At 43.5% G+C, this 58,701-nt stretch overlaps 1 long non-coding RNA gene across 2 annotated transcripts; it reads right to left on the bottom strand.

Moving 5' to 3' along the window:
- Nucleotides 1-13,710: 13,710 nt before the first annotated feature.
- LOC137375467 (uncharacterized) lies at nucleotides 13,711-58,129 on the bottom strand. 2 transcript variants are annotated; one of them, XR_010976001.1, is made up of 5 exons: nucleotides 57,888-58,129; nucleotides 37,773-39,135; nucleotides 36,092-36,151; nucleotides 35,544-35,719; nucleotides 13,711-16,773 (listed from the first exon to the last, which is right to left on the bottom strand). It is a non-coding gene; the product is annotated as an uncharacterized lncRNA (long non-coding RNA). The 2 variants fall into 2 exon arrangements; XR_010976000.1 differs by lacking the exon at nucleotides 36,092-36,151.
- Nucleotides 58,130-58,701: the final 572 nt, after the last annotated feature.

The raw sequence follows: 58,701 nt of genomic DNA, 5'->3' as shown, positions 1-58,701 counted from the left end.
TCCTTGGTATCCTCCTCGGCCGGCTGGACTGCAGTCCCATCAGTGGCCACCGCTCCCGGTGGCGCTACTGAAACTAAGAGCTGCCAGCCCGGGTGGGTGGAAGTCCCGCCTCGGGCCAATTAAAACCTGGGGATCCGTAAAATACGGGAAGGATTCCCAGTCTGGGCGGAAGCGGGTTCGGCACTGACATTTACGTCGGAGTCCGGCTCCCGTCTGCCCACTGTAACATTCCGGCCAATGTTTCAGGTCTGTGACCCTTCATCAAAACAGGTGAGGCTAATGGTGCTCGCTGTTATTTATGCGGGAATTGTACAGCAACTTCAGGTGAGGGGCAGATATGCAGCAAAATATCAATGCACAAAAGTTTCCAATTTGCGTGTTCCATTGTTAGCTTCGTGAAAAGGGCATCATGCTGTCTGCCTCACCATTAACATGTATTGAATGGCGTGAAATTGTTGGATTTGTGTGATAGGTATGAACTAAATTCACACAGAAAGTTAAATCTTGTCATTAGAAGCATAAGTACCCTTTTAACAACTCATAATTGTTAATTACTTCCAATCAACCCCTCAGATACTGAAAATTAACTATTACAGGTGTGGAGTTTCATTCCTTCAGGCATCAACTGTTGTTGGAGATTTTAGAATTGTCAGATTTTTAAACAAACTTTTTCTTTTTGACATCACATGAACAAACCCTCTTTTCACTCTATCTTCATCCAATATTTCTTTTCCTCTCATTATTTCTCATTCTGTACCTAATTTGACATTGATTTTACCCACTCTAATTGACACATCCTTCTCAGCTGCTTACTTATCAGTCATTCAATCTGATTGGTTAAGGAGTTCATTCAGATCCCAGCTTCCCAGTTTCCTTTACTGTGGCGTTATCAGCTCACACTTTCTGCAACTTACAACGCAAAAAATGTAAAAACCTAAACATGCAAGTGTAAGTCTAACTAATGCAGACACCATTAGATGATCTGCTACAGCAAAATTTGGGCCATAATTTCAGAGATTAGATTTTGTAAGTGTACCAAATGAACTCAGTTCCAAATGGTAAGAATTACTAGATTGTAATGACATACAATAATACAAATCTAACAATACAATAACAAATCTAAATCAGGGGACACAATCACTGACCAACGCAAGCAAATAGACTGCTGGGTGGAGCACTACCTAGAACTGTACTCCAGGGAAAATGTTGTCACTGAGACCGCCCTCAATGCAGTCCAGTCTCTGCCAGTCATGGACGAGCTCGACGTACAGCCAACAAAATGGGAACTCAGTGATGCCGAAGATTCTCTAGCCAGCGGAAAAGCCCCTGGGAAGGACGGCATTACCCCTGAAATAATCAAGAGTGCCAAGCCTGCTATACTTTCAGCACTCTACAAACTGCTTTGCCTGTGCTGGGATGAGGGAGCAGTACCACAGGACATGGGCGATGCCAATATAATTACCCTCTGTAAGAACAAGACTGCAACAACTACCGTGGAATCTCCCTGCTCAGCATAGTGGGGAAAGTCTTCTCTCGAGTCGCTTTAAACAGGCTCCAGAAGCTGGCTGAGCGCGTCTACCCTGAGGCACAGTGTGGCTTTCTAGCAGAGAGATCCACCATTGACATGCTGTTCTCCCTTCGCCAGCTACAGGAGAAATGCCGTGAACAACAGATGCCCCTCTACGTTGCTTTCATAGATCTCACCAAAGCCTTTGACCTCGTCACAGACGTGGTCTCTTCAGACTACTAGAAAAGATCGGATGTCCACCAAAGCTACTAAGTATCATCACCTCATTCCATGACAATATGAAAGGCACAATTCAGCATAGCGGCGCCTCATCAGACCCCTTTCCTATCCTGAGTGGCGTGAAACAGGGCTGTGTTCTTGCACCTACACTGTTTGGGATCTTCTTCTCCCTGCTGCTCTCACATGCATTCAAGTCTCCAGAAGATGGAATATTCCTCCACACAAGATCTGGTGGCAGGTTGTTCAGCCTTGCCCGTCTAAGAGCGAAGACCAAAGTACGGAAAGTCCTCATCAGGGAACTCCTCTTTGCTGACGATGCTGCATTAACATCTCACACTGAAGAGTGTCTGAAGAGACTCATCAACAGGATTGCGGCTGCCTGCAACGAATTTGGCCTAACCATCAGCCTCAAGAAAACGAACATCAAGGGACAGACGTCAGAAATGCTCCATCCATCAATATTGGCGACCACGCTCTGGAAGTGGTTCAAGAGTTCACCTACCTAGGCTCAACTATCACCAGTAACCTGTCTCTCGATGCAGAAATCAACAAGCACATGGGAAAGGCTTCCACTGCTATGTCCAGACTGGCCAAGAGGGTATGGGAAAATGGCGCACTGACACGGAACACAAAAGTCCGAGTGTATCAAGCCTGTGTCCTCAGTACCTTGCTCTACAGCAGTGAGGCCTGGACAACATATGTCAGCCAAGAGCGACATCTCAATTCATTCCATCTTTGCTGCCTCCGGAGAATCCTTGGCATTAGGTGGCAGGACCGTATCTCCAACGCAGAAGTCCTCGAGGCGGCCAACATCCCCAGCTTATACACCCTACTGAGCCGGCGGCGCATGAGATGGCTTGGCCATGTGAGCCGCATGGAAGATGGCAGGATCCCCAAAGACACATTGTACAGCGAGCTCGTCACTGGTATCAGACCCACCGGCCGTCCATGTCTCCACTTTAAAGACGTCTGCAAACACAACATGAAGTCCTGTGACATTGATCACAAGTCGTGGGAGTCAGTTGCCAGTGATCGCCAGAGCTGACGGGCAGCCATAAAGGCGGGGCTAAAGTGTGGCGAGTCAAAGAGACTTCGCAGTTGGCAGGAAAAAAGACAAGGGGAGAGCCAACTGTGCAACAGTCCCGACAACCAATTTTATCTGCAGTGCCTGTGGAAGAGTCTGTCACTCTAGAATTGGCCTTTATAGCCAATCCAGGCGCTGCTTCACAAACCACTGACCACCTCCAGGCGCTTACCCATTGTCTCTCGAAACAAGGAGGCCAAAGAAGAAGAAGAGAAGAATGACATATACATAACTGGCCATAGGTCCTAATGATCAACCATAGATTGTTCTTTGACAAATTTATGCCCTGAATTTCTTCGTTGTTTTCAGCACTTATACCATTGTTACACTGTTATTGCATCGAAAAGATTGAAGAAATTTGCATTTTGATGCATTATGTTTCTTGTGCACCAATATTGCACTGAATGCAAATCTCCTCAATCTTTTCACAAGTGCAAATCTAATACCCATTGTCACACACATCATAAGTGTGATGATACAACAATCATGGACTAACTTAGAAGAGTTATGAAAAACGGACTTTGTCTTTAAAAAAGAACCTTTATTTAAAACTTGAACACTAGTCCAAAATGGCCAATGAAGAAAAGGGGCGTGGCCTTTTGTGTATTCAAACTGGCTGACAAAAACAAAGGACAATTCTTCAAAGCCAAAAGGTGTTAACGAAACCCATCTTACACCTATCTTAAAATATTCCACAATTGAATGTCTTCTTCTAAAACAGCGTTGTCCAACCTTTTCGGATGGAGGGCCGGATTATGATATTTGCTCGGCCTGGGGGGCCGGTGAGCAAATTTCAAAAGATAAAGGCATTAAAAATTTATCTTCCTAATAAAAACAACAACAAATGTGCATTTTTGTGAAGAAGCTTTAAATGAGAAGACTAATTTATTGACTTACATTCTCACCACTATAATTTAAACTGATTTAGTGACATACCTGGCATTGTCTTTCTTGCATTATGTATTTAATCTCTGCCCGCACACTTGATGTAGCGATACAGAGCATTCTTGGTAGATGTCCATCTTTCAGGAGAAACCTTCATCTCTCTTCCTCCCCTCTCCCCACGCTCGGTGTGTGCATGTCTCATTCTCTCTTCCCTCCCCCCTCCCCTCTAGGACTAGGGGACACAGATTGAAAGTTTTGTGCAAAAGATGCAGGGGGAATATGGGGAAGCACTTCTTTTAACACAACGCGTGGTAATGACCTGGAACTCACTGCCCACAAGGGTTGTGGAAGTGGAGATTATAAATGACTTCAAGAGGATGTTGGATGGCCACCTAAGAGAAAGCGACTTCAGGGCTATGGGGATCGAGCCAGGGAGTGGGACTAACTGTATAGCTCCGTGGAGAGCTGGCATGGGCAATATGGACAGAATGGCCTCCTTCTGTGTCATAAGTAAATGACTCTTTGACTCTCTCTCCCACCTCTCCCCTCCCCTCTTCTGTCTTTTTCTGTCTCCCTCTCTTTGTCTGTCTGTCTTTCTCTCTCCTCCCTCTCTGTCCCTCTCTTCCTCCCCTCTCTGTATCTCTCCCCCCTCACCATGTCTTGAGTGTTCCCCATTCCCCACTCAGCATTCCCCGCTCTCTATGTCCCCCGTCTCTCTGCTCCTCCCTCTCTCTCTGTTCCCCCCACTCTCACTGTCTCTCGTCCTCTCTCCCTCTTTCTCTCTCCATCCCTGTCCTGCTTTCTTTCTCTCTCTCTGTCCCCGCTCTCTCTGATCCCTTTCTCTCTCTGTCCCCCTTCTCTCTCTCTGTCCCCCCTCTCTCTCTAGCTGTCCCTCCTCTCTCTCTCCCTGTCCCTCCTCTCTCTCTCTCGCTGTCCCTCCTCTCGCTCTCTGTTCCCATTTCTCTCTCACTCTATTCTCCCCCTACCTCTCGCCCCCCCCCCTCTCTCTCCCTCTCTCTCTCCCTCTCTCTCACACAGTTGCAGAGAGTGGAACGCTCAGCAGAACGTTGGTCAATTTTTTTAAAAAGATCGTTGTCAGTTTCACAGCTCACAGCTGCTGACATCAGGAACAGTCATCTCCCAACAGGCTCGGGGTTTTCAGTCAAGCTGTAAAAAAAAAGTGAGAATCCGCCAGAAAACCCCCGAGTCTGTTGTGAAATGGCTGTTCCCAATGTCAGCAGCTGTCAGCTGTGAAACTGACAGTGCAATAGTTTAAAAGCCGGTCTGACAATGGAGATTTCACATCTCCAGTCATGGTGAGGATGAGGAACAGCCCCAGGTACAGTTTTCAACCGCGGGCCGGATGGAAACATTTGGCGGGCCAGATCCTGGCCCACGGGCCGTATATTGGCCAACCCTGTTCTAAAACAAAGGAGGTATGAAGTAGCCATGTCCTGGGCCATTGTGCAATCACCATGGGGAACTGAGGAGAATGTCTCCTACGTGGAGGTGAGAGGTGAAACAGTTTTACCTTAAAAAAAGACAGCCAGAGGAAGAGAGAAAGATACTCACCCAGGAGAGAAGCAACTTGTAACAGCTGGCATTCCAGCAGGCTGGAAAGCACATGACCTGCTGAAGAAATCCGACATCTACATTATACATCAGTGAGAGCTAGAAGTAACCCACCGTCTTCTGCAGAACCTTCAATGAAGAGAGAAATCTACAATCATCTCAGGCCTGCATCCATCTAGAACTTGATTCTCAAGAGAATTCAACACGTTTATCATAACCTTTTCCCCCACTGAAAACCACCTTCCTTTTGCCCTTCTCTATCTGTCTCTTTGTATGTGTGTGTGTGTGTGTGTTGTTATGGCATGACCACTCAAGACAAAACCCCCAGTCAAAACATATGATTCTGATTGTGGTGGGAGCAATGCACTGTCAATTCAGTCCTGTCATTCCACAGATCGCATAGCAAATCACTTTAAACGTTCCAAATAAAAGGAAGCCACAGCTGAATTGAACAATCTGTTAATCCCCGAATGAGGCAAACCAAACTAGGTATCTTTAGATCAACACATTAACTGTTTATTAGAAAAAACTGAAAGTCTTAAACACTACTAAGATAAAACAACACTTAAAAATAGAAAAATATAGTCATTGCAGATTTGCACTTCCCGATGCACAGTCCTCTGATTCAAAGTCCATTCGCAATCTTCCAGGGTCCGATGAGGAGAGGAAAACAGTCCAACAATTTACTCCCTCCACCACCGACGCACAGTGGCAGCAGTGTGTACCATCTACAAGATGCACTACAGCAACGCACCAAGGCTCTTCCGACAGCACCTTCCAAACCCACGACCTCTACCACTTCGAAGGACAAGAGCAGCAGATGCATGGGAATATCACCACCTGCAAGTTCCCGTCCAAGTCACACACCATCCTGACTTGGAACTATATCGCCGTTCCTTCACCGTCGCTGGGTCAAAATCTTGGAACTCCCTTCCTAACAGCACTGTGGGTGTACCTACCTCACGTGGACTGCAGCGGTTCAAGAAGGCAGCTCACCACCACCTTCTCAAGGGCAATTAATGATGGGCAATAAATGCTGGCACAGCCAGTGATGCCCACATCCCATGAATGAATAAAACAAACATCTGAAGCTTCAAACTCCTCTTTCTTCCAGCGATGACCACAGCAGATCAACAACTCGCAACTGCTTTCAAAAAAATCAATCTGGCTTTAGAATTTTGAGGTATAAACAATAGTCACAATTTAAATTCTTCCTTCATTTTAAATTAACAGAGATCTCTGCTCAGTTCATGCTGGCCCAGTTGTGTCTGTCTGTTAGAACAGACTGTCTCAACAAAATGCCAGTTTAAAAGTCAAACGCAACATTGTATATCAATCCTCAATCTCTGAATGGCTGTATCCAAGGCAACCAAGATGTACCTTCTGAAACTGGCTGGTCCTCCCTCTCTGTATGGTTGTATCCAGGGGCAACCAAGATGCACCTTTATTCGTTAACTTCTGAGGCTTGCTCGTTCTTAGAGCAGTACTGATCCTTTGCTGTCTTAAAGACACACTGCATATTACCCCAAAAAAGCATCATGACTGTGTGTGTGTGTGTGTGTGTGTGTGTGTGTGTGTGTGCATGCATGCATGCACACGCGAGCAAAAAAGTGAATGTGGTTGCTGCAATTTCGGGAAAATAAATGATCAAGGGGCTAGACCCTTGCTGCAGTCAGGTGGGGAGTTGGACAGTGGGAACCACCCATGTTACACCATGTGGCCGTAACAAATTGGGGGCTCATCCAGGATCTGAAACACCAAACAAACGAGAGATTTGGAAAATTGGAGGAAAATTGACTTCTAAAATTGTGGAAAAATAAACAAACAGGTTTTATTGTATTCTTCTATTTTTTTCTCTATGGTGCTTGAAACAGAAGAGACGGTCACATTTAATGCTAAGGAGTTTGTAGAGCAGGGTCAGGTGGGGAGTTGAACAGTGGGAACCACCCACGTAACACCATGTAGCTGTAACACCATCAATACTTCTCAAGACTTACTTGTATAGCTATATGATTCAAATATATGGAAGCTTCCTAAATTTATGTCACTCCTGCTATTGGTGTAATTTTAGACCCAAAGAAACAATCCAACAACTCCCCTGAGAACATCATACAAGTGTAAGTGAGATGTTGGTGATCTGAAGAGAGCACCAACTTCACTTAACGAATACAGGCTTCCAAGGATTTTTTTCAACCACTTCCTTGACCTTTTGAATCACTGACACCTGCACTTCATTTTACCCTAGAGTTTCCACTCTTTGCAGAAATTATTTTTGTGACTTCTCCGACTCCAAAACCCACACTGATTGACTTTGGACAAGAGTCCTCCATGGGTGTACCACTCCATACTGTCAGAACGGAGGAGAATTGGCAGCAGCATGTCATTCTAAGCGAATCAGACAATATGGTTGAAGACAGAAATCCACTCAGTAAACCCTTCCCAACATGTGTACAGGTCTCTTGAGGAGCTGTGTATCCTACGACTGCGTCGCACCAAGGATCCTATTGGGGATTCCTGCCAACTTCACCACAGCAGATTTGCAGACTTGTCCCACTTCCACACTGCTCTATCTATGGCCATTAAAGTGACAGCAGTCTTCAACTTTTATGGTTCTGGCTCCTTCCAGGCTGCCATAGGGGATCAGTGTTACATTAATCACTGAGCTGGCACTGACTGCATCCTGCAGGTGGCAGATGCCCTCTTTTATAGAACAGCTGAATTCATCCAGTTTGGCAGCAACCTCAGGCAGCAGAGGCACAATGCCAGGGGACTAATAGATAGCTAGGTGCATGATGCCTAGATGGCAATCATGTGGCACTGAAGCTGCCAATTGAGCAGCTGCTGACATATGTGAATAGGAAGAGGTCCCATAACCAGGACATCTAGCCTGTCTGTGATATGAACCAGGCCGGCCCTCCCTTGCCAATGCAAGGAGCATAAGAAGGCAGACTATAGAGGGAGCACTTCAGCTTTACTTTTTCCATGCACCCTATCAGATGCCACCAAAGCAGATTGTTTTGGGTTAGCAGGACCTAGCTAGGAATCCTCAACTATGTGAAGAGGTCTGAGGCTACTGAGTATCTATTTCCTGATTTACTGTAATGTGACTTGTTATTTACGAGCAAGTGCCCAATGTATTTTAAAGCAAATATAACTTTTCTTGAAATCTAGGAGTGGAGGTGGGGTGGGTTTGGCAGGTTGTGTGTATGAAGATAAGGCTGTGAATTAAGAAATGCATGACAATTGTGATGGGAATAGCAAAGTGAGAGAGTGAGGATAATAGAGTGGAAGAAGTTTTTGGAGGTTTTGCAAGGCAGTTGGATCTGTTAGGGGAGGATCAGAGCATAGTGTGAAGGGTTAGTACTGTGAGTGTTGCTTTGAGAGAGTGAAGAATGTAATGATTCTCAGAGAGGGCAGGGAGGAAAGGGGGCGCCATCGTGAAATGTTTTCACTTCTTTCTGCACTATTGAGCAGTCCTGAGTGTGAGAGAGCTGGGTGTCAATACCAGCAAGTGCTCCATGCAGGCTGCATGGCTAACGTTGTTACCTGGCTCATCGAGAGATCCTTGAGTATGAATTTCATGCTTTGTACCTCTTGGAGGAGAGCTTGGAGCTCTTCATCAGAGAAATCAGTTCATAAAATCATAGAAACTTACAGCATAGGAGAAGGCCATTCAACCCACCATGCCTATGCTGGCTCTTTAAAATAACAGTCATGCTTAGTCCCACATTCCCAGTTTTGGCTGTAACCTTATAAGTTCCTCATCCTCAAATACCTGTCCAACTCCCTTTTAAAATGATTTACGGAATCAGCTTCCACCACTTTTTCAGATAGAACGTTCCAGATCATAACAACTCAGAGTGAAAACATTTCTCATCATCTCCTCTTTATATTTCTTTCCAAAGATTTTGAATCTATAACTTCTAGTTATTAACCCATATGCCAAGGAACATACTTTCCCCTATTTATTCTATCAAAATCTCTCATCATTTTGTAAACCTCTATTAGGTCCTAACCTTCTCTGCTTTTCCAACCTCTGCTCATAATCAAAGTCCTTCATCTCTGGTCACCTCCATTGTACCCTTTATAAGGTCTTTACATCTTAGCCGAAGTGTGGTGTCCATATGGCCTCAAAACTGCACCTGAGCTGTAACCAGTGATTTATAAAGTTCTAGTTTGATCTCTTTGCTTTTATATTCCATATCTTTGTTTATAAACCCATGTAATACATATGCTTTTTTAACTAACTTATCAACTTGCATCGCTATCTTTAAGGATTTGTGTGTATGGACACCAAGGTCTCTCTGCTCATCTACACGTTTCAAAAATGTGCCATTTATAGTATTCTAGCTTTCCATACTGGTCCTCCCAAAATACTTCACACATCTTCACATTGAACTCCATCTGCCATGCTTCTGCCCATTTCACCATTCTGTCTGTGTCATACAGAAACCTATAACTAGTCTCATCACGATCTCCTACTTTGCCAGGTTTCATATCATCTGCAAACTTTATAATGTTGCTCCTTACACCGGAGTCTAGGTTATTCATAAAAACTGCAGAGTAATAGACCCAAATCTAACCTTTGGGGAACACCACTGCAAACAACTTACCAGTTTAAAAAACATTTAACTTTGGCCACCCTTTGCTTCCTGTCACTGAGCCAATTTTGTATCCATACCACTACTTTTCCCTGAATTCCATGGACTTCCATCTTCTCAATAAGCCTCTCGTGTGGCACTTTGTCAAATGCGTTCCGAAAGTCCATGTATACGACATCTACTGCACTACCTTGAACAGCCTTCTCGCTTAGAGACATAGAGTCATAGAGTTATACAGCACAGAAACAGGCCCTTCGTCCCATCGTGTCCGTGCCGGCCATCAAGCACTTTGATTAGCCTGTGTCTTTCCAAATAAATGTTTATTTTGTGCCTGATAATGGTTTCCAATAACTTACCCGCCACCAATGTTAAGCTGACTGGCCTGTAGTTTCCTGGTTTATCCCTCTCCCTTTTTGTGAATAGTGGAAGATCATTAACAATCTTCTAGTCCTTTGGCAGAACTCCTGTATCCAATGAAGATTGAAAGATGATGACCAATGCCTCTGCTATTTCTAGCTTTCTTTAAGCAAACTAGGATGCAATCCCTCTGGACCAGGTAACCCAGCCACTCTTACTAAAGCTAAGCCTTTTAGTACAAGTTCTCTATCTATTATTATCCTACACATAATTTCCCTCTTCCCTTTTCATATAACCTACACATCATTCACTTCCTTTGTGAAGACAGATGGAAAGAACTCTCTAAATATTTTTGCCATGTCCTCTACAGCTTATTCTGCTTCTTCTGTCCTGTGCCCCAACATGGTACCCAGTGGGCAGAGCTGGCAATTAAGTGGACATAATGGTACCAATCTGGACTGGTGCTGTGGGTAAGAAATGTTCTTAATTGATGTGGTGGAAATTGCCAGAAAAACACTTCTCAGCTGCTTGCCTTGCTATGAGACAATGTTCTGCTGCTTCTAGGCATCTGTAAAGTATTTGTAAAGAGTTATATCATTGTGACATAGGAGATTCCTGAAATCTGTGGGGTAAATTCATTATAGCTCATTTATGGACGTGAGGGTCATGGCTCACATCCCATGCCCATTCTCGCTGAGACAAACAGCACACAAACATGGTGTTACCTCCTCATTTAAATAATTGCAGTTTTGGTCCAAGCAGGGCCTGAGCTGTTGGCTGCCTGAGCACTCAGCAGGAGGCCAAGCAGCACGCGTTGATATCACAAGGTGCAGCCAGCCTGCTCCACTCAAAGACAATTTGCCCTTCTTAAAGCGGAACTGCACTCAGTCGAAGGGAGCTGCTGCTGGCTGCTTGTACAAATACTGGCTGAATGTAGGAACTGCAAAAAGGAGCACCAGAGAAGAAAGAGGTCTCCTAGGCACTGGAGACCTTAGTCATTGAGGCGGGCAGGAGAGAGAGGTTATTTTGCCAAAGGGGACCAAGAGGCCCTCAACGGCCATCCTCCAAAGGAAATGAGAGCAAGTGGCTAGGGAGGTCGTAAAACCCCATTTCGTTTACTAATGTACTTCAGCGAAGGAAATCTGCTGTCCTTGCCCAGTCTGGCTACAGTAATGTGGTTGACTTTTAATTGCCCTCTGAAATGGCCTAGCAAAACACTCAGTTGTATCAAACTGCTACAGAAGAGTTGAAGAAGAATAAAACAGGATGGAGCACCCTCCATCGACCAAGGCACAAGAAACAACAAAGGCACACCCCGCTCAGACTCTATTCCTTCTTTGTCACTGGGTCAAAATCCTGGAACTCCCTCCTTAACTGCACTGTGAATCTTCCTTCACCACATGGACTGCAGCGGTTCAAGAAATTGGCTCACCACCATGATTGTAAGGGCAATTGGGGATGGGCAATAAATGCTGGCCTTGCCAGCAATGCTCACATCCCACGAACGAGTAAAAAAAAGTCAATGCAAGGACTCTGTCTCCTATGACTTGGCAGCAGTGCCACAGGAAAATAAATGACCTCACACAGGTGGCTAAAGTTGGTGAATGCATCTTCAATGGATCTCCTATCCACAGCACCAACCTCTCACACTACTCAATGCACCAAACCCCCATCACTCACCCATCAGCAAGCTGTGGCATTCAGGTCTCACATATAACATCCACAGTTTTTGTCAGTATTAATTATACACCCCCCCCCCACCCACCTACCCGCCAATATGGGCATCATTAAACATCAGTGATGTGGTGTACAGTGACAATCAGTATACATAAAAGCAGCTACATTTGCGTCAATTGGCCTGGACCAATTAGCTGAAATGGTCACGAGTGCAAGTCACATTTACTAGATGTTGTGCAACCAGAGCCCATCTTCTTGAACATCCCATCTTTCTTGTATGTCAATACAAGGTTAATATATGCCATTCCTCCATCGCCGTTGGGTCAAAATCCTGAAACTCCCTACATAACAGCACTGTAGCTTCACCATACTAATTGCAACTGTTCAACAAGGCAGCTCACCACCACCTTCTCAAAGGCAATTAGTAATGGACAGCAACACCCACATATCACAAACAAATAAGGAAGAAAAAATTAGGTTCCCTGGCAGCAATCCTACTGTTATTTCTGTCCCCACATTGTCAATCCCAATTTTCTCCCCTCCTGGCCTGCGGTGACTCATAAGGAGACAAAACTTGGATGTAGAATGAACTGCAAGGAAAATAGAGATAGACTTCATTAGGACATGGACAAACTGGTGGAATTGGCCGGCATGTGGCAAATGAAATTTAATGCAGCGAAGTGCTAAGTGATACATACTGGTAGGAAGAAGGAGGAGAAGCAATATAAGCGACCAGGTATATTTCTAAAGGTGGTGCAGGTAAAGAGAGACCTGTGGGTATATGTGCACAAATCGTTGAAGGTGGCAGGGCAGGTTGGGAAAGTGGTTAAAAAGGCATATGGGATCCTGAGCTTTATAAACAGAGGCATAAAGTACAAAAACAAGGCAGTTATGATTAACCTTTATCAAACACTGATTTGGTTTCAACTGGAGTATTGTGTTCAATTCTGGGAACTGCACTTTAGGAAGGATGTGATGGCTTTCGAGTGGGTGAAAAAAGATTAATGAGAATGGTTCTGGGATAGGGACTTCAGTTATGTGGATAGACTGGAGAAGCAGGGGTTGTTCTCCTTAGTGAAGTGGAGGTTGAGAGGAGATTGACAGAGGTGTTCAAAGTCATGAGGGTCTAGACAGAGTTGATAGAGAGAAATTGTTCATATTGACAGAAAGGTCAAGAACCAGAGGGCACAAATTTAAATTGATTGGCAAATGAGCTAAAGACAACATGAGAAAGACCATTTTTAGCAGCAAGTGGTTACAATCTCAAATGTAAGGGTGGTATAGGCAGATTCAATTCTGGCTTTCAAAAGGGAATTGAATAAGCACCGGAAGGAAAAGAATTTCCAGGGCGAGGGGGAAAAGGGCCAGAAGTGGGAATAACTAATCTGCTCCAGCAGAGAACAGGCATGAACTCGACGGGCCAAATGTCCTCCTTCTGTGCTGTAACCATTCTATGACTTTATGAATCTATGACATTGGGCTGTAATTTCACAGGTGCCTATTGTCCTTAGCTAGATTATTCAAATGACCAATTATGTGTCTAAACCAATCAATTATGAAGACCATCATAGCTGCGGCTATTCGCAGACTCTCTCCACAGATACTTCATTGACATTTTTGTAATACAATTTAAATTCCACCATCTGCATTATATTCATTGATACTATAACCTGCTACTTTAACTGTATGACCAAGAATGAAATACACATGTGAAACAGCTGAAAGAAATAAGTTTGTAAAATTTGGAGTTTATGGTATGAAACAAACACATACATCAGGAACTTCCTTCGGAGTTTCTCCCAATTGAATTGCTGGGGTTCTTCAGTCACTTTAAATTGCTGGATGCCCCTTAAAATGCTGGAGCAGCAGTCCCACCATAGCACAGTCAGGACTTCTGGTTGACATTCCAGCCTTATTACAGGGGTGGGTGGAAGTCCCATACCACTGGAACAATGCCGTCAGCATTTACCCTCCCCATGAGAAAATAGCTATAATCACATTTACTCACCCTGTTCCCATAGCCCTACAATTCCTTTGGTTCATCCACCAACCCATTGTAATCTTGAGAGTTGACATAATTTCTGCCTCAGCTGCTAACTCTGGAAGTAAATTCCACAGCTTCACAACTCTCTGAGTAAATGCATTTCCCTTGCTCCCCGTTCTAAATCACTTACTTTTAATCTTCTATCTGTGGCCCCTCATTCTTGACCTGTCACTGGACATAGTCGGTTTCCATCTACACTGTCATCCCTTTCATAATTTTCACCCTGTAATCTGCAGATGAGAATGAGCAAGATAAACTCAAACAAATAAGGCCCAAAGTCAGAATTAGCCTTAAACTGAGCCACCTACCATTCTGGTCAGGAACTCCCTTCTGGGTATTTTTCAAAGTTTCTTTGGCTGACCTGTTGCCCTCTTTTCATTTCATTTTTCTTTACCTCATACAGATAAGTCACAAAACAGGTTCATAAACTGTCATTCAAGGAAACTTCTGCTTCGAGCCTAAGTTCCTCTCTTAATTCATATCTTTACATTTCTCACAGAGAAATAAATCAGAAACATTGGACTTTTGAGTTTTGCCACAAGACAGGTGGATCCAGGTGCTGCATTCAATCACCGAACTGCCTACAAGAGCCTTCTGATGATAACATGCCACCAGGCCCCACGAGTCTTTGTCAGATTCCACTGTGATATCTTCATACATTATCCATGCATTGCCTTTTCTGGAGCTACTTTCATCACTGTGACTATTTCCCACATGGTGGCATTCTTTTAATTTCAATGTAAGTGGTCTCTGGATTTGGTCTCAACAGCTCAGAGAGGAAACGTCCTTTCACCACCTCCGCATCTGAGTCCGTTTCACTCAACAAGCTTTTGATCTTTTATTCAGCTGTTTCTTTTTTCAGATTTCATTTTGTTGCTTCCTGTGGCGAAGCTGAATTTCTCCCCATGTAGCCCCTTCTGCCTTTCCAGTTCCATGCTCAACTATTCTTTTTTTCTCCTTGGCCTGTTTCTCAAAGCCTGGATAGAGAAAGTCCTTCAACTTCAGTCTGCTGAATAGTGCACCATCTGACTTCAACTGACAGAATGAATTTTACCATCCAAACAAATATCATATATGTATGCACATAAATTTTGAACAGTATTAACCGCAGAGCAGAGCAACAGACTGTACTGCAGAATGTGAAAGTAACCGAGGAGGAGGAAAGCTTCTGTCAGACTGTACGGGACATGCCCGAGCTAACTGCTCAAACCCAACCAACAAAGTACGAAAGGCAGGAGGGAGTGGGAAAAAGTAAAACTGTGTGGGGGAGGGGGCTGTACGGAACACCACAGCGCATGGCAAGAAATGCGAATGGGAGGCAAGGAGCCTGGAAACTGCCTCAGCCACAACAAAACTGGTTATTGAGTTACCAACTGTCAAGGTTTTGGGGGACATGGGAAATTTCTCGATTGCCAGTCAACGTTTTGGGGCACTTGGGAAATTTCTCGATAGCCAGTTCACCTTTGCTTTTAATTGTTATCAGGTATCCATTATTCTACACTTACTGCAGACTATCCGGATATTGAACTGAAAACTTTTGTTTGAAGTGTAAGAATAAATATTTGAGTGTTGCATTATTGAAAATGAATGGCCATGGTATCACAAGAGGTAATTGCAAACATTTTCTTTTGAAAATTCTTTGTTTAAATTACTCAGGAGTAGGACTAGACTGGATGTCAGGCATTTCTTCTTTTGCCAGAGAGTAGTGATCCTCTGGGATGCATTGCTTGTTGTTGCAGTGTGTGCTGACTCTCTGCATATCTTCAAGAGGGAGATGGACCTGTTCTTAATAATGTTGGTGCTGTATAGAACAAAGAACAGTACAGCACAGGAACAGGCCATTCGGCCCTCCAAGCCTGCGCCGATCTTGATGCCTGCCTAAACTAAAACCTTCTGCACTTCCGGGGACCGTATCCCTCTATTCCCATCCTATTCATGTATTTGTCAAGATGCCTCTTAAACGTCGCAAGTGGTTTTACTGATAACACATGGCCTATGTGATGTCCTGGACTGGTTTTGATCACCTGAGAGGGTGAACAGAGAGGAATTTTCCAGGGTATTTTTCTGGGAGATTGCATAGCTGCAGGCGGTTGGGGGAGGTGGGGGTGGGGGTGGGGTGGGGAGGAGTGTCTGCTCATGATGCTCTGGCCATCATGAGTGTGAGGCAAGGCTTGATGGAGCAGGTGGTCTTTTCCTGCCCATCATTTCCATATGTTAAATTGTTTCAATTATAGCAGCACTGCATGTAACAACCATTTTAATAATGCTCCCCCCATAAAGAATCTCACAGATATCTTACACTCACACATGAAGTGCACTCACAGAAAACATGTACCCCTCCTCCCTACCTACAGACAACCACAACACAACATTGATGGTAGTATTTGGCATAAAGAATGACGATTCAGCAAAAGGAAATGCAACTGTAATCATGTAACTCTAGAATCTGAAACTATAGCACAACAGCATATAAAATCAATTTTCGCTGGTAAACATAAAACTTGATTCCTGCGCTGTGATGAGTTATTTAGCTGATCACAGCCAAGGTTGCTTAAAAGCTTTACAATTGGCATTAGCCTGCCTGTGTTTGGAAGCAGAGAAATCTGCCAGTTTTCATACTCCGAATTGCTATTCAGTGCTCCTCTGTTGGAAAGTGCAGACAACTGGTAAGTGTATGTTGAAGTTTGACTGGGATGCTTTCCATAGTCGTCAATTCGTTGTCAAGGTCCAGGCAAGAATAATGGTCACTTGCTTGAGCTACCAGAAAGTGCCAGCACTTGGAGGGAATGGAAGGGGGCAGATGGGTCTGTATGTAAAAAGCACAACATAGATTGTCAATTAGCTAATTGACACTCTTTGAATATAATGTATGCCATACTATCTATGGTTGTATTTATTGTTACTATTATCTGTTACTTTAAGCTACACTATCAAGAATTAAATATCAGTGTCATTATAAATCTAAATATAAGTCTTGTTTATAATGAATCCATAGCAACACAACTCAACTGTGTGTGTAGGGCATAAAGATAAAGTTAATGACATTGATATTGGCTGAATTATCCATTGATTAAATGCAAAACAATCACAAATCAATTTAATTTGCAGCAATCAAAAAAAACAGGCACCACAACATTATTCAATCAATTCATGGAAATCCGTTCAAACCCAACAAACTGGAACTAACAATGCAAACCAATCAAATTACCCAAATAATTTCTTCAAAATGTTTTTGACTGTATTTCTCTTCCCATATACAGCCAAAAATAACATTTATTACATAATGAAAGAATAAACAATTCAGTAAAAAAAGTCACTCATCTTACGCATGAAATTAGTAATTTACTGTTTGAAATACTTGCAAGAGATTTCCTTCACAAAGGTCTAACTCTCTCTCTGGGCTTGGGGCTTGAATTCTGCTTCTATCCCAAAATTAGATCTTTCATTCCGATTTCGGTTGCTGGAGTTTTCCAATTACTGTTGACAAATTCTGTGTGCTTGAGAGAGATGTGATGGGCTCTGTAGTTTTCACTCAGCAGCTGTGAAACTACACTCCACAGAGTGTACCTTGACACAAGGGCTGGATTTTCCTTCCAGCAGCACATCTGCAAGCCCTTTGTAAACCTGACCCATTTCCTGGGTCAGGATTCCTTGGCCATTCAGGGTGGGCTCCTGGTTGAATTCCCACCACCAAGAGGGTGCCCTCCAGGGCTAAGGGAACTGGGAGGGATACCACTGCAGCACTACAAGAGACAGCTACAAGCCTTACAGGCTTAGAAAATACCAAAATAAGGCTACAGCTGTAGTTTTGCAGGCCTTAGCAGTAACTGAGGCCAAGAAAGGTAAATGCATGAGGACGATTGGCAAGAGAGGAGGTCTGTACTAGTTCCTTTCCCACCATTTCTGCACTTTGGGGAGATGGTGGTGTAGTGGTAATGTCACTGTAAACCAGAGGCCCAGGCTAATGTCTTGGGGACATGCATACAAATCCCACCACAGCAGCTGATGGAATTTAAATGTAATTAATAAAAAAAATCTGGAATTGAAAGCTAATATTAATAATGGTGCCATGAAACTACCATCAGATGTCGTTAAAACCCATCTGATTCATTAATGTCCTTTAGGGAAGGAAATCTGCTGTCCTTACCTGGTCTGGCCTACATGTGACTCCAGATCCACAGCAATGTGGTTGACTCATAACTGCCCACTGAAATGGCCTAGCAAGCCACACTGTGTCTAAGGTAATTAGGGATGGGCATCAAATGCTGGCCTTGCCAGCATTGCCCATGAAAGAATAACAAAAATCATCCTTATTCTAGGCCTACTGCTGTCTTGCAGTAGATAGTTGTGAGGAGCAGTGGTAGCAGGATTAGATAAAAGGAAACTGAGCTGGAAGGCCATGCATTTACATATGAAAAGGTGATCTCCAACAGCAGTCCCTGTGAGTTTGAGAAAAGGGAAATCTAGCTCTAGGTGGTAAGGTTTTCAGGTGGGATAGCAGAGGAAAACCTAGCTTCTAGTGTCATATGGTAACCAGGCAGAAAGTTTTCAAAAAACAACAGTGCCATACTTATTTTACATTGCTGATCAGAGCTATAGTGATCTAGCCTTTTCAGAGGTACTTCACAATGATGCTGAAAAGAATTATTTCTCAGGCTTAATCCTCTGGTTAAAACAAATTATCTGAAGAAGGCTGCATAATGTAAAGTTTAATTTATTTGTGGAAAATTATTACTACTGGCAGAAACTGTTCCCCATCACTGGTTTTATTTTTGATCATGTCAAAGCTCACTGGAATTTATTCTATCCTTCTGATCTGATTTTGAATACTGACACCATTCATGTTCCTTTGTACAAAGTCCCAGAAGCTACCCACATTTTTCTGAATGGTGACAATGCTTGGCCCACTGCCTCATAGATATCACTAAACTGCCCTTTAAAAACTCAAACACTGGCTGTCATTGAAACTTTAAGTTACCATGTGTGCGCAGCAGTGCAAAAGAATTTGAAAGGGCTGTGCATCTAAACAAATCGCCCTTGTACTCCAAAAACAAAAATTACGATGGTGCATTAATGGAAACCATGCAATTTTTAAAAAAAAGAATGAAAAACAAAATGGCTTAGTGCATATTCTGGTTTAAATGTCAACGTAAATGATCTAAATAATCAAATTAATATGTAAAGTTCCTTTTAAATTCAAGAGTAGGTATGCCAAATTTTATATTGTACACTTTGATTACATGGTCCTTGTGGGAGGGAACACTGGTACATTTTGTTTGTGGGCATAATTGTGCACACATAGGGAACACTGCGTGGCAAAGAGCTGAAGCAATTTCTTTGGTCATGGTCACTGAAGGATTGGGGAACGTAGGATCTTCCCTACCAGGCCTGTTCGCTGAGCTTACTGGGTTACTGTTGTTGGCTTTTTAGCTCTCCTCTGTAGGTCTTAACCATCAATCTATAAAACAAATATAAATGCAGAAGCTGAGGTTTCTCCATGAATCTGATTTTAATCCACTGCTTCCAAAGAGAAATAGTGCATCAAAGAAAAAAAGGAGAACAGGGGATTTCAATGACTGTAAATATCTGATTAACTTTTTAAAAATTACGGGAACAGGAAATTTAGTTAAGATTTATTTCCTTTTGGAGGCTGAATTCTGTACACTCGAATATGATATAAATAGACAAATCTGTGATTGATTTAGGTGTCAGCTGTGACTCACTTGGTAGCACTTTCGCCTCTGAGGCAGAAGATTGTGGGTTTAAGTTCTACTCCAGAGACGTGAGCACTGAAATCTAGTCTGACACTCCAGTGCAGTACTGAGAGAATGCTGCATTGTCACAGGTGCTGCCGTTCATATGAGAAGAAATGGAGGCCCCGTCCACCTCTCAGGCACTGTTGTATATCGAGGTCACAATGTTGTATGTTGTTGGTAGCGTAGTTATAGGGTTTATCACAAAGATCTGGAAGCCTCTAGCTGGCTAAACATCAACTTTTTATTTAGTTACATTCTATTTACACTCTCCATGAGGATCTCTAGCTGGCACTTCTAATGGTGCTTCCAGCTCCTTCCAAGCCCATGTGACTATTACCAGGTCAGCACTACAGTTAGAGGGGTTCATCTCACTGTCTCGACCATTAACCCTTTCAGACCCTTATACATATCTCCCCCCAAGTCTTTGTCCTTATACATTTTTTATATATATCTATATACACATTCATTTTGACTTTACATATTACTCCATCTCTCCCCAATTCTCTGACATCATAGGTTCAGGAGGCTTCAAGACTCTCCCGGATCATGTTCTTGTTGGACTCAGAAGATCAGTAGTCTTTCTTGTAAGTCTTGCTTGATGACTTGGATGGCCTTTACTAATATTTGTAGTATCCCATTGTCTCTGGGTTTCTCTATCATCATCTAGTTTCTCCAGAGATATGACAGATTGTTGTTTTTGAGGTCTAGGGATAAGGTTTCCCCTGTTTCTGTGTATTGTACCCTCGGAAGTGTGTACTACGTATGATCTCGGATGAACTTCATCTCTCTGGACAACTCTACCTTCACATTCTAGATCTCATATCCAGACTTTCTCACCATCTTTCAACCTTGGTAGGTTTCTGGTATGAAATATCTTATTGTAACTGGGGGCTTGTTGATCACATGGGAATTACAAAGTGTATAGCTCGTGCTCAATCATCTGTTTGGTGGCCAGAAATATCTAAAGACATCAAGAGTATGATCTTCAATTGTCAGAGATGTGCGGTACACAGACCAGCATAGAGAGAACATCTGATAACCACACAATTTCCAACCAGACTGTGGGAATGTCTAGGAATGGATTTAGTTATGTACAATGAAAAATCTTACATGTTAGTAATTGATTATTTTTCATGATGGTTAGAAGTGAAAAGATTGTAGTCAATGCCAGCAGAATCGGTTATTAGACTTCACAGGAGATCTTTGCAACGCATGGTATTCCTGACAAGGTTGTGTCAGACAACGGACCACAGTTTGCAAATGAATACTTCACAAAATGTGCAAGTAGGTGGGGATTCAAACATCTCACAAGTTCCCCTCGTTACCCTCAAACAAACGGTGAAGCAGAGAGAGGAGTATGAACTATAAAACAGCTGTTGAAGAAGAACGATGATTTTCCAACTGCATTATTGAATTATCGATCTACTCCATTGTTATGTGAACTTTCACCTTCAGAGCTGTTGATGGGCAGGAAGCTGAAAACTCAACTTCCCATTCTTATATCTTATCTTATTATCTTATAATTGCGGACTTGTTGGTTCCTATAAGACTTCTCTTTGTCTTTGACTTTTTTGTAGTCTTGTACTTCAGTCTGGTGAAGTGGTTTTCTGGGTAGAATGGGAAGTTGAGTTTACATTCTTCCTAGGCCCAAGAACAATTTTGGGAAGTCTGCTTGAAAGGGACTGTTGGTCTCTGGCCATTTAATTTCTTCCACTCGTTTAAATAGATGTAGGTCTAAGCACGCTCTTCTGCTTAACAGTGAAAATTCTTGATTTTTCAAAACTTACAGAGTTCCCTTAATCTGCCTTCCTTTATATTGAAGTGTTGCTTGCAGCTTTCCTTTGACCTTCAGTTGTATCCTTCCAGGACCTTGTAGCTGAGTATTTCCTGGTTGTAAGGATTATGATGTCACTTGGTCTGACAGAATCGTGACACTTGCATCTGTGTCCAATTTAAAATTCATAGTATGTCCATTTACATAAATGTCTGTCGTCCAGAATGCCTGATTGAGGTCATTAATTTCCCCGAGGAAATCTATTTTTTCTTCCACTGGGAATTGGTGCAACTCATCCACAACTCTATGTGTGAAGGCTTTTTGTTTGGCACTTTTTGCACTTAAAGCATTCTGCGTTACTAGCAAGACACTGATCACATCTGTGGGTCTTTCTGGCTCCACAGCACTGACTGGGCTTCTTGGTGTCTTGCATCCTCTCACCAGTGTGTACCTTCTTCTCCACCGTGTTTCTTCCCTTCTTGGGCTTGAGGAACTATATTATCATCAGATTCTTTTCATTCCAAGGCTTCTCTTCAGATCGCAGGATGGCTCTATTTTGTCTTCTGACTTCTGCCTGTCACACAATCTGTATTGCTTTCTCTAGAGTTAGGTCCTCTTTTGACTAAAGGAGATCTGATAAAGACTCGTCAGCTATTCCAACTACTATACAGTCTCTAATCAATTCAGACTTTAGTGCTCCGTACTCACATCCTTCGGCCAATCTATACAAATTATTAATGAAAGTGTCCACTGATTGGCCTACCTTCTGAATCCTTTTATTGAACTTTGCCCTTTCTAGGATCTTATTGCTTCTTTGCCGAAAATAATTATCCAAAGCTTGCAATGCCTCCTCAGATTTATCCGAAGCTTCATTGATGCCTTGTCTCATGATCACATCATCAGCTATTTAACTAGGGAGTACAGTAAAGTATTTACTTCAGTTTTAGTATGTAATTGTGCCGCTATTCTGAATCTTAAAAATCTTTCTCTCTAGATTGCCCGGTTTTGAATCTGGTTGGGCCTTTCTGAATTTTAGAATCTTTCTGAAATTTTACGTTTTGAATCTATCCTGTGCTTATCTCTTTTCGGTATTCTCTTCTAATTTTAAATTTTCTTTTCCTCGGTGGAGGTGTTCTTGCTGTACCTGGAGGTTTCCCACTCTTTTCCGAGTGTTACCATACTTTCTGAAGTTTCCCACTCTTTTTGGATGTTTCCTACACTTTCCTTGCTCGATGCGCTGGAATAATAGCCACCGACTCCGGACTCATCCTCACCAGGGATCGACTTTTCATTTTCACATCTTCGCTTCTCACCTGCCCAGTGTGCCATTATTAATAACGTACCTTTCTACAAGGTTTTCCCCCATTCCCCGACTGTCGCTTGGTACTGTGACTCGCAGCCTGATCGCTGGACCCGGTTCTTTCACACAGACCACCATTCTTCTGTGGTGCAGCCTGAATGTCTGCGCAGCTGACTCACTGGCTCACCGTGCCTTTCATCACCTACGGAGCAGTTCCAGAGCTCTTAGCAGTCTCTCCCGAGATCTGCAGTAGTTTGAAACTTCTCTTACCAGGTTAGGCTTCTCCAGTCTTCTGGGTTTGTTCACCATTTACCAAGTTGCACAGCACCTGCCACTGATCACCAAACCGTATATCAAGGTCATGATATTGTATGTTGTTGGTAGCATACTTATAGGGTTCTTCACAAAGGTCTCGGAGTGTCTGGCTGGCAAAACATCAACTTTTTATTTACATTTACATTCTATTTACACTCTTGATGAGGATCTCTAGCTAGCACTTTTATGGTGCTTCTAGCTCCTTCCAAGCCTACTGCGCATGTGACTATTACCATGCCACCACTACAGTGGGAGGGGTTACTCTCACTATCACAACCATGAACCCTTTCAGATCCTCATACTACAGGCACTGTTTTGAAGAAAGGCAGTGGAGATGTCGTGGCCAATATTTATCCTTCAAACAACAAATCATGTCAGTCCCAGGACATCACTGCAGGAGTTCCTCAGGGTAGTGTCCTAGGCCCAACCATCTTCAGCTGCTTCATCAACGACCTTCCTTCAATCATAAAGTCAGAGGTGGGGATGTTCGCTGCTGATTGCACAATGCTGAGCACCATTCGTGACTCCTGAGATACTGAAGCAGTCCGTGTCCATATGCAGTGAGACCTGGACAACATTCAGGCTTGGGCTGGTAAGTGGCAAGTTACATTCGCACCACACAAGTGCCAGGCAATGACCATCTCAAACAACCGAGAATTTAATCATCTCCCCTTGACATTCAAAGGTATTACCATTGCTGAACCCTCACTATCAACACGCTGGGGTTACCATTGACCAGAAACTGAACTGGACCAGCCATGTAATTACTGTGCCTACAAGAGCAGGGAATCCTGTGGTGAGCATCCCACCTCCTGACTCCCCAAAGCCTGTCCACCATCTACAAGGCACAAGTCAGGAGTATGATGGAATACTCTCCACTTGCCTGGATGGGTGCAGCTCCAACAACACTCAAGAAGCTCCACACCATCCAGGATAAAACAGCCTACTTGATTGGCACCCTATCCCACCACCTTCAACATTCACTCCCTCCACTTCTGACACACAGGGCTCAATTGTACCGGCCCCTCAACGCTGTGGGGCGCACCCCAATTAGAATATGTAAAACGATACTTACCTCTGCAAATTATGCAGCCCACCACCTCTCCATGGACACATCCTGATTTTATTTTGAACGGGTGGCCGTCACGTGCCGTCCTGTTCACAATTAGAAAAGCCGGCGGGTCAGCGGAGGCAGAAGCTTTCGCGATGGAAGGTAAGTTCCATTTTCAGGGGTCCCACTCTGCATACTGGAAGGGAGGTACTGTGTACCGTCCGTCCGTAAACAGTGTACCCTCTGCACTTGTTTGTGTTTGTGCAGGAGAAATGACACTCTAGTCACCCAGTGTTTGGGGAAGATGCCAGAAAGGGTAGGAGTGTTAATGTTATAAGGATGGTGGGGGCAATCGATGCAGCTGGTAGGATCTTGATGTGGTCATGCTAGTGAGCTCCCACGCAAAATCTCGCCAGGGCCCTGCGGCGGCTGCTAAATGCGGGCACCCCGCTGGGTTGAAAAGGTGCCGCCGCAGTGCGCAGCACCCAAATAAAATTCAGCCCACCGTAGCAGTAGTGTGTACCAGCAACTTACTAAAGCTCCTGTGACAGCACCTTCCACCTAAAAGGACGACAGTAGCAGATGCATGGGAACACCACCATCTGCAAGTTCCCCTCAAAGCTACACACCATCCTGACATGGAACTATATTGCTGTTCCTTCACTGTCACCGGGTCAAAATCCTGGAACTCCCTTCCGAACTGTGGATGCACTAACACCACTTGAACTGCAGTGGTTCAAGAAGGTAGCTCACCACCACCTTCTCTAGGGAAATTAGGGATGGGCAACAAAAACTGGCTGAGCCAGCGACGCCCACATCCCGTAAAAGAATTTTTTAAAATCTCTAAAAACGGTTTATCTGGTAATTGCTGTTTGTGGGAGCTTACAACAGTGACAACACTTCAAAGTATTTCATTGGCTATAAAGTGCTTTGGTAAGTTGTGAAAGGTGCTTTTTATCTCAATATCTGCCTTCTCTACTACTGGTCCAATGTAGATACAGTATGCGCTATCTACAGAATTCATTGCAGCCATTCTCTCCAATCATATTTTGACAGTATCACCAAGGACCATGTTTCCACTACCAAAAATGAAAAGAGCAGAAACATCACAGGAGCACTTTTATAGAATGGTTACAGCACAGAAGGAGGCCATTCGGCCTGTCGTATCTGTGTCAGCTCTCTGCAAGAGCAACTCAGTTAGTCCCACACCCCCACCCTTTCCCTTCAGCCCTGCAATTTTCTTTCTCTTCATGTGTTTATCCAATTCTGTTTTGAAAGCCCCAATTGTATCTGCCTCCACCAGACCTGAAGGTAGTGCATTCCAGATGCTAACCACTCGCTGTGTAAAAATGTTTCTCCCCGTGACGCTGTTGGTTCTTTTGCCAATCACCTTATATTGGTGTCCTCTGGTTCGCAACCATTCTGTAATTGGGAACAGTTTCTCTCTATTTACTCTATCGAGATTTTGAATATTTCTATCAAATGACCTGAAGTTCTCCTCCAAGTCATACACCTGCCTTGTTTGGCCATGTCCCACAGTTTCTTCATTTTCACTGGTGAAAATCCTGGAATTCCCAACCTAACATCTTTGTGGCAGCATCTTCAGCATGCAGATTGCAACAGTTCAAAGAGAAGCACAAAACAAACTTTCATTTGGAAAAGTATGGGTTAATCAGGGATTTGTTAAAGGCAAATTGTGTCTGACTAACTTCATGGAATTCTTTGATGAGCTAACAGAGAGGTTGATCAAGGTAGTAAAGTGGATTTTGTATATATCTATTTAGATTTTCAGAAGGCATTCAACAAAATGTCACACTGGAGGCTCATTAAGAAGATGGAAGCCCATGGAATTAAGGGAAAAGTGACAGTAGGGATACAAAATTGGCTCAGTGACAGGAGATAAAAAGTGGTGGTGGATGTATGTTTTTCAGACCTGAATATCATTTGCAGCTGTATTCCCCAAGGGTCAGATTTGGGTCCATTACTCTTTGCAATTTTTCTAAACAGCCTAAACTCAGGTGTAGGGAGCAGCATTATAAAGTTTGCGGATGATATGAAACTTGGTAAAGTAATGGATCGTGATGAGGATAGCTAAAGGCTTCAGGATGTCTTAGACAGGATGGTGGAATAGTCAGAAGCATGGCAGGTAGGGTTTAATGTGGAGAAGTGTGAAATGATGCACTTTGGGAGGAATAATATGGAAAAACAATTTACTATAAATGGAAAATGTTTGAAAAGTGTAGATGAGCAGAGAGACTTGGGGCAGGATTTTGCCTGCGGGCTTTAGGTCCCCACTGTCAACCTCAAATGGGGGTCAGAAGCCCTCAATATCTGGGGAACGGTCACCACCTGTGATTTTCCCGGAATTGGCCAATTAATGGCCAGATGTCAATCTCGCCATCCAATTAAGGACAGGAGGCAGGCTCTCGAAGCTGGAGGGTCAATAGGAGGTCCTGCAACTTGAAAGCAGCAGCAAGATGCCATGGCAGGTTAAGTGAGGGAGAGGGTGCCCCAAATTGGCAGTGCCCTGTCTCCAACTTTTTGAAATTTAAAATAGAAAATGCCTTTGCAGCCTCCACAGGGTGTCCTGTAGCTGCTGCTGAACCCAGGCAGGCAGAGAGGGCCTCTAAGCCTGCCTGAAGCACTGGCCCCCCCCGGGTCTGCTGCTGGGAGACCGCCTCCAGAGAGCTGTACTGTCCCCCGCCACATGCAAGGACCTGTAGGCCAACTGGAAAATCCCAGTCAGCCTCTGACAACAGGCCTTAATAATACCTTAAGCAGCTCAATTGGCTACCTACCGCATGCTATCCCACCCTTGGGAATATGGCCCTGGGCAGGATGCAGCCAGGGAACAAGCACCTTTTCACAACATTTAAGAAGTATTTAGATGAGCACTTGAAACACCACAGCATACAAGGCTATGGGCCAAGTGCTGGAAAATGGGATTAGAATAGATAGGTGCTTGATGGCCGGCACAGACACAATGGGCCGAAGGGCCTATTTCTGTGCTGTATAACTCTATGACACCCCAGCCAGCGGGATGCTGGCCTACCTCCATGCCCGTCCCTGTCAGGGCTTACAAATCCAGCCTTTTGTGTTCACGTGCACAAATCCTTAAAACTGGCAGGGAAAGTTGATAAGGTGATTAAAAAATCAGATGGGTTCTCCGGGTTTATAAATAGATGAATAGAATATAAAAGCAAAGAGATTACGCTAGAACTTTACAAATCACTGCTTAGACCTCAGTTGGAGAATTACAGACATTTATGGCACCGAACTTCAGGAAGGATGTAAAGGCCTTCAAAAAGGTGCAATGGATGTTACCAGGTTTGAGTGACTTCTGTTATGAGCAGAAGTTGGAAATGTTAGGACTTTTCTCCTTGGAATGGAAAAGTTTTAGAGGTGATCTAATAGAGGTTTTCAAGAGGTTTTGTTGCGTAGATAGTGAAAATATTATTCCCTCTGGTGACTAGATTAATGACTAGAGGTTATAGATTCAAAATCATTGGCAAACGGTCTCGAAGGGAGATGTTGTGAATTTTTTCACTCAGAAAGCTGTTGAGATCCGGAATGCTGTGCTTGAAAAGGTGGTGGAAGCTGATTCCGTAAATAGTTTTAAAATGCATTTGGACAGGTACCTGAGGATGAGGAACTTAAGAGGGTTACAGACAAAAAAGCAGGAAAATGGAATTAAGTATGACTTCTCTTCCAAAAAGTCAACACAGGCACAATGGACCAAATGGTCCCCTGTTCTGTAAGTGTCTTTCTATGATTCCATGAAGGTCCATCATCACCTTTTAAGGGCAACAAGGAATCGATAGTAAATGTGGCTTTGCCAACACTACCTATGCCCCATGAATATATGAGAAATCAATTGTCCCTTGCAGCAGCAGTCTAGCCCCCATCGCTAGCTGCCATTTTAAACACCTAAACTACTAATGCAGCCACATTGCACAGAGATCTTGTTCTGTGTCTGCACCTATTTTGTCCGCATCAAAGGTGGATATTTGGGCATCAGCCTTGACCCTGATTAAATATGTATCCTTGAAAACAAAAGGAATTGCGGATGAAGATAAATTTTGTTCCAGCTGTCAAAATACCAGGGGACTGGAGACCACACAATTTTTCTTGTCAACTAAGTTTTGCAGCTGCCTCTTTGCTCACAACTGGTTTTCAAGAAAATCTGAAGGTTGGGTGCACATAACACAAAACTGATCCCTAGACCCTGATTCAAGAGATGCTTAATATTCTCCTTCCATCACTGACATTGCCAGATGCTATAAAAATAAATTATATTACAGGCCCTTGGGGAAGTTAAATTGATTGCGGAATACGGTATTCAGTGCTGGTGGAGTCATCAATACATCATTTAAGAAGAAAAGAAGGACAGGAGCTGTTGGCATGTGTATGGTGAGTGATATGTCATAGATTCTTATATTACAGTCTGCAGCAGCTGAAAATGTCTTCATAAGAAATGGGTTGTAGGTGAAGGATGAAAGCTGCAGGAGAGAAAGATTTCAGATGGAACAGAAGCCAAGATGGAAATATCTGACACAATTCTTTTTTATTTGTTTCATGGGATATGGACATTGCTGGCAAAGTCAGCATTCGTTGCCCATCCCTAATTGGCCTTGAGTAAGTGGTGGCGAGCTGCCTTCTTGAACTGCTGCAGTCCATCCGGTGTAGGTATACCCACAGTGCTGTTAGGGAGGGAGTTCCATGTTTTTGGCCCAGTGACAGAGAAGGAATGGTTTCCAAGTCAGGATGGTGTGTGGCTTGGAGGGACCATGCATCTGCTGCCCTTGTCCTTCTAGGGGGAAGAGGTCATGGGTTTGGAAGGTGCTGTCGAAAGAGACGTGGAGAGTTGAAGCAGTGCATCTTGTAGATAGTACACACTACTGCCACTGCGTCAGTGGTGAAGGGAGTGAATGTTTAAGGTGGTGGATGGGGTGCCGATCAAGTGGGTGCTTTGTCCTGAATGCTGTCAACTTTCCTGAGTGTTGTTGGTGTCATGAAAACCCTATAAGCCAAATGGGAAATATTAATTTCATCGGTTGGAACCTTGCATTAGGCTTTTACTGGAAATTCTTACAAGTAACTTTTTTAAAAAGTAAACTGGCAGCCAAGATGACCACTGCAATTTACATTTGAAACATCAAAAGATCAGACTGAAGATGACATGACTGACTCAACCTAACCAAAACAATGGGGTTCTCTCTGACTAATTTACCTGGAATGGCCTTATCAGCACAGTCATCAGGAACCATCTACACCCATTGACTTTGAAAGAGCCAACCACCTCCAAGTGTGACTGGATGGATTATGTTGTCACGCCTTGAATCTCAGAGAGGATTCCAGAAAGACCTCATTAAAACAACAAAGGGGCTTGATAATGTCATGTGACTGCTTGCGCAGCTCTGTCAGCTTTAACACAGAAAGCAGAGAGGAGTAACTGAAAAGCCATCAACAAAGTAGCTCTCTCTCTCTCCCCAGTAAAGATCAAGAGAAAACCTGGCTGCAACTGGTAAAGCCCATCAAGCCTACAGACCACCGCAGCCAACAACCAGGGGACAAGGATTGAACCCCTCTTCTGCCTCAGGAGTCCTGAGAAAAGCAAGCTCACAACTGTGCACGTGGCCCAGTGAGGACTTCAGGGTTACAACTTCAGCTGAGGACTTGAGATTTAAAACTATATTTAAATTCCATTTCTTCTGGACACTACTCCAACCACCAAAGCTGCTTTGCCTCTGTAATCTATTTGTGTGTGTGTGACTCTCATGTGAGCATGTGCATGAATGCGTAGCATATTTTTAGTAATTTTAACCGGTTTAGAATGTTAAGAGTAATAAACTTGCATCTTTCTTGTTTAAACTCAAGAAAAACCTGTCTGATTGGTTCTTTTGCAATTACATTAGAGGAACCGGAGCAAGCGCTCACTGAGGTGGTAAATTAAATCATTGTGTTAACAAAGGATAAACCCTGGTGCAGTCAAACCAGAGAAGAGGTGAAAGGGGAACCTGAGACCCCCTCCTCACCTGGCCGTAACATTGAAGATGCACTCATCCAGGCAAGTGGAGAGTATTCCAGCACACTCCTGACTTGTGCCTTGTAGATAGTGGACAAGCTTTGGGGAATCAGAAGGTGGGTTACTCGCCACAGAATTCCCAGCCTCTGACCTGCTTTTGTAACCACAGTATTTATGTGGCTGGTCCAGTTTGGTTTCTGGTCAATGATAACTCCCAGGATGTTGATAGTGGGGGATTCAGCTATGGTAATGCTGTTGAACATCAAGGAGAGATGGTTAGATTGTCTTTTGTTGAAAACGGTCATGGCCTGACACTTGTGTGGCGTGAATGTTACTTGCCACTCATCAGCCCAAGCCTGAATGTTATCCAGGTCTTGATGCATATGGACATGGACTGCTTCAGTATCTGAGGAGTTGTGAATGGTACTGAACGTCTTACAATCACCAGCGAACATCCCACTTCTGAACTTATGATGGAGGGAAGCAAGTGAAAATTGTTGGGCCTAGGACACTCCCCTGAGGAAATCCTGCAGCAGGGTCATGGGGCTGAGATGATTGGCCTCAAGCAACCACAACCATCTTCCTTTGTGTTAGTTATGACTCCAACCAATGGAGAGTTTTCCCCCTAATTCCCATTGACTTTAATTTGCCTAGGGCTCCCTGATGTTACACTAAGTCATGTGCTACCTTGATATCAAGGGCAATTACTCTTACCTCATCACTTGAGTTCAGTTCTTTTGTTCATGTTTGGACCAAGGCTGTAATGAGGTCAGGAACTGAGTGGCCAGGGCGGAAATCAAATTGAGCATCAGTGAGCAGGTTGTTGCTTTTTAAGTGCTGCTTGATATCACTGTCGACAACACCTTCCATCACTTTGCTGATGATCGAGAGGAGGCTGATGGGGTGGTAATTGGCAGGCATGAATTTGTCCTGCTTTTTGTGGATAGGACATACCTGGGCAATTTTCCACATTGCCGGGTAGATGCCAGTGTTGTAGCTGCACTGAAACAGCTTGGCTAGGAGCGAGTCTAGTTCTACAGCACAAGTCTTCAGTACTACAGCTGGAATGTTGTCAGCATCCATAGTCTTTGCAGTATCCAGTGCCTTCAACCGTTTCTTCATATCATGTGGAGTGAATCAAATTGGTTAAAGACTGACATCTGTAATTCTGGGGACCTCAGGAGGAGGTGGAAAAGATCATCCACTGGGCAATTATGGCTGAAGATGCTCGCAAAGGCTTCAGCCTCGTCTTTTGTACTGATATGCTGGGCTATCCCATCATTGAGGATGGGAATATTTGTGGAGCCTCCTCCTCCTATTAGTTGTTTAATTGTCCACCACTGTGCATGACTGGATGTGGCAGGACTGCAGAGCTTTGATCTGATTTGTTGGTTGTGGGATCGCTTAGCTCTGTCTATTGCATGCTGCTTCCGCTGTTTGGCACGCAAGTAGTCCTGTGTTGTAGCTTCACCAGGTTGACACATCATTTTTATGTATGCCTGGTGCTGCTGCTGGCATGCTCTCCTGCACTGTTCATTGAACTGGGGTTGATCCCTTGGCTTGATGATAATGGTAGAGTGAGAGATATGCTGGGTCACAAGGTTACAGATTGAGGGTGAATACAGTTCTGCTGCTACTAATGGTCCACAGTACCTCATGGATGCCCAGTTTTAAGTTACCAGATCTGTCTGAATCTATCCCATTTAGCATGGTGGTAGTGCCACACAACACAATAGACAGTATCCTCAGTGCGAAGACAGGACTTCGTTTTCACAAGGATTGTGTGGTGGTCATTCTGACCAACAGCAATTCAATTTTGGGAATCCATGTAGATGGAAGGAACACAGAGGATGCCTCAGCAGTGATAGTCATTTTGGTGGTCCTTTCATGTGCAATAGTCCATAACTCAGAAGCATCGGGGATTATAATCATCATTCACATGAGCGATAGTTTAACTGGAACTTGCAGGTCCTGATTTCCCCACTGGGTGCAGGCATGTTATATCGACTTTGAGGTTAAGTTAGCATTGAAACATCTACTTTTATTTTTACTTGAAATTTTAAGCTCCAAAATTTCTGTTAAGAAATTGATCATTGACACAATGTAGCAAACTTCAATGCTCAACATAATCTTCCCAATGGCAGTAGTGAGCAGTAGCTAGCTAAGAAGATAAGATAGATCAAAAGGGGCTACAGACTAGTTTGGATAGATTTAGCAACACTTTCCAATGCCTAAAGCTCTTGGACAATATCTCCAATCTATCCAGAAACAATTAGCTTTCTAAAGAGAAAATTCCTCCTTTAATCCTGAGTTTTCCCCACTATTTTTTTCCCTCAACCATTTTAAAAAAGGAAAGATATTCAATCTCCATCTGGCACTCTGGAAACAGAGCAGACAGAAGACAAAAGTAGAACTGCTGTTACTGTGACCTCAATACAAAACAGGATTTTGCTTTATGACCAATTCATAATAGCATTTGAAAAGGATGTTAAACTTTACTAAGTAAGGTCCACAGTCAGCAAATAGCCAGCTCTTAATAAAGCATTGTGCAGAAGAGCTGTTGGATTGAAATTGTTATGGGCTTTACAAGTTCTGTAAACTAAATGGAAGAGAACGCAGGCCTTTCGTTCAAAAGTTCGGGAGGGGAGGAAGGAAGAAGTAAAGGGGAGAAGTTCCCCTTGCTAAGACATCTGAAATCAAATCGGCCTGCTGGTTTGATCATTCCAATCAAAGCCAGTGTGAATTGTGAACTTTTTGGGAGAATGTTAATGAAAAGCCAAGAATCTATCATTTCAGTTACCAATGGGAAGAAACATGAGGAATCTTGGGGAAATTTTGCAAAGTGCCTTATTTGATTATTAAATTAATCCTCATACAAAGGCTGAGTGAAGACTGTGTGATGTGGTCACATTGATCTTTGTCTCCAGGTTCTTTCCCAGTACAGAACTAGTGATAGTTTTGTTAAAGGAGAACCATCTTGAGGTCTTTCCATCAGTTTTTCATTTTTTTCACATGAAGGTAAGACAACAATCAGTAAAGAAATGAAACATCTGGATGAAAATACCGTGAAGGACCAGCTCTGCTGTTTTAGTGGAAAATATTATGAATAGTTTTAGTTTACAGAACAGAGAACCAAAGCAAATTCTGAACTGCAAGTTTGCAATTGACCTTACATTGTCATTATAAAATCTCCAATCGATTCTCAGTGTCTATTTTTCCCCTCATGCTCTATATCCAAACATTATGTGCCTGCAGGGTTCCCAGGAAATAACAAAGTTTGAACCTGAACTGTTATTTTAACCTCAGGGTTATAAATTCCAGTGGAATTTATGGTCAATGCTTGGGCAAGTGCCATATTTTCATGTTTTGAAGACAACCCAATATTTTGTTTTTGAAAGGTCAATGTCGTGCTGATTAAGGTAAGAATCTGATGGGAACACTTTTTGCCTCAATTAGAGCACCATCTGTTAGCATCAGGCACTTTCAGATCAAATATAGAGCATGTGGAAAAAAAGGTAGGTAAAGACCATCAGATGGTCCAATCCAGGAGCCAATCTCATGAGCTGTGGGTACCAATCTTCTCAATTTCACTTCACACCGAGGTTCAGATTTATGACAGTGGGATGGGAGGCAGTCAGGAAGGGAAGTAGAGCAGTCAGAGGCAGCCCACAGTTGTATTGTGGAGCCAAGAGGAGAACTCCTTCTCCTTACAACTTTGCAAAATCCTAATAATTTTCAATGTTTTTGGGTCTTTTTTGAGTGGTATTCAGTGGTCTGCAGCTACAAAAGTGGCAATTTTCCCTGAATTATTTTGACCCTAGATCTTTCCAAGCTGTAACAGGTGACCTGATTAATGTCAGCCAGGAGTGGTCATGTCAGACATTTGATATACAATAGACATGTTGTTCAACAGGTCACCAAAGCTTCTCAACTTTACTGTCACAGACAGGCAGCATAGAGAAGCAGACTGCTCCTTCAACACCACAAAAAACTAAATTTCACAACGTTTTAGAGCTTTTTTTGAGTGGCCTCCAACAGTTCCTTTAAGGGCCACTGGTTAGACGGCTCAAGAACTGGAAATAGAGAATATAGAATCATATTAATTGAGGCTTGTATATCACAAGCTCTGAATACTCTAAATGAATTCAGGAGTCTGGTTCTGAAATGGACACAGGAGCCTTGTTTCAAAGCTGGTGGCTGCCTTAAACAAAACCGATCAATTGGCCTAAATCGCTATGCGGATTGGGCGTGGGCCTCTGTACTACTCTTCTTGCTCTTGTTCCACCTCTTTTAAGCCCATAAAATGGTGCAACAACGTTAAATTTAGATTCACTCATACTGGGATACAATGCCATCTGTGGCAGCAGCTCTTAGTGTCTCACTCAAGTACTTACTCCTTTTATGATGATTCTGAAAAGAAAGACCCCAAGGTGTATCACATACAATGAATCATCTTAAAGTGCAACAACCATTATTATGTTGACAAATACGGGGCACCATATTTTATGCACCAAGGTCTCACAGACAAGATCCCACAATCAGAATGATCAATTAAGCTATGTTTTGGGGTGGTGGTTGAAGGACAAATGTTGGCCAGGACAGCATAATAACTTCCTGCTTTTGAACTGTGCCATGTAAACTTTACTGGTCACCTGAACTACTGGAATAGGGCAATGGGGCTTTTCTTTAATGCCTCATCCAAGGGACAATGCAGCACTCCCTCTGTGGTGCACTGATGTGTCAGCCTACACCATGTGTTCCTGTCGTAAAGCAGAGTTTGTATCCACAATCTTCTGATATAGAGGGAATAGTGCTACCTTAGGAGTCAATGGTGAAATAGACTATTGATACTACAGTCTCGGAATGTCTTCAGGCCTGTATTGCACTAGCGACAGATGACAATGTTTGAGGACAGGTGGAGAATAGAAATGAGGTGGGATCCAGTATCCACTCAATGCTATGATATGGATTTTCTCTGAGTCATGAGCAGGTGATTGTTGCGTCTGCTCAATTTTCAGGCTGATAGATTAGAAGAAGTGTCATTCACCAGAAATCCCACCGATGGTAGCTTCTGAGCCTGCAACATACAGTATGCTGGTAAGATACAGGCGCATAATACATTTGTTGGCAGAAGTGGGCCCCACAAGGGTGTTCCAGGCCAGGTTCGTGGTCTGGCACACTCCCAAGACTCAAGTTTTGATTCCTATGAAATTTGCCCTCTTATAAAGGCAACCAATTAAAAATCTTTTCAGCTGTTCACAACTGGACCTAAAAATTTTGCCCACAAGCAGGTGGCAAGTGCTGCATATTATCCCTTCTTCTATCAGGTGCCCAAGAAGACACAGCATTACTCACATGGGCACCCATGCAAATTCCCTGGTACTTAGAGCTCTGATGGAGCCGGCCACTTGGTTCACTAGTGGGGTGCGACTCCTGCCCACTTTTGTTACGATAGCTAAGAGGGGTTGCAAGGTTCCAGCCCCTCATTGTCCTAAGTATGAAAATTTGCCAATCTTAACATAAATCAGCACCTGCAGGAGAATAAGAGAACAAAATTAGAAAAAGAAGTAGTACCATTTAATTCTGTTAAATGAACACCAGCCAGTTTTGTGCAAGTACTGAAATGACTTTTGATTCCCACAGGGACCCTATTCGGGAGCAATAACAATAGCTTGCATTTATATAGCATCTTTAACAGTAAAATGCTCCAAGGCAATACAGATGCACTGCCTGTGGAAGTTTCGCTGAAATGCCATCGAAGATTTTGAATCAATATTGATAGATGAATGCATTCCTATTGTGAAAAAACAGCATATATCATGCAATCCCATAGGGTTTTCCAGGAGATATCTCCACCAGCAGACTCATAATTGTCAGTGAAATAATTCAAGTCAAAAACTCACAGTCACTGAGATGGAAACAAATGCATAGCCCTGCAGCTGGTGGTGCTGAAGCAAACAACCCTGTGATGAAAGACAGATTTGAAATTGAATTTATGAATACGTTCCTACATTTCAAACAATGAGAACTGGAACATATTCCTATAAAATGTAACTACCTTATAGGCTTAATGCGTGGATGTCAAGTTCTCACTATATAACTAATACATGCTAATATGCTGGCATGTGACAGGGAAGCAAGTAGCCGAGGTCATGTGTGCCCAGTCCACATTAGCTGTGCACTCAAGTAACCTATGAGTAGCCTGTGGGTAAAAACGCAGCCATTAAAAAATGACTGAGAGGGTAATGGAGCATGACTTAAAATGAGGTAAGACAGATATTTTCCCAAATTACTTAACAATAAATTGGCAAGCACTGGAAGAAAAAATGCTATAGTAAAGGAGTTTGGAATCTGACCACAGCTAATTCTACCCCCAAAGTAGAGAGGCGCTTGTAAAAGGTTTTACCCTCCTTAAGATTGCCTGTGCACTATGTCACCATTCATTTCTTGAGTAGTATGTTTGCTGCTCTGTCCCACTCTGGGAAGGCTAACAGCTGTTTCACAGCATGTGCTGAAAATGTGGTTAAATTAAAACAAACCAAAATCTTCGGAGAAATCTCAATTTCAATATTACAAAGTGGTACTGCTGTAGGTTGTGTTTGAGTTAGGCAACTGTGACACCAGAATATGGGAGAATTCATCATGGCTGCAGCACCAGACTATGAAGATTGATCAGCAGACTATACTTAAGCACCCTCAGATGTTTAGTGGGTAGATACACGGTCCACAGTGTGGTGCTTGGATCTTCAAACTAAGAAAGTCCTACATTGGATGCCTGGTAAACATTCAAATGTTGATTGCAGCCAGAAAAGGCTGTAGTTGTTGTTGTTGTACTTCTTTTGCTGCTGATTCACAGATGAGAAACAAAAAAATCAGCCAGGATTCCTGCTCCCAATTGATGCTAAGTGACCCCTTCTATAAAATGTGTGTATATGGATTTGAAATAGCCCAGTTTCACTCACTGTTAAGGAATATCCACTTGTGTGAGATATTGGCGTGCTTCCAGTACTCACTGAATCACACATCATCATGAATCACCAACGTGATGAGGGAAAACTGGGGGGAAAAGAAAGGCGGCTTCTTTGAAAATTATTCCTCCCTCCCTGTATTTTTTGTAAGTTCTTACCCCGAGCATTAAGTCTGCCCAGATCCCAAAAGTGTGTGAAAAAAGAACCTGTTCCCGCATCTCTTTTGCTGCTATTCTCAAGCTTGCTACTAAAAATTGTCCAATTCTCCCTCCATGTATAACTGGTCCTATTAGCAAGAACACATTTAGTTAACGCACATTAAAGGATCAAGCAGTGGTACTGCGAAGACAGTTTGTAAATTGACAAATCGCCAGAAATGGGCCAAGTTTCATATCATAGGAACCAAAAGGACATTTAACAGAACTCTTAAAACAATCAGGGAGCTGAAATTAAATTATTCATATAGAGACACGGACACGATGGATTGACTTCATTCATGAATATACTATATAGTCAAGTGATAGCTGATGCAATCAGACAAAACAATGGTATGCGTCTATCCAGATTTAAGTGACTTAACCATTGAACATGTGTAACAACTGCAAATAGCACTTACCAGCTAACGAGCTGTGAGTTCCAGTATGTCTGGGTGGACACCCAAATCCCTTGGAAATGCTAATCCCAAAAACTGTTTCATTAGGTCAAAATTCATCCATCAATCTGATGATGCTGATAAGCCAGAATCTTCACCATCAAAATACGTTAATGGGCTATTCATGAACACAAGACGCAGAATTGTTGCAAGATTTAGTTGGTTGGCATCCTTCTATCTATGAAAGATGATGGACATGCAGCAAACAATCTATTTATGTGGGGTGTCTTCTCTTAGTGCACCTTTGCTGATGGTTGTGAAGGCCAATCCTTGAGAGGCAGGTTCTGCCACAAGTGCCGCACATGAAGCTGCCATGTGATGCTGTGAGTTGTTGTTTTCGGCATTGGCACCTGTTGCCAAGCTGCTGTAGCCACTGGTCATTGTGGTGGTGCACACCAGTCCACAGGATGTGTCTTTCACCAGCTAGTGACTCCCAGATGTGATAGTCAACATTTAGGGCCTTCATGTCACAGAGTCACAGAATTTTTACAGGACAGACAGAGGCCATTTGGCCCATCATGTCTGCACCGGCTCTCCAAGTGAGCTAGTCCTTTAGTGCCATTCCTCTGCCTTCTCCCCATAACCCTTTTGAATGCCTCAATTGAACCTGCCTCCACCGCACTCTTTGGCAGCGCATTCCAGATCCTAACCACTCACTACATGAAAAAGTTTTAAATCTTGTCACCAATGCTTCTTTTGGCATTCACCTTAATTCTGTGCCATCTCGTTCTTGATCCTTTCACGAGTGGGAACAGTTTCTCCCTGTCTATTCACGATTGCAAGCACCCTTGAAGCGGAGCTTTGGATGCCCTACTGGTCATCTGGCCCCGGCTACCTCACCATACAGAAGGTCTTGGGTATGCGACTGTCTTTCATTCCGCAGATGTGTCCGATCCACCGAAGCCGCCTCTGTTTGATTAGTGCCGACACACTTAGGAGCTCTGCCTTTGAGAGGACTGCCTCTCCCATGTCTGTATCTTGTTCTCCTTGACTATAAGCGTCAAGAAAACTGTGGCCATTGGACAAGATGTTGCATCTCCAGCCCTGATCACACTAAATAACCCTCCACTGGAAGTGGTTAGCAAATTCTGCTACCTTGGGTCCACAGTGACAAACAATCTGTCCCTTGATGCAGAGCTCGATACACGCATAGAGAAAGCAGCTCTCACCTTTGGCCGACTTGCGAAATGCACATGGGATAACACCATGCTGACCCTTAGGACCAAACTGTTGATTTATAATGCCTTTGTTCTCAGCACCTTTTTGTAAGGCTGTGAAACATGGGCGACTTCCATCTTCGCTGTCTGCAGTGCATTATGGGTATATCCTGGCAGGACAAAATCACAAATGCAAGATTTAAGAAGTTACAATCAAAAGCGGGAGGGTTTGCATCAATCATAGTCACGGGTGTGATGTTAGTACAATAAAAAATGTGTATTCAGAGAAAGAGCAGCAACTTGCAAGGTAAATGTGGGTGGGATTGATCATCCACAAAGATGGGAACACACTCCTCTGAGTGATCAACAGGGTAAGTGCAGTTTGGAAATTATGGGACAGCATTTCTAAGTACTGATTTAACTTGAAGGGATGTTTGGAAGTTATCAGTGGTACAATAAACTGATAAAAGAATATCGAGTATAATGAGTTGTGAGCATTGACCATTTTCCCTTAGATGGGTTCAGGTTCAGAGTTAAGAGTGTAAGAGAGAAGGTGTGGGTTCACCAACCTACAACTGCATCAGGGAAAATGTCCACTAGGTGGCAAAATTAATAGATTCTTTTGAATAAAGCTTTTTCTACCACTCGAAGGCATTTAACTTTCTTCTTTAGGCATACACCAAACACTCCATCTTGCATTTTCAAAGTTGGTGGGAGAAGGTGACTAAGGAAGAGCATGGACCACCTTATATTTTCATCATACTGCTCTGAAGACCATGGTGAGGTACTCTGTAAATATCTAATTAACCAATCAGTTAATCTTTAATTTGGAACTCACTAGTTCTTATTATTATAAAACGGAGTTCCACAGAAATTCACAACATGAGTCGGTAATGGTTTTCAGGGCAGGTGGCAAAGAGTAGGGAAAAACGGTCGTTCTGTGTGTAATGAGAAGCTTTTATGTTGTCTGATGCAACATAAATTAGATGTATGGAGTTTAGTTGACTGAAGATCTCAAACAGGTTTATTAACAGCTAACTATTATATAGTACAGAGCTATCTATTTGCAGGTCTTGCCTCTTGGTGTTACAGTTACAGAGTGAGACTGGCATGTGGTCACATGACTGCATCCTGGTACACAGCTTATTAGCATACTAAGATCTTAAAGGTGCATTACTCTTAAAGGCAATCACACAACAATGTGATTGGCAGGAATTGACAAGCGGTGTTCTCCAAGGATCTGTCCTGGGGCCTCAACATTTCACCATATAGCTTGACCTTGATGAAGGAATAGAGAGTTGTATATACAAGTGTGACGATGACACTAAGTTAGGAGACACACTGGGCTGAATTTTATGAGCACCATGATGTCAGTAGTCGTTGCAGGGGGGGGCCGGAAAATCCTTCTGGGAGAGGTCTGCCACAGGCCTCGATGCCGGGAAGGCTCCGTCGCATTTTGCCAGCGGCAGCGAGACCTCAGGGTGCACCCCCCTGCCTCTTGGCGGCAGAACATTCATTTCAATATTTAAATACAGTTAAATACATGTAAAAACACCTACCTTGTCCTGACAGCCGTCCCATGCTGATATGCTCCCGCACCTTCGGATCTCCATTCGGAGATCCGAGGCGTGACACTGGTGGGTAGGGGGGGAGGAGTGAAATTTTCAGGGTGGGTGGTAGGGGTCGGGGGAGTGGGGGAAACTGTTTCTATTGGCTGAGGGGATGGTAAGAAGGGGTTGAAGGGGTAATGAAGTTTGGGGGGGGAGGTGGTTCAGGTTGGGAAGAAAATTTTTTTTGGTGGGACAGGCCCAAAAATAAAGTGTATGGTCATTGGGGCGGGGGGGGGGGGCGGTGTGGGGGGGTGGTGATGGTGGTAGAGGGGCATCCAGCTTTTATTTAATTTTTTTTATCTCACTGCGAAATGAATTTGTCTTTAAAAATTAAAATTCTACCGAAGGGATTGAAGCCCTTTAAAAATGGCACCACGCCGGACCCCTGTCCTGTGGTGCCGGATGCCATTGCCAGGGACGGAGCGCCCGCCCCCTCTATGTCATTGGGGGCATGCGTTTCCCCTCTGCGTGTTAATGAGCCACCGCGCAAAATATTGCGGCGGCTCTGCAGTGTACATCACGCGCATGCGCTACGCACTTTTTCAAGCTCACCGTTGAGAACAGCAGCGAGCTATTAAAATTCAGCCCAAGAAATTGTGTGGATGGGAGCAGGAAATTACAAAGTGACAAAGTGAGTACACAAAACTATGGCAGAAGGAATTCAATTTGGTGATCCAAGGAAGACAAATTGGAATATTTTCTCAATGCTGAGAGAGTAGGAGCTGTGGAGGTCTGAAGAGATTTAGGAGTCTACGTAAATAAATCACTAAAGGTCGTGCACAGGGACAAAAAGTAATCAAAAAGTCTAGTGGAATGATGGCCTTTATCACAAAGGCATTGGAATTCAAGAGTGAGGAAGTGATGCTTCAGATGTACAGAGACTTGTCAACAACGTTCCCTCGAACGTTTTTTGGAGTGCACAGATGATGTTGTCTATTTGGATTTTAAGAAAGCGTTTGACAAACTACCACATAAAAGACTGGCTAACAAAACCGAGACTCATGGAATAGGAGGGGGAGTGTCAGCTTGGATAAAAAATTGGCTCAAGGACAGAGAACAACGAGTCATGATAATTGGTTGTTTTTCAGACTGGAGGATGGTAGACAGTGATGTTCCCCAAGAATCAGTGCTAGGACCACTTCTTTTTTTTGCTATATATAAAATGACTTGGATCTTGGAATACAGAGTAGAATTTCAAAATTTGTACCAAACCTGGAGGAGTTGCAAATAGTGAGGATGATGCAAATTGCCTGCAACACGACATAGAAAGGCTAGCAGAGTAGGCAGACAAGTGACAGATAGAATTTAATACAGACAGGTATGAGGTGGTGCATTTTGGCGGAAGGAATAGGGAGAGGCAATACAGACTTAATGGCACAGTTCTAAAGAATTTGCAGGAACAGAGGGGCCTGGGGGTGCATGTGCATCATTCTTTAAAGGTGACAGGACATACTGAGACAGTGGTTAGCAAAGCATATGCGATCTTCTGCTTCATAAGTAGAGGCATTGAGTACAAAAGTAGAGAGGTTATGCTGAACCTTTATAAAGCTTTGGATAGGCCCCAACTAGAGTGTTGCACCCAGTTCTGGTCATCACATTTCAGGAAGGATGTGACGGTCCTTGAGAGGGTGGCAGAGGAGATTTATCAGAATGGTTCCAGGGATGAGGGATTTTAGTTACAACGTTAGGTTTCCAAAGCTGGGGTCGTTCTCCCTGGAGCAAAGAGAATTGATGGAGATTTGATAGCAATGTACAAAATTATCACAGGCTTAGATAAGTTAGACAAGGAAAAATGTTCCCATTTTTCTTTGACCTCCTTGTCTCGAGAGACAATGGGTAAGCATCTAGAGGTGGTCAGTGGTTTGTGGAGCATCTCCTGGAGTGGCTATAAAGGCCAATTCTAGAGTGACAGACTCTTCCACAGGTGCTGCAGATAAAATTGGTGTCGGGGCTGTTACACAGTTGGCTCTCTGCTTACACTTCTGTCTCTTTTCCTGCCAACTGCTAAGTCTCTTCGACTCGCCACTCTTTAGCCCTGCCTTTATAGCTGTCCGCCAGCTCTGGCGATCGTTGGCAACTGAATTCCACGACTTGTGATCAATGTTGCAGGACTTCATGTCGCGTTTGCAGACATCTTTAAAGTAGAGACATGGGCGGCCGGTGGGTCTGATACCAGTGACGAGCTCGCTGTACAATGCATCCTTGGGGTTCCTGCCATCTTCCATGCGGCTCACATGGCCAAGCCACCTCAAGTGCCGCTGGCTCAGTCGGGCATATATGCTGGGGATGTTGGCCGCCTCAAGGACTTCTGCGTTGGAGATACGGTCCTGCCACCTGATGCCAAGGATTCTCTGGAGACAGCGAAGATGGAATGCATGGAGATGTCGCTCTTGGCTGACATACATTGTCTAGGCCTTGCTGCCGTAGAGCAAGGTACTGAGGACACAGGCTTGAAACACTAGGACTTTTGTGTTCCGTGTCAGTGCGCCATTTTCCCATACTCTCTTGGCCAGTCTGGACATAGCAGCAGCTGCCTTTCCCATGAGCTTGTTGATTTCTGCATTGAGAGATAGGTTACTGGTGATAGTTGAGCCTAGGTAGGTGAACTCTTGAACCACTTCCAGAGCGTGGTCGCTGATATTGATGGGTGGAGCATTTCTGATGTCGTGTCCCATGATGTTCGTTTTCTTGAGGCTGGTGGTAAAAGGACTAGGGGACACAGATTGAATGTTTTGCGCAAGAAATGCAGGGGAAATGTGAAGAAGAACTTTTTTACTCAGCGAGTGGTAATGCCCTGGAATGCGCTGTCCATAAGGGTGGTGGAAGCAGAAACAATCAATGATTTCAAAAGGAAATTGGATGGGCACTTGAAGGATATAAACTTGCAGGGCTATGGGGATCGAACAGGAGAGTGGGACTGAATGGATTGCTCCGTGGAGAGCTGGCATGGACTCAATGGGCCAAATGACCTCCTTCTAAGCCATAAATGACTATACAACTCTATGATTTATTTATGTGCACGGCCCCTTTAATTTTTTTTTTGCCTGTGCAGTAACTTAAAGGGACCAACTAATAGAAGGCCTGCACTGCCATGCAGCTTTCAGGCATCATTGCTGCCAATTCTCATCTGGAATACTGCATTCACTTTTGGGCACTGAACTTCAGGAAAGATGTATTGGCCTTGGAGGGAGTACAGCACAGATTCACCAGAATGATAGCAGGGCTTAAGGGGTTAAATTATGAGGACAGGTTGCATAAACCTGGCTTATATTCCCATGAGTTTAGAAGCTTGTGGGATGGTCTAATCAAGATGTTTAAAATGATTAACAGAATCAATAGGGTAGATACAGAGAAATTGGCCAGAATTTTACGCCGCCCCAGCGGGTCGGATCGCGGCGTGGGGGTGATGTAAAACTGAGCGGACAAGTTTATGGTGTCGGGCGGGGGGTGGGAAACGGCCCACCCGCCCCAGGCCAATTAAGACCCTTAAGTGGCCACAGGAGGGCCCTCGCCCACCTCCACGAGCATTTTACCCATGGCAAACAGTTGTGCTGGGGACGTGAAAGGCTGCCCAGCGATAGCTGCCGGCATTTCCATGCCCCGGGGCGGGGGGAGGGGGCCATGGCAGTCGGGCACAGGGCGTCCGTTTGAGAGCTGCCCCTGCCTCCCAACCCACCTCCGGGACTCAAGACACCCCCCTCCCCCCAAACGACCATTCCAGCCTCACCAGGGAATGACCGATCCCACTGTGAGGCATGCCCCTACTTACCTTCCCTCCTCGATCCATGGTGTCGGCTGGGCTGCAGTCCCAGCAGTGGCCACTGCTGGGACTAAGAGCTGACGGCCCACTGATTGGCCAGCAGCTCACTGAGGGGGGACCTCCTCCTTCAAGCGGGTGGAAGTCCCACCTTGAGGCAATTAAAGCCCGGGGACCCGTAAAATACAGGACGGATCCCCGGGCTAGGCAGAAGCGGGTTCACCAACAACTTTCACGTTGGAGTCCGGCTCCCATCCATCCACCGTAAAATTCCAGCCATTATTTGCTCTGGTGGAGGAGGCCAGACCAAGAGTAGTTGCACTTAAAATTAGAACAATCCATTTAGGAGTGAATTGCAGAAACACCTTTTAAGAGAAAGAATATTGGAAATGTGGAACTCACTTGTCAAAAGGCTGTGGATATTGGGTCTGCTGTATGATTGCCTTTAAAAGTGATGCTCCTTTAAGATTTTAATATGCTAATGAGCTAAGTACCAGGACATAGTCATGTCACTCATAGAACGAGTCACTCTGCAACTGTAACAAGTAGAGGCATGTTCTGTAAATAGTTAGCTCTGTAAGTATATAATAGTTAGCTGTAATAAACCTGTTTGAGATCTTCAACCAACTGGACTCCATGCATCTCATTTATGTTGCATCAGACAACATAAAAAAAACTCATCATATGGTGGCAGCAGTAGTGAGAAGACAGAATCTAAGATTGAAGACCACAGGGAAAACAGCTTTAAAAACTACCTTCCACAGCTAAAAGAGAGAAAGTTTCAAAGAAATAATGGCCCAAACAGTGAAAAAAAGAGAATTTACCTCCAGCTGTCGAGGACAGAGCTGAACGACAGGTTGCAAATCAATCACTACTATCGAGTGAGTCATTATCCTGACAGTCCAAGAATCCCTGTTAAAAAAAGCATTGAGGTGCTTGCAAAGTTGATTTTTTTTAAAGGCTCAGTAAAAGAAAAAAACAAGGAAAACCCAATCCCGATCTCTGGCCAATCAATTGTTTTGAAAGACTCTCCACCCAGGCTGATCGAAGTCAGCACCATTACAAGAGGCACCCAACAGTAAAAAGCATGGGAACACTACATTCACGCAGCTCGCAGCTAAAGCTTTAAAAAAATCATCAAATCACTCGAGTGTGCAGACCTTTCGTTCACTCAGCTAGAGTTTAAAAAGCCTATAAAACCACTCAAGCATGAAGAATTTCCTGTTGAATGGCTGTATAAACTAACTCCAGCAGAACAAAGCATTTGAAATGCCTATTGTACAGCTGTGTAAATGGACCAGCTCAAGTGCTAAAAGCTAGCTAAACAGACAAGCATGGTTAAACACCTGCTCCTGTCAATCAAAGCGACCAAGAGAGCTTTTTTAAGGGGAAACAGTACAGACTAATAGAATAAGTCTGAATGCAAGTTTTAAAGCACTAGAACAGCAAGAAGATGGATACCAAATTTCCCAGCATGAACTGGAAGGCTATGGACATCCTATCTGAGTTCAAACTGTTCCCACAAAGAATGCAATTATACTTTACAGACCAAATGATTACAGAACCAGAAAAACAGACTGTAGAATACTAATAGCAATTGGAAAGCAGGGACTGCATAGAATCAATACCTCAGGATTATCCAACAAGGACCAGAAAGATCTTGCAAAGATTTGGAAAGTGCTAGAAGATCAACTCAGATTAAGAGTTAATTTTAGAATTCACTGCCTGTAATTGATGTCTTACAGGCAAAAGCCACAGGAATCAATAGACCAGTTCATCAGTAGATGCCATAGCAAGGGCAACAAATGTGATTTTTCTGAAGCTCAGCTGTCAGACCGAATAATGGAGTTGGTGATTATATCAACACTCATTGGAACGTTTCAGAAGGACCTCTTGGGGAAAAAGAAAAGTGCATCGATGCACTACTGGAAGATGGCAGGAAATACAAAACCATTGTAATTGGACAACAGCACCTGCAAGTATCGGCTCAGGTTGAAAAGAGCAAGCAAGCTGTGTGGTAAATTTGGTTGGTCCCACTCACTGCGATGTTGTCCTGCATTTCACGACCTGTGCCAAGGCATGCAGTGTGAAAGGACACTGGGCCCGCCTATGCAAGAAATCTGGTTCTGAAGACACAGCCAGAACTTACAGTAGGACACAGACAAACAGACAACAGGCCCAGCAACAGGGTAACAGCAGCAAGGAAAGCTCCAGAAACCTGCGTAAGCACAAGCTGATACATGACGTCCACAGCGAAACAGACCTGAGACAAGACTCAGAGAGGATGCAATTCCGTCAATCGACCCTCCCAGAAATTGTAGCATGCACATACAAGAAAAGCTTAAGCAAGGGTTAAATGACATGGAATGCAAAGGCATCATCCGTCGAGTGCATCATCACACAGACTGGTGCAGCTCAATCACATGCGTACTAAAGAAAGATGGAGCAATCAGGGTATGTCTAGATCCATGGTGTCTAAACCTCTCCTTAAAGAGATGCCCCCACAAGATTCCAATATTAGAGGAATTGAATCCCAAGTTCACAGGAGCCAAATTCTTCTCCAAGTTGGATGCTCAACATGGATATTGGTCAGTACACCTGTCTAAGGAATCTCAGAAAGTCACCACTTTCAGAACACCATTTGGAAGATACTGCTTCCAGAGACTACCTTTCAGCTTATCTGTCAGTCAAGATCTTTTTCAGCAACAAATGGACAGATTTATAGAAAACGTGCCTAGCTTCCTTCATATGCATTACCATTGACACTGTGGGAATGGACAAAACCAAAGAAGAACATGATCAAAATCTCCATTCACTGATGGCAGTGCCTCGTTGTGAAGGGCTCATTTTTAACAGCAAGAAGTGCCAGGTGAACGTAAGTCAGATCAAGTTCTTTGGCTCCATTTATTCAGATTGCAGAATCCGTCCTGACCCAGGCAAAGTTGCAGATGTAAGGCATATGCCTACCCCACAAGACAAGAAAGACCTTGAGCATCATTCCTGAGAGAGCTCTTAAAGAAAGATGTACCATTTCTATAGCAGGAGGACCATCAGCATATGTTTGAATCTCTCAAACAGGCATTGTCAGCAGAAACTTGTACCCTGCAGTACTACGATACGAGGAAGAAGACAACTCTGGAAGTCGACGCCTCATACAAAGGGCTAGGAGCGTGCATCTTACAGGATGGTAAACCAATTGTATTCGGGTCCAAATGTTTATCCTCAGCGCAGTCCAATTACTAAATCATAAAGTGTGAAACACATGCTCTGGTCTTTGGGATCACAAGGTTCCACACTTACTTGTTTGGTAAGCAGTTCACAATGGAAACCGACCACAAACCACTGCAGATGATCTGGCGCAAACCATTGACAAGCGCACCACCTCCACAAGAGGATCTTAGAGAAAGTACAGGGGTACGACTTCAACGTCTGCTACAAACCGGGTACCAAAATGGTCACCTCGGACATGCTGAGCAGACTGCCAAACCTGAGCAAGAATGACAAAGTTCCACTTGATCTACAAGTAGACAGCATAGACATCGAGATGGAAGATGTGCTCAAAATCGATTTATTGCATTTCAGTCAGCACATATGTGACCAACTGCAATCAGAAACAGCCAATGACCCACCACTGAAGGCCTTGTGGAGAGTCATCATAGAAGATTGGCCTGACACAGTGAAAGAGGTGCCAGAAACCCTCAAATGCTTTTGGCCTTATAGAGATGAACTCAGTATCTGGAGAGGCATCATCATGAAGGGAAAACAAGTGATTATGCCCAAAGCTCTCCAACAGGACATCTTGTCACAACTTCACCAAGAACATATGGGCAAAGAGCGAACAAGATGACTAGCATGAGACACTGTTTATTGGCCAGGAATCAATAATGACATTGAAAGTTTAGTAAGGATGTGCAAGGCATGCCAGAGCCACCAACAATGTAAAGAACCTCTACACCCTCACGAGATTCAGTCAGTCCCTTGGTCCAAAATCACCACTGACCTACTATCCAGTAATGTAGAAGATTTTATCTTAGTCACTGACTACTTCTCCAAATTTCCAATTATCAGACAGGTGAAAGACGCTTCAATCGCAGTCATGGCAGACATATTGAGTGCTATATTCAGTCTATTTGGTGCACCTGAAGAAATTATTTCTGACGATGGGTCACAGCATATGGACAAACCTTTCAGGGATATGTGCGCCAAATGGGGAGGACGTCCTCACCTGATTACCCTAGGTCTAATGGTCTCGCTGAGCGAATGGTTCACACAGTCAAAGCACTTATCCTGAAGTGTAGGACAACAAAACAAGATTTTCCTGTTGCCATGCTCCACCTCAAGCAACCCCCACCTATGGGCTTATGGATATGGGCTTACCGTCACCAGCAGAGATCATGTTTGGCAGACAAGTGCGGACGACTCTGCAAAGCCATCATCTGTCCAAATTCTCCGAGATGCAGGAGACACTACTCGAAAAACAAGGGAGAATGAAGATGGTGCATGACCGACACGCAGGGGTGGAACTATCTCAGTTATATGTAGAACAAAAGGTCAGGATCATACACCCCACAATGAAAACATGGTTGCCTGCAGAGATGTCCAGAGTGTGTGGTGAGCCTAGGTCCTATGAGATTACAACACCTAGCGGAGTGGTGTTGAGAAGGAACCAAAGCCAACTGAGAGAGGTGTGCACGGCGGACTCAAGGGAGCACGTTCCGATGGTGGGGGTGTGATAGAACAACAGGATGGCAACCAAAGCATTGACAACATACCTGCAAGCCAAGGGTAAAATCCACATCCCCAAAAGGTTATACCATAACCAGATCTGGAAGAGTTGTCAAACCACCAAAATGATATATGGACTCTTAAGCCTCTGCATTTGTAAATTTCACAATCTTTATCTATGTGTAAATAATGTTGATGTTGTCTAATGTGTGTTTCTTACTTTTAGCATACGAGACTTATCTTTGGAAAGAAAGGGGATGTTGTATGATTGCCTTTAAGAGTGATGTCCCTTTAAGATGTTAGTTTGCTAATGAGCTAAGTACCAAGATGTAGTCATGTGACTCATAGCCTGAGTCACTCTGCAACTGTAGCACTTAGAGGAAAGTTCTGCAAATAGTTAGCTCTGTACTGTGTATGTTGTAATAAATGTTAATAATGTTAGCTGTAATAAACCTGTTTGAGATCTTCAACCAACTGGACTCCTGTCACTCATTTGTGTTGCATCAGACAACATAAGAAGAATTCATTACAGGTCAGTTTACTGAGATTGATAGATTTTGTTTTAGATGAGGTATCAAGAGATATGGAACAAAGGCGTATAAATGGGATTGAGCTACACATCTGTCATGATCTAACTGAATGGTCGCATGGACTTGAGAGGTTGCATACCCCAATCTAGTTCGTAAGTTGGGTATGGTGACAGCTGTGGCTCCATTGGTAGCTCTGTTACCATGTGCCAGAAGGTTTAAGATTCAAGTCATGCTTCAGAGTCTTGGGTACTGAAGTTTATTTTCTCCCCCGAGGCGGGTTTGTAGGCAGGGAGAGCATATACTCGGGTGGGATGGTGGCCGAGGGGGGTATCCCACTACCTTCCCGCCTCTACCAAAAGTAAGTCCAGGGCAAGAAGGCCTGTGAATGGCCTTCCCCTGCTGCCAATTGAGGTCCTTAACTGGGCGATTAATGTCCAATTAAGGGCCTGATCCTGCCACCGCAATTAGCCATGTAGTGGGTGGCCCTGTCACTGTATGGGAATCCCAACAGGAAAACGCGTGTTGGCTGCTTGCCAGCTCCGGCATCAGGAAGGGGAGCCTGCTGAGAGCTGCCCTCCTGCCCTTGCTACCGACACCCTTTCCTTGTGACCCCTACCCCCCGAGACACCTCCCGCCTTGACCTACCTGTGGCCTGGGTCCAGCGCCACTCCTGGGCCTCAGACAGGTGCTCCACCAGTAAAAGCCACCATCTCCGCAGTGGCATTGCTCAGTAAAGCTGCCAGCCTTTGACTGGCTGGCAACTCCCAGAGGGCAGGACTTCTGTCGCTGGGGTCCTTGATCCTGTGGAAGGCCCGCCGCTGTCCACTTATGTGCCTAACTGGCACTAGGTTCTGTGGGCCTCCCACAGAAGAGGCAATGCGGGGTTCTCAGCGTTGATTTTTCCAGACGTCAAGACCCCCATCGCCCAAATAAAATCCCGGCTTTGAGCACAAAATCTAGGCTGATGCTTCAGTGTAGTACCGTCAGTGGTGCCACCTTTTGGATGAAATGTTATACTGCGGCCCTGTCTGCACTTTCAGATGGATGTAAACAATCCCATGGCACTATTTTGAAAGAGCAGGGGCGTTCTCCCAGGTGGCCTGACCAATCCCTCAACCAACATCGCTCCAACAGATTATCTGGCCATTCTCACATTGCTGCTTGTGCAACCTTGCTGTGTGCAAATTGGCTCCTGCATTTTCTATATTACAACTGTGATTACAATTCAAAAATACTTAATTGGATGTAAAGCACCTTGGTCCATCCTGAGGTTGTGAAAGATACTACATAAATGTAGTATTTTTATGTTGGGATGATATTTAAGAGACTGGAATGTTATTTTAACTTCTCTATTACTGTGTGTCCACACAAAATCATATATATGCACAAATTCACATTCAAAAATGACCACTTAATCTTCATTCTGGAATGCAAGGGGATAAAATAATAGGAAGGATACCATTTGAAGCCAGATGAGCTCAAGCATCTATAGGTTCTTGCTAGAGACTCCCTGCATGAAATTATAAATATTTGAGCACAGAAGAAAGCCACTCAGCTCATCAAACCTATGCCAAGACAAATTCTAACTCAAGTTATCTATTCTAATCTTGTTTCCTTGCCCTTGCCACATATCCTTTCATATTTTTGCTTTTCAAATATTAATCCTTTTTGCTCTTTTTATATGAGACACTTGTGGTAAAGCATTCCAATTTCTAATAACACTCTCTGTTAAAAAAAACTCCTTTCGTTCTTCCAATAATAATCCTGAGTCTATGCCTTTCTGTTACTGAAATACCAATCAGTGAGAGCAATCTTTCACTATTTACCCTGTCAAAATTGTTCATTAATTTGAATAGAATATACTGTTCCAGTTAATGCCTACTGTTTAGTTCAGACTTTTCCACCACACAAGACCCTGCATCCAACATGTGCACATGAAGAAAAATTAAATGCAGTCAACCAAGGTGCACTAGTGAGATGAAATTATCTGTTCATCCATATTGATTAAACTATTGGCTTAGTTTTTTTAAAATTCATTTTTGGGATGTGGGCATTGCTTGCTAAGCCAGCATTTATTGCCCATCCCTAATTGCCCTTGAGAAGATAGTGGTGTGCTGCCTTCTTGAACTACAGCAGTCCTTGGGGTGTAGATGCACCCACAGAACTGAGTGGCTTGCTGGACCATTTAGGAGTCAACCACATTGCTGTGGGTATGGAGTCACATGTAGGCCAGACCAGGTAAGGACAGCAGATTTCCTTCCCTAAAGGTCATGAGTGAACCAGATGGGTTTTTACAACAATTGACAATGGTCACCATTAGACTAGATTTGAATTCCAGATTTATCAATTGAATTCAAATTTCACCATCTACTGTGGTGAGATTCAAATCCATGTCCCCAGAGCATCAGCCTGGGGGTCTGGGTTACTAGACTAATGACATTACCACTCCCCCACCGCCTCCCTATAGATTAAGCATAGTTTAAAAATTCCAGTAAGGAAATACCTCAATAACCACATACCACTGAACTAGAGTCTGAATCCATTGAAAAAGAACTGCAGCAAAGTTTTATTATCAAGTAAAAACATTCACCAGTGCTATGTTCACATCAACCATTTAGAAAAGTTGGGAGATATGTTGTCAACTCCTTCAGCCCATTCCCAGTGAACGCATGCTGGTCCTTAATCAGTAAATTACTGGCGCTAACATTAACAGCAACGTGTCCACCATTTTTTCTGCCAACTATTGACATCTCCAAGTAAACCTCACTCAAAGATCATGTGGAGAATTTAAGCTCAAGTGGTTGACTTTCACTTCCTCTGTCAGGATGAGGCATCAACAAAGCAAATACTCTCACTTGGCGAGATTTGGACTAAAAGTAACTTTAGCTCCAGTAGTTTTTCTACTCCATAAGGAAAGGATAAAAGATTGAAAAAGTTAATTTGGAAAAGCACAGTTAAGTTGAATACTTCACATCACAAAGTGTTTACTCAATGTCCCAATTTCTTGTTTTCTCATAAATAATACTTACAAACATCATTTAGTATTAGAAGATAGAAAGCTGAAATTTTTGTTGCATAGCTGTTAAAAAGGCATTCTCCGCCCTTAGCTGTCCATCCAGGATTTCTGCTGGATTGTCCTTTTTACAGTTCATTGTATTCATTTTAGATTCATGGGATGAACTTTCAACTTTGGAGTGGGCATAATAAAAGTGGTGTCAGATTGGCTGGCCTCTGTACACCCCACCAAGTTTCTTTTCCATTGAAGTTAGGTAGGATGTATAACAGACAGCTGATCCAATATTGTAGGGGTGACATTGGTCTATGCCAGCAGTACAAAATTAGCTCAAAGCGAAGGGCAGTTGATTTTTCACTGCGGCAGTTTTTATTTTCCATTGACTTGGAAAATATTACCAAGGTTCTCAATTTCAAACCAAGTAAAAGTGACAGTGAGACGAGGAAATAAATCTCCAAAAAAAAGACTGTGCTATCATTCTATGAACTTTAGTGGAAAGAAGATCAGGTGCAGTGAAAAATCTGATTTGCTATGAGCCTGTTTCGAACTGCTGGTGTAGACCAATCCCACCCCAGATAAGTTGAAAGTTTTGCTTCATGTCTGAGTCATCTTTGGCCTTTTCATCAGCCTGACTGATGGCTTTTATGTTGCATATGATACATAATGCAAGTCAATCTCCATCACTATAAAATCTATCTACAGTCTATCAAACTCATTAGCTGCCTCTTTGTCAAATTCATCCATAAACCTAAACTCTTCATTCCCTCCCCTCTTTGTTTAAGTCAGTTCTACAAAGGGACCTCTCTCAAGTGACCACATTAGTACTGATGAAGTTTCACACCTAAAACATTCACTCATCCTTCCATTTCTCATGCTAATTGGCCTTTATGCATTTCCAGCAATTCTAGTTTTTATTTCAGATTCAGCTTTTTGTCATGTGTTTGAACCCCTGGAAAACAAAGAAGGTTCGCCAAATATTTCTTGATAAATCCATTTAAAATCCTGAACAAGTCTTGATTCTTCAACATGTTTGTAGCACATGGACTTCAGCTGAAGGTATGGGGGCAGAGGGAACATGGTCAGAAGTGTTGACGGTCAGAAAATAGACAAATACAAAAGAAATAGTTAGAATAAGCTAATGAAGCCATGTGCTTATGCTGCCTGCTTGTCTCTGGCAAAAGAGAATGAAATGTATTGAACTTTCATTAAATAGGGAATCTCAGTGACCTCCTTTACATAACAGTGGATGACAAATTTTGAGATGTTGCAGATATCTCCAGTCCAGCCCAGATGAAACCCGATGCATAAACGTTCATTGCCACGGTCACATTCACAGCCACTGATATGGCCTCCTGTTGACAGCCCTTCTTCCCTCCTCCTCCTTCTTCCAGCAGCTTGTTCTGGTCTACGTGACCTCTGTTCATTCTCCCAATCGTACTGTATTTCAAGGGGAATGCCTACTAGTTCACCCATGTCTGGGAGCAACTGGTTGATGCAGAAGTTTTGATGTCAGAAAAAAGTCTGTCAGTACCTGTCACACCACTCGCTGTAGACCTTTGCATCTTGGAACAACTATAGAAAGCACTAAACACTTGCAGAATCAGCTAGGTTAAGAGAGGGCATTAGCTGGAGCATTGAGCTCCAAATGGACCTGCTAGCACCAAATCAGCATTGCAAGCTGACTGATATCATGCTCTGCATATTTCCAGCAGGTATTCATAGCATTCACTGAACATAGGCTAACATCCTCACCAAAATGGCACTTGCGCGATTTGGCTCAGGTGTGCGTGTGTGCCATGGGCGCCATTTTGTAGCCCTAAGAGCACTTGTAGTTGCAAAACAATCAGGCACTAATGAGCTCAACATCTCGCCCATTGCCTATAAGCCCAGTCAGAGTTATAACTAAAAGGACAAATATATCAGAAAAGTCAATGATAGGGTAGCGATATGGGTTTTGGTCCTATTGTGGCTGCCAGTAAAATGTTCAGATGAAGTGAAATACAACAGGGATAATTGGGCAACCTTTACTACTGCTGTCTAAACAATTTTAGGTGTTGCATCACCTTTAAGACTTAAATCAGCATGCTGGTTGCTGGCACCCTCCCACAAATGGTGAGCTTCCAGTTATTGGTGGGAGCACAGCATTAATATAGAACTAAGGCTGAGGCTAGAAATTACCATGGGGTCAGCTATTTTGCATCACACATGGCTTCAGTGAGAGCATGATAGAAGGGCTAAACACTTTTGTTATGCTTTCATGGGATTTTGGGCATCACTGGCAAGGCCAGCATTTGTTGCCCATCCCTAAGTGCCCTTGACAACTGAGTGGCTTGCTAGGCCATTGCAGAGGGCAGTTAAGAGACAACCACACTGCTGTGGGTCAGATAAGGACAGCAGATTTCCTTCCCTAAAGGGCATTGGTGGATCAGATGGGTTTTTACAACAATCAACAATTGTTTCATGGTCATCATTAGACTAGCTTTTAATTCCAGATTTATTAATAGAGTTTAAATTTCACCATCTGCTATGGTGAGAATCCAAACACATGTTCCAAAGCATTGGCCTGGGTTACTAATCTATTACCACTATGCCAGCACCTCCCCTTAGGGTAGAACCTAATGTTCTACCTAATTCCAACTTCATGCCTAAATTCCAGCGATGGTCTGTTGGTGATGCAGTTTCTTCCCACTCCAAACATGGTCATGCATGTAGAATGAAGCAGAGCCAGGAGTGGGGATTCCTTACATCAGGAATACCCGCAACCTTGGTCTTCAAAGGAACCTGGCACAGATATGCTAGATGAAACCAGGCTTACAGGTTGACATGCTGTTGATGGAGATCACATTGAGGATCAGGCCAGGATTGAGGCCTGGACCCCTGAAATGGAGGCAATGTTGCATGGGGGTTGTACCAAGATTATAGTCAGTACATTTCTGGAGGCTTCAACTCTCTTCCCAACTCCTTCTCCCTGGCCTGGCCACCTGCAGAAGATGAGTCCCCTAAGTGTCCCCCTAGTGGCTGAGACCTCCCTTGACCCTGCATAATCTGAAAGGGTTGGTGGCAGAGGTCAACACTGGGCACAATTCCAACTGGAATTACAGGTTCGCACATGTTTGCCAAACCAAGATATCCACAATAACAACTAAACCAAGTGATTCATAATCTCTTTTTTCCCCACAGAAGAACAAATCAATAGTTGAAAGATTAAGGAACAACTCAAATTGCTTCACATACAATGCATGAGTTACTTTGAAATTCAGTGTTTGTTGTTAAGTAACAATACTGCTGACGTTTTGCATGCAACAAGTTCCCAGTCAAGTATGCTGCAGAACAAACTCTCTGGACAAACTCTCCTTGCTCCTGTAGCCTATGGGCAGAACCTTAAAATTCTGGTGGCCCACTTCTTGAACAGCTGGTACAAGCTAAACTACACCATGGGCTGACATAACACTATTTTCACAGACTTGAAAAGTGGGGATCTGGATAAACCTGAGATTCTAGGGTAAACCTTAAGTTTCACACTATTGATGCTTCAGTTGGAGCCACAGTCAGGCTCGTTCCACCACTATCATCCACCTAGCAGAAATCTAACCTAATTGTTGATTATGAATCAGGTGCATGTACAGCTGAAGAACTAGTGGATATTGTTGGAGATTGTTAGAGTTGGAATGCTGGAAAGCCAACAGTTTAGTAGCTGGATGGGAGACTAGTTAGAGGATGCCACAGGCCATATCAAGGGATGAGAGAGTATAATCATTGGATAACAGATGTGATAAAAGGAGATGAGAAGAACCATAAGTGGAGCGGTGAATGTACAATCTAGGCTAATCCTCCAACTTTAGCAATGATACAGCTATAATTAGCAAGGTGTTTCTAATTAAACAGAGAAGGGGAGGGATCATCATTACATTACACCCATATCAGTGGCAAACACCTACACAAGAAAACAAACCTGCAAATGTTTACATTAAACTTTTATGCATACATTTCATTTGTTTTTATTTGGAATATGTGAATTGAAACATTTAATTTTGCCAACAATTCTGTAATTTTGCAAAACAAAATGTAAGTGATTTTCAATCACTGCTGCATCCTGACAGGATGACTATAATACCACACAGTGGTGTTATGTTGTTCAAATGCAACAAGCAGCTAAGTATTTGCAGACTTTCCTAGAACTGCATTGTCATATTTCTCCTGTGAAGTCTAAACATCTGAATCTTATTTTCAAAATACCAAATATGTACTTTTTGTGCCCTAGTGATACCACAAGATGGTGCAGCTGGAGACAAATATAACAAATACAGACACTGTTTGTTGGGTATTCAAAGTAAGACTTTGAGCATTCCTGATAGTTTAATGCATGTTGCAGTTACTATTGCCTTCCTAGTTCTAAGAAGAAGCATTTTTCCACCTACCGTCCAATTTTTTCCTGTCTGTATTTTGTCTGTATTGATTCAACTGCCATTTGTCTTTCAGGAGAAGGTAGACACATCAGCAAAGGGAACATTACATTCGATGGCATTTGGTGAAGATATAAAACAGAGTGGGGATAACCATACTTCTCTGAGGGACTAGCCACAGCTGTTGCTATAAGAAGATGAACTTTAATGTGACCTGATATTTGCATCCTCTAATGTAGAAGGGTATCCAGTTCAAAGGCTCACCATATATATATATATATATATACAACAGATTTTTCAAAGATACTGATATATCATACTGTATCAAAGGCTCCTCAAGTTTTGAGGGATACTGCCAACAAGTATCCCCTTAAACATCTCTGTGCATGCTTTTGAAGATTTGATATCAGAGTCATAAACTAGTGCTTCAGACCATAACCTCAATGACCTGTTCAAGTGAGACTGACATTAATTTGATGTAAAAGGCACAGAAATAGAGGGGTTTAATTTATATGAGGGTTCTGACATTTGTCTGCTATAACTTTGGTGGAGGAGCTGCAGAAACTTCAGAAAAAATGGTGTAACAGAGTTTATACGATTTTTCTGGGTCTCCAGACCTTTTCTGCTGAAATTATGATGGAAGAGTGGGAGAACCCTCATGGAAATTCACCCCCACAGGGTCTGATATATTGACTGAATTCTCCTCCAGCAATCAAAAATCAAAAATCAGGTGGGATCATAGGGAGAATGACAAAATGAGGCCTACCACTAGCTCACCATCCTGATTGGGATTTTCCTCCACCAAACTCCACCAGGAATACCACCTGCCACCCTTTCCCCATCCATTACATGCAAATAAAATCCTTCTCGTTTGTTCCACTTACCACCAATTCCTGCAGCTGCCATTTGGAAGATAGGAGTAGGCGCCAGTAAATGGCATAAAGGATTTGAGGTCCGTAATAGAGGATTTGCAAACGGCAGTCCTCTCAAAGGCAGAGCTCCCAAGTGTGTTGGCACTAATCAAACAAAGGCGGCTTCAGTGGATTTTACACGTTGGCAGGAAGAAGACAGTCGCATACCCAAAGACCTTTTATATGGTGAGATAACCAGGGCCAGAAGAGCAGTGGGGCACCTGAAGCTCCACTTCAAGGTTGCTTGCAAGCGTGACATGAAGGCCCTAAATATCAACATATTGCCACTGGGAGTTGCAAGCTGATGAAAGAGGAAATGGCAACACATCCTGTGGACTGGCGTGCACTACCATGACGACCAGTGACTACAGCAACTTGGCAGCAGGCGCTAATGTCAAAAACAATAACTCACAGTGTAACTTGGCAGCTTCAGGTGCGGCCCTTGAGGCAGAACCTGTCTCTCAAGGATTTGACCTTCACAGCCATGAGCAAAAGTGCACCGAGAGAAGATATCCCACCTAAGTGGATTGTTTGCTGCGTGTCCATCATCTTTCGTAGATGGAAGAATGCTAACCAATAGAGGAAGAGCGCCTTGTCGTTGTCAGATCTCCCTCCAAATATTATGCAAAGTCTTTTTTGGGAATCTTTCTTCTATGTTTGAGACACTTCTGCCCCTTTGAGATCTGCTACCAGACCCTCTGATATTGCAGCGGCGTCCCCACTACAACACCACTGAGATTCTCTACTTTCATACTGGTGGGCTCCCTCTTCATGGTGGGAATCCAAT

The sequence above is a fragment of the Heterodontus francisci genome, chromosome 1 (genome assembly GCF_036365525.1).
Source record: "Heterodontus francisci isolate sHetFra1 chromosome 1, sHetFra1.hap1, whole genome shotgun sequence".
Classification (NCBI taxonomy): domain Eukaryota; kingdom Metazoa; phylum Chordata; class Chondrichthyes; order Heterodontiformes; family Heterodontidae; genus Heterodontus; species Heterodontus francisci.
This window is presented reverse-complemented; position numbering and strand designations above follow the sequence as displayed.